Raw genomic sequence first — 72,089 nt, forward strand, 5'->3', positions numbered from 1 at the left:
ACTGCCCGACAATAATTCTCTCGGGAATTTTGTGGTTATGGATTCATGCGGTCAAGGGTTAGAGGTCATGTAAAATGCTGAAATTCTAGTGTTCAATGCAGAAACAGAACTTTTTCTCTGTACTTTGGAGATTACTCAATGCATGAACTAAATAAAACTACATGTAGGTGTATACATGTACCACTCTACAATGATTCTGTAGGGACGATTTGGGCCATGGTGTTAAATGTCAAGTGAAAATGTTAAAATGTCACAATATCCCCATATTTTGAAAGCAGCTAAAAGTATTTTCATCCAAATATGAAAATACATCATTTTTGCATTACATTTGAGTTGAGATGATTTACAAAGCGTAGGACTGATCTCATTCTCCGAGCAAATTTGTTTTGTGTAATGATGTTGATTTTGTTGTAATTGTTACTTTAAATCGACGTCAAAAGTTTTTTCACAAGACACTGTTCATCTTTCATTCCATTGTGAACAACATGTTTATCAACTTCTTCAGTGGTGACCTAAGAAAGGTCTCAGAGCTTTAGAGAAAAAAAAAAACACTAAGAGCACATTTCTTGCGTACACACGTTTCACTTAAAGACCGTGATTCTGTCACTTGTTAGAAACTAGAGTTTGTCATTCGGCCCTCTCACAATGTTTCCTGGTCATGCTCTTTCTGCAAGCATTCTCTAGCACATCTAATTGGACCAAACATGCGTGCAATGCCCCAAAATAGAAAATAGCGATGAGAAAAGGGGGAAATAGGGCCTACTCATTAACCCAGGCAAACAACATTCTTTCTTTCTTTAGAGCGAGATCATCTTAATTTCACGCCCGAGGCTTGGGAAGTGTCGCCCCTACTTGAATTGGAGCACAAGGGGCGCTCGTTTTGAATGTGGATTAAGGTGAGCTCTGTGGTGACTCGTCCCACAGCTCCGAGTTGTGAAAAACGACAAAGCCGTGCGAAGACGGCCACCACTGTCGATAGAGTACATCTTGATGACTTCGCTTGAGCTGAAACGCAGATCCGGAAACTGACTTCCCATTTTCGCATCGACCCATCGCCTCTCGTGGACGAAAGTGCGCGAGTCATGTGGCAGCAGACACCAGCTAATCACTGGATGACTTTTTCCCCCTCCTTCTCCTCCACCTCCTCCTCCTCTAATTCATCACCTCCTCCGAATGCTCCCCCGCTTCCCATCCACCTTTCTGGCAACAAACAATTGATGTCTGTTCCATACATCGTTAGGTGCGACTCCTTAAAGGTAGGCTCCTAGTTTCTTTTTCTGTTTATCTATGTTTTTGGTGTTTTTAAGCCTCTGTCGTGTCTGTATTCCTCCCAGAAATTAGAAAAAATCCTGCCAAGCACCACGCTTGGAATGGCGGGACTGAACGCATTTATTCAAAAAAAAAAAAGCAAAAAAAAAAACATTTTGAAGTTAATGGGTTGTCTGCCATTTTTCCTAGCCATATTCTACCTTTAGTTGATCTGTTTATTCTCTTGCACCCTTCACACATTCACTCAAAATGTTGAATTACATGTTTGTGCATGGGCATAACCTTTATCCAATTTTTAATATCTCTTTATTTGCTTTAAATCAATACATTCTGTTGGTTCAACTAAAGTCAGAAACAACGTTTCGTTTAGCTGCTTCTTTAAAAAAAAGAAAGAAAGAAGAAAGCCTTTAACAGATCTCTCGCCGTCACTTATCAGCTCTACGTCCGCCTTCATTAGTATGTACGCGGAAGTGGCGCAGAGGTTATTGACTTTCAAATCACAGATTTAGCTCGAACCGAGGGAGAATCACAGCCTCTCCTTGGACCGAGGTGGAGTCAATGTTATTGGCGGGCTCAAACAGCGCATGAATTCGGGTGCTATCCCCCGTTCTCCCGTTGAAAACCATTTAGGTCATGGTTGTCGCCATCTTGGGCATTTTTGTCTTCTGTGGTGGAGATGTCAGGAGATCAATAAACGAGCAGCTTTCACACAAGTCAAGTATAGATCCAGTGGACGTGATAGATTGAAATGTCTGGCTACTGAAGAAATGATTATTATAAGCGAATAATGAGTTGATTTGACTTGAGTTGAGTTGAGTTTATTAAAAACATACATGTGAATATGATAACATGAAATTCCATAGGGTAAGATACAATAACATGATCTTTTTTTTTAGTGAGAATACAATGATTTTGTACAAGGTTCTTACAGCTATGCAAGCATATATTTTACATACTTATATTTATCTTACATAAGAATACATGTGGTATAATAGATTTAGTTTCGTTGTGATACATTTATCACTGAAAAGGCAAAGAGTATGAATAAGTATGTAATGTAGAAATACGCATAGACAAAAGTTCTGAAAAAAAATAGAAAAACAGAAGATAATGTTGTTAAAGGGGGAACCAAAAGTTAGCACAAGTGCTAGTCGAGAATGGTTCTCCCATTATAGCTACATGTATATTTAAGCTGCTTATTGCAAGATCTACTCTTTTAAAGTAACTGTACTATAAAAGTACACTAAACTAAACACTGAATATTCTTTTCTTCACTAAACTTCATTTAGCAAGTGATTTTTTAGGTTTCTTCGAAATGAAGATCTTGTTCTTTCCTCCTGAATATTTTTGGGCAAACTATTCCAAAACTTTAAAAGATAAAAGATATAGAAAATGTACCATGTGTCGTTTTACATTTCACATCCTTATCTATGTTTTATCTTTCTCTTTGCTCAAGGAAACTTCCAAACGCCCTTAAGATAGCGAAAGTAGTTCTAACCTTCTCTTCATTTATAAGTAACTATAAATCAATGTTTCTAATAACGCCTACCATTTCTAACACAAAGGGGGAAAAACCCACTCATGAAGAACTGTGCATTTCTCTCGATGTAAATGACATACTCCTACTAAATCAGTTCAGATATAATTATTATAGATACGATTAGGCCACTGAATACTTTGCAAACTTAAGCAAACTTACTTGGTATATGTATAAAATTATCTAAAGCATGACAAAGCAGATATCATTTTGATTAATTAAGAAATAAAATAAGAAATCCACGGTTTTTAACTTGTATGGATTATCAATTTTTGGTTAATGATTAGAAAAAGGCTATGTGTTCCATTCAACTTTAATAAATACCAATATCCAGTCGAGGATGTGGCTTTCCCAAGGGATTAGTATTGTAGTGGCGGATCCAGGAAAGATTTAATAAATGAAGTGGAAAGAAATAAATTAAAGGTGCGCCCCATTTCATTTGCACTATCTTTTTTATTTTTTTTTCTCTTGTCAGCCTATTAACCCCGGAAGTGGCACCAATAATATAAAATGCTTTGTAGCCCCCCCCCCCCCCCCCCCCTTTACGGAATTACTGGATCCACCCCTGTATTGGACCCCTAATTGATCCTTGTTTATATTTTATAATAAACTATGAAATTCATATATTTTACATTTGTGGATGGCATTAATATTTAACCTCTCATAAGAACCATGAAACACTGATTATTACCTTGAACACGAGAATTAGATAATGTTTCTTGGTGATTTATAATATGACTATTATGTAGGGTCTAACAAGATGTCCCTAACTTTCTCTTCAACATTTTTAACACGTTTTTAGATATGATTACTTCACAAATTATCAATAATGTTAATAATGACAATGATTTGTAAAAAATTACAGTTGTCTTCAGCATTTTTGAAATAATCAAAGTATCCACAACGTTAATACGTTTGTGTTCAAACACAATTCAGATATTGAATAAGCTGAAAAACTTCCCATCGCAGTATGTCCTTACTCTTTTATACAATGCTATAATTCTATGATATTATATAAACATACAGCAGTATACTGTTTGGGAAAATTGGGGCTCAAACCCCCCCCCCCCAAAAAAAAAAAAAAAAAAAAATCAGATTCTTACTCTCCAGAAGCATATTAGTAATGTGCAATTAATCACTGATTCCCGTTATTCATCCTCCTCCAGTCCCCTATTTTATCAAGTAAAATAATTTTGGAAAAAAAAAAGAATGGTTTTATTCATGATTACTTTTCATATCAAGTTACATAAAAGATGATACATTGTAGCATAAAATAATCAATGTTTGTATAAAAGATGAGAAACGAAGAGACGACAAGAATATTTCATACCATGTCAGTTAATAATACCAATTAAAGGAAATCATATTGAGCTAAGGATGTAAACAAGTTCAGGGAGTATAAAGGTTCACACAGCTGAGGTTGCTTAGTCGAGTGTGAAGAAGAGCATGGGGTATCAGCAAAATCCGTCTACACCTGTACCCGCCAATCACGACTGTAAGCTTTTCTTCATTTCAATCCGTATTGTCATTCAACAAAATAAGTGTCGTGTAACAGCAAGTCCCTCTGTCCACTCAGAACATGATTATAACACTGGGCTACCATTAAAAAAAATGCATGCAAATTTCATTTTTCTGCCTTTTTCTTCATTTCAAGTTTAAAAGGCGTAAAGCACTGAATCGCCTCAATCTTGAAACACAGCTTGGTTCCTGAAGGTGACAACTGTTAGAAAACAAATGAAGGTAAGCATACATTCACGCATTAAAAAAGACAGAAAAAAATCAAGGACAAGCATAGTTGTTAAATTATCTCACTTAGAAAGGCTTTACTCGGACGATTGCAAGTAACATTCGATGCTTCCCGTAGAAAACGATGATTTCCAGTAAAGTTTGCCATCTAAGCATTAATCACGCTCACCAAACTATCAGGACATCACCTTGTCCTTCCCGCGCGTATTTCGCCGACTCCCAGCACACCAGCTCGTACGCGGATTCACTTCAAAATCTCATATCTTCTGGTCTGCTCTGCCCCCCCCCCCCTTTCTCTCCTGCACATCCTCCTGCTGCTGCTTTTCTACTCACCTTCACAATCTCTCAGTCTTCTCCCTTTCTTGCTCACCCTGCCCTCTACAACTTGCTTGAACGCTGCAACCTCTGATATAAAATCTCCTCATATGTCGACAGTTAACCCGCATACAGATACCATCTCTGTGTGTTGTTTTGTGCTCTCTCTATCATTGCTTTACAACGTCCTTGATGGCCTTTACATTCTTGTGTACAATTGTTGTAGTTGTCTTATGCTATGTTACATCGTAAATGATGCATATTTCATCACTAAATCTTAAAGTAAAGGATTCGATCTCAAGGTGGTTTGTGGATAGTGGAATTGACATCATTTGACAGCTACACTGATTACATTTTAGAGCACTCTACCATAAGTACTTGTGATAAATCAATATGGTATTTTCTATTGCACTGCTTCTTCAAGTGGATTGGCCTTATAGAGACTTACAACGTCAATGTATTCTTGTGGCATAAACAGAATTAAAGCAGAACAGGGTCCATTAGTCTGGGTATTTTAGCCTTCAAAAGATGAATTCACATCCATAAAACCTGACTTGCTCACAGTAGAACTTGTTGAAAGTCCTAGATCTTTGTACTTTAAGTGACCCTGTACAACCTTCGCAGACTATCAACTAATAATCATTTGAATCTTTAACTAGAAGATACTTTATCCTGCGTCTTAAGTCATTAATTCGAAATCAAGCTCGCGGTCATCCTTTCAGAAAATGACTTCTCCAAATTTCATACAGTGATGTGCAATCAACTCGGAGGCCTCTAGGTTTAATTAGCAGAAATAGCACACTTAAGTACTTTAGAATGAAGTAAGCGTGGAGATCCCTTTCCCTAATTTACCATGTGAGAAAAAACAGTGTCTGGTTTGTTAATGGAGGCGCCGTTTGTGTGTTCGTCGATAATAGACAAGGGACGTCCCTTGCGCACTCGTGGGCTTTGCTGTAGCGCTCTCTGCGTCGAGTGGTCTGGGAAGGGAGCTACGCAGTAACCCTACAGAGTGTTTCTGGTGAAACACGAGGGGAACTTAAATTCGAGGAGCAGATATGAGACCTTGGCAGAAATGAATGACATCGAAGTTACATGATCAGCACTAATGGCCTCCATAAATGCTTGAGCACGTTCCGGCAACTAACCGGTCGTGAACGCAGGTCTTCAAAGGTCGCTGAAGGTGTTCTCTCCGCTTGCGGCTAATGGTGCTTGAATTATGGGCAGCGTGAAAATGACGCGGCAAACGCCACTTCAGGCGGTCAATACACAGCTATGTTTCGGTTGAAACTGATTGAAGCCTGTAAAGTGCCTGACGTACACCAATCTACGCCCTACGGTGCCGTGCTTACTGGAATTCACACTGGTCAAGAAGAATCCGATGCACCTCACTTCAGTGATCTGTGTAAAGCTATCGAAATGTTTAGTCGAAGGGATAGGACCGTAAATAGTAATTGCCTGTGTAGAAGGAGACGAGTCCTGTAAACAGCTTCTACGCTAACTCCAGACAATTTGTGGATTTTTATGTGATTTTTTTGTTAGTTTGTGTCATTTTGTTTTTTAGGTGTTGTCTAGAGCCAGATATATTAGGGCGAGTATACATTCTATACACACACATGCACATACACCTAAAGCTTTATTTCATTTTTTATTTTGTACGATGAAAGATGAAACATTATTCTATGTTTCATGACAGCTGTATGGATTTGATTTCAAGATGCCATTGGTCAACATTAACCCACCGATCTCCAGGGCGCAGGAGCTTAATTTACACACAAGACCACTGAAAAACACTGTTGGGCCTGGAAGCATCCGGGTCAAGAGGACGCACGCCTGTCATTGTGCGTTACCCTTCGTTTCTATAACCATCTTGTTCTTCTGTGATATTACATATCAACACCTGCTTTACAGGCTTGAGCTGGCCCATTTCTGATTCCTATAATCTTCATTACGTTTGACACTGATCCCGATTGCTAATGTATCCCGGGATGACACAAACACACACACACACACACACACACACACACACACACACACACACACACACACACACACACACACACAAATATACATATATCAAAACTTGTATGTGTGCCTGTGTTTGTTTGTCTGTTACTGTGCAAAGAGGAAGAGAGGAAGATAAGGAGGCATTAGTTTTCATGAACACTTATCTCCACGACTTAAGACAAAATTTTCTTTCCCCCGCGTCCACTAATTTTGCTTGTCTTGCATTAACATTTACTTCTCTCTGATTAAAACCAGATTCTACTTGCCAAGCGCAACTCCACTGCGCACCCCGTTTAAACCTTGCATTGAATCTGTATGATAATGCAGAGACGATGATGGCAATCCACTGCCGTGACGCAAGCATTAGAGCCGTACATTCTGCACATAAATACGACGACGCTGAAGCGGCGCCGAAGTGTTTCGATGGTACTTATGGGTATTCCAGTCACCGCTTCAGACCTGATAAATACCCTGATCCGCAAGGGAGGTAAAGTACTGTTCTAACATCGTTTATTAAGTCAATCATATTATTTCCTAAGCAGATAGAACTATAAGGTTGCTTGCTTTTGTTTTTCCCCTCCCCCCCCCCCATCTCTCTCTCTCTTTATGTAGAGGGAGAGATGATGATAGCACACTTTAAGAATGCAAAATATTTTGGTTGTAGGAAAGAGTATAGAAATAAAGTGAGAATTAGAGACGAATGACCAAGTGCTATCTCCATTAGATATGAAAGAGTTCTTAATGGTGTCCATGAAATCTACACTTAGTATACAATATGTATGGGCCTTTATATACATGTATATATATATATATATATATATATATATATATATATATATATAAGTATACAATATATATATATATATATATATATATATATATATATATATATATATATATATACTGTAGCTGCAGAGATGTTGAAGCGGGTGTCTATTTCAACAATAATAAAGAACTCTTACTTCAAGTGCAACTTATTTGAGCCCTACGTCAGCAGCACAGAAAAACATTCAATTTACCCTCGACTAGCTCTCTCTATCAGTTAAAACAGAAAAGAATTTTGTTTTTCCGAGTCAGTGCAGCAGTTGGAAAAAAAAACTGTATATGAAGACATATATGCTTCGTCCAAGTAGATTTTGTAGACCCCCCCCCCCCCTTAAACACTCGTTGCCCCTTCGATATGTATAATCTCAGCAATGTATACACAAATACACACCGGTGAAAACATAAGCTTCTCCACTGTCGATATTTGCTTGCGATGTTTCATAACGTTATAATCGCTGTAGAGTTTTGGTACAATGCTCTTTTTCAAAAATAACAACGATAGTTTCTTCAGAATGGATAAAGTGCAGCGATAAGAGGACAGGCTCTCTGAAAGCATTTAGATGATATGGTTGAATTCGAAAAGGAACTGCATAGATAGAACGAAGAATGACACTGACTTCAGCTGCATTGGAGAGCACTGCAACATTTATCAGTATACAATTCGTTAGCTACTATGTCCAATAGGAATTCCAATTTCCATTTCAGATTTCTTTATTCGGCAGGAAAGTGGTGCTTGGAGTAAGCTGGACAGAAATAGAGAATATAAACTATATTATGAAAAATATGAAAGGTTGATGTCAGTTTCAGATATTTTACAAAAGGGGATGGGGTTTTTAATAGATTTTTGCATTCAGATCTCTCCGAAAAGGAAGCAAAATAAAAACAACAAAAAAAGTAGAATGTTTTTAAAGAGAGCTTGATCAATCAATGCTTGATGACGAAATCGGCACACCTTGTCGTGTTGGTTGACGTCTTCGGATAAAATTCATTATCTGAGAGAAAGGAAAAGAGGGATGCAAGAATTACAGAACAGATCAAATGTTGATATATTTAGACATCTCGCTCCCACTTCATCAATCTATGAAAGGTGCCCCGTCGTTTAAAGATGGTCATTTCATTCATTAAGATAACGAGTCAGAAGAGCAGAAGTCTTAATTTCCCTCGTCTCTGCCTCTGGCTCTGCTATTTTTCAGGCAAAATAAGCATATCACTTTTTTGTCAATGTTCTGGTGGAGGGTGGGTGGTTGGGAGATTTGAAAGGGTAATTTAGCCTGCTCACGAAAAACGCTTTTTTCGTCAAGAGTGGCCTCTTTTCAAGCCTAATTGCTGGCCTGCAAGTACCTATGATGAAAATAGGATCCTGTTTCTATTTCACTGCTGTTTGATTAACGCCTAACAAGCTTCTCGATCTAATGAACATGTTCTTGGTTTGATAACTGATATTATAGAATAAAAAGGGAAGAAATTTAGACTGTACTTGAATCACACGCGGCTTCCATGTCTTTGATTCTCACTCTGGCGGCCAATATGCTTTTTACTTACTTTTTTCGTTCTCCTTTTGTCTCTTTTGTTTACTCGAGTGTGTGAGATATGTTCTTTTTTTCTTTCAGTCAGATTTTCATTTCTGCCTACTGCCTTAGTTGTTTGGGTTCACGTCACGAAAATTAATTTTTGAAGTTATTCCTATGTGGTCGATTTAAATTTAAGCTTTAAAAATTTTATCAACAAATCGGTTGATCGGAGAAAGGGACATTATGTTTTCTTCTGTTTGTTTATTTTTGTCTACTTGTTTACTTAAATCAGTCATCAGCGGCATGATTAGAAAAACTAGAAAAAAGCGGACACAAAATACATTGTGCAGTTTGTGTAGTATACAATTCTTATTATATCTGTCGTGTATTAATTGTGTCTCCCACGACCTATGGGAGAAACGTATTTCGATAGTTTAGTTTAAAAACGATTTACGCTGTTGACGGATTTCTTCTTTTGTTTTCCTTGATTTAAAGGTCTAACATACTATACAAACATGTAATTTATACGCAAACAACAAAGTCAGTGTCCTGAAAAAGGGAGGTATAAAATGAGCACGGTATAGAAAAAGCACAGATATAGGGAGTGGACGAATGATATCAAAGAATGGTATAAACAGAGTCTGAGAATCCCGACATGGATTCTCATCAGTGGAGCTGTCACTATCGTTAATAAACACGCGGGTAACATGTCGTGATCGTTTGACGGACCGAGCCTCAGGCGCAACGTCGCTATTACGCTCGCTCCATCGACCTGTTGCATGTATTTCGAGAAGATAGGATTCCTTGCGCCTGTTGTGCGATGGCGTTTTAGGTTCAAAACATTGTTACATCACCAGCTACAGATTATGTTATTGTTGTTGTCGTCGTCGTCGTCGTTGTCGTATTGATTTGAGGAAGAGGGATAATATGCTCTTGTTTGCAACATTAGTTAAGTATGTGTAGTATCAGCATGATGTATTTATTTGCTCAAAATCTTCTGTAGCTTACTCTAGAATCATTAGTTCATCTGCTGCCTACGAGACTCTGATACCCGAAAGATTTTGTTCACGAACAAATTGGTTTGCATAGAAAGAGATTGGTCACCTCCTCACCTTGGACGGTTTGTATAGAGGAACTCTAATTGTTCTCTTTTCCCTTTTGTTCCCTCAATACAAACACAGCTCATAAATACTTCAGATATTAAAGAAAACATGATTTCTTATTGCATACGATGCAATAGATCCCATGGTTTCGTTTGTATATGACCCTAATTTAAATTTGGTATCTGAATGAAAAACAAATAAATACCTCAGAAAGTATCACTGTGCGCTGATTCATTGTACCTAACAGATGATGGAATGGCAATAGTTTGAAATGAAAGTGAAACCCATTATATGCATGTTTGCTTTGTATAGTTGCTGTGTCCACCTATGTGAGTACGTGTATTGAATAGCGTGTGTGTGCGTGTGTGTATGTGCGCTTTCAGCGACTCTTTTCTTTACCTAACATAGTAATGTTGCTAGATTTAATACCCAGAATGGCACGGCCTGAATTTACTCCCTTTGGATCCCGTAAACTGCTATTACTCCGTTTGCCAGAAATGAAATAAAAGTGATTTTTTTTTTAATTTGAAATCTTACTTTGTGTATTCCTCTGTGTGTGTATGTGTGTATGTGTGTATGTGTCTCTCTGTCTGTCTGTCAATCTGTAAGTCAGTCTGTGTGTACGTGTATCTGTGTCTGTGTCTGTCTGTACTCGGCCTACATCCACTGACATATAACTTTTACTTACAATATACACAGTAGAGATTTCTTATACTATGATTTGTCGGACTGTCGTCGAAGAGAGAATGAGAGATATATTCTCTGTGGTGTCGAACATGATACAATATGATTTCGTCACACTCTCCCCCGAAGGCAAGGGGATATATAGATGCGTCTCGAAAAGGCGTCACGCTCTCATGGCCTCTGGGCGGCGCCACCGTGGAAGGAAAGAAGGAGAATCAAGGAGGTGTTGTTTTGACCCTTCTTTTCAAAGTATCTCTCCCTCTCCCTTTGATACATCGTAAATAATCTCATATATATATATATATATATATATATATATATATATATACATATATACATATACAATAACAAAGAGAAGGAGAACGTTTCTATGTCATATGTAACGTACTTTTTAAGGATTATTTTGTTGATATAGGATATAGTAAATTTGGAACATGATGAATGTATTAGAACTAATGTATAGATGATGATAGGAAATCTGTCTTTTCTAAACCTATTTCTTCTGTTGAAATTGTGAAAATTTCTAAACCTGATTTTAGTGCTGGTTGTGATGGTATTGATGTGTGGAGTTATCAAGAAAATCATTAATTTTAAATGTCGATCTGTAACTGTAATATCTAATAAGTGTTTTCACGTCGGTATTTTCCCTTATGAATAAAAAACAATTCGTGCTGCTCCTATTTTTTCGAAAATGATTCTCCCAAAATTCTATCTAACTACAAACTATTTGAAGTTATTCCATTTTTGTTCTAAGATTTTTGAAAAATGTATATGTATGTATATATATATATATATATATATGCATATACATTTTTAAAACGATATATATTTATATATATACACACACATACATATATATCTATATATATATATATATATATATATATATATATATATATATGTATATACATAATCGTTTTATACCTTTGTTAATATGTCCACTTTTTCATATTGAAATAGATATGATTTAAGGAAAGGACATTTCATATCTTACGCTTTAATAGATCTTATTCATAAAGTTGCATATGCAACTGGTAATATTACTGGAACTGGAAATATTATTCGACTTATTTTTAGATTTGACCAGAACGTTCGAAACGTTCGACTATCATATCTTGCTTTTTGAATTACAATCGTATGGTATAAGAGGTATTGTTTCCGATTTACTCAAAAGCTATTTGTGCAATAGAAACTAATTTCACGTCATTTATACTAATCAACTACAGGCACAAACTTTGAAGTGTGGAGTGCCCCAAGGATCCATTTTATGACCTCTTTTATTCATTTTATAGATTAACGATTTGTACCATATTTCTGAACTTTTGCATATTGTACGACAAGCAGGTGATATCAGCATTTTCACGTCTCATAAAGATCTGTATATATTGCAAACAAATCTTAATGATGAATTGGTTAAAATACCAAGGTGGTCGAGTGTGAAAAAAAGATCATCCGTTAATACCAATTAACGAAATTTACGATGTTTACAAATAAAAATATTGATATATATGACATGACAATAACATTCGCTGAGTGTGTAAATGAACTCACTTTGTCTTTAAAGTTTTTAGGTAAAACAATTGACAGTGAATTAACATGGAAGAATCAAGAATAGGTCATTTGCAATAAAATTGCCCCCAAAATGGTGTTCCTAATGAACGTGTACTTTTTTTTACCGACAGTGTATTGTTTTCAAATATTATTTACAACGCTATTTTATCTCTTTTTCTAACTTATGGTATATCTGTTTGGGTTAGTGGAGCCAGCACCTACTTGGGCAAACTTTTTAAACTTTAAAACTTTTAATACGTATCATTAGCCATTTAACTTTTTTGTAGCTCTTGCGGGACTACTCCAATAATGTGCATTTTAAGATGACTAAATATTTATGACTTCTATGAGTTGAAATTACCTTTTATGCTTTTATGTAAAAAAAAAATGAATACTTCCTTCTTCTCGTTGTATAAAATTTTAATCTAAACTGCAATATTCATTCTTTAAAAACTAGAAATGCTTTCATATCCCCAAAGGTAGAACATGAAATAATTCCATTATAGTTCATGGTCGGTTGGTATGGAATTCGATGCCGGAAGTAATTCTCTCCTCTTAAACTTTATCATTATTTGAAACAAAATTTAAGAAGCATTTATTTTGAAAAAAAAAACTATGTATATATATATATATATATATATATATATATATATATATATAAATCAATATTCAAATAATTCAAGTACTGTATAATCGAAAGTGTTATGTTGAAATGTATTGTCTTATGTTCATTTTGTGTGTTTTTCTTTCCTTTAAGTGCATTGTTACATATCGTATTGTGATTTTTTTTTTATTCTGTTCTGTGCAATTGTTGATTACCATTCCTTTTGGCTGCTCCCCTTCGGTATTTTACCAATGTCTTTGTGCACATCTATGTTCACAATATTTAACTTAGTATTCATATCTTGTCAGTATGGTGCGTTGCATTGTGTTTCATACATATTTCATATAACTTTTATGCTTAGAAAAGAAATTGAATTGAATTGCATTGTATTGAATTGAAATTCATAAGACAATCTACAGCCTCAATGAAACAGCGCCACCAAATGATAATTCAACTCAGGCCGATTAAAATAGAAGGTAGGAGAGAAGCTTCCGTCTTTCACACTGTCAGCTTTGACAAGTTTGCCTTGCATCCATCGTTCAGACGGCTTCTCGGTGGCGCCAGGCAATAGGCATAGGTCGTGAGACTGCCTTACACTTGACCTTGAATGCATGCCATCCTCTTTAGAGAAAAAAGGACAGAAAAGGGGTAATAGACTAGATGAATCAGATACATACACCCTGTTCTGTCCCCTATAGTCAAGCCGCAGCTGTTCCAAACAGGAGCTTTGAGGTAGACTGTAGGCAAAATTTGCATGACCACCTATTCAAAAGTCATCTTGCTATCAAAACACGAAATGAACATGGGTTTTGAACATGTTAGCTGTGATCTAGTGTCGCTACGATCCTTAGGGCAGATCTTCAAAAACTGTAATTGTAACGGTACCCACTGTAAGATTTCCAAAACAGCATGTCACATTGATTTTGATATGCGTTCTTTCTTAGTACATGTAATTGCCACTTCCTGGTATCACAAACCTTAAATGTAGATACATATTTGATGATGTCATAAAACTTAATTGCAACAATCACTATCGCCATAATTCCTAGGCAACAAAGAGCAAAGACTACGGCGACTGCCTATCGACAGGAAGAAAATTGTCCTACCACTGTGAAGCAAAATCGATTCTCGATTTGGCAATTGAGTCTCATCAAAAACTTCTTGCTAAATTGACAGTGTGTACAGTCTGTTTCACAAGCTCGAATGTCGCTTGACCCGGTTCGAAAAGAGGAATTATTGAAAGATAACAATTGAAAAAATGGCATGTTGCCATGGAAATAATCGATGGCAAGGATGATGAGGAAGAGAGAGGTTGGAAAACAAAAGACCTGGTCGACCTGAATTGGGAATTTCCGATAGACCTGAGCGCTCAGAAAAATTTCGAGTAGTCGAAGACGTCCTAAGATCTCAGAGTTAAGATGTTAAGAGGGTCGGTGTGACATTTTCGCAGCTTAGTGATTAGGAAATACTTTATCACATTAATACTCTTACAGCGATTAGCAAAAAAAAAAAGTGTTGGGTTTTTGTATGTAATGTAAATGGCATTTGGTACTTGGCACTGCATTTATCACATGAAACATAGTTCAACATTGCTTTTTTTTCTATTTTGTCCCCTACTTTCCTTTTTCTGCCAATTGGTCGCAGAAAGACATGCACATACAAACACAAACACATCAAATGATCAAGTAAAGGTACCATGACTCTTTGCTCAAACGACTGAATTACATTTCTGTTTCAGTCTTTAAGGTTTTTGTTACTTTTTATTTCTGACGTAAGAAAAGAAGTGTGAAATCGACACGGTAAACTTTAAGGCCAGACATTCTGTTAGGTGAAAAATGATATGAATAGTCATGTTGAATGAAACGATCGTCAAGGTCCCATTATGTCAATACCCTATTGTACTATTTTCAAGAGATTAATAAAAAAGGGATTTGCTGACGCTCCTGTTGCCTTGAATTCAAAATATGTAAGCATCGTTTACTATCAGCTATATACACCGTTGTTGCTCCTTCTTTTTCTCTTTATGCGTCCGTCCACTTTTTCTTTGTTTTACTTTGCCAAAGCAAAGTTACAAAATAATGTACCTTGAATCGTAAGGTGGAGGGAATACAGGGGTTAGCAATTTTTGGCATCAACAGACTGATCAAGACAAGAATAAGATTTATTACAAAAATGCCAGTACACTCAAATCATCAATCGTTTATTTTACATCAATAAAAGTGCGATGGTAACACATGAAATTTAAAATCACATATATGTATACATTTTGATACATGTATCAAAAATGCCGACAGTAGAAGTTATTGGGGGAAAACAGTCGTCTCAAATAGTCAAGAACAAAACGTCTTCATATCCAATAATAAAGATCACCATTATTTTTCTTGTGTTATTAATTTGTTTGTTAAGGGCAATCATGATAGCGTGTTGTTCTACTTAATTTTTATCGCAAAGCAAGCATTGCTTTACAGATTTAACTGAGGGCATTATTCCTGTGAAAATTAACATAAATACTACGAATACTACTACGAATGGCAATGCACTATCATTCACAAATGTATTAATGCCCACAACTTTTCATTACATGCTTAAAGGATGCTCTAGCTCTAAGTGGTTAGAATAAATATTAAACATAATATACATGAAATGATGTGAATCATCTCTACAATTTTAAGACAAATTTCAAAGATTCCTCGTACATGATTTCATTGAAAAAGTACAGCTATTGTTGAAAGTGAACATTAATTGTTACGAAGTGCGTTTATTCTAGATGTAGTGTGGAATTTTTGCAAAATGTCAATTGGTGCAATAAGAATTATCCTGCTGGAAAGAACACACTGTCCCACAGTGTGTTCACAATGTGTTTACATAATCCACTTGGTAAAAACGCTCGAATTTTGTGACAATGTTGATTTTTTACTGTGGTGTGTTTTTTTTTTTTTACAGAGAGTTCACTTTTAGTTATTTTCTCTTTCACTCTGTGAATTGAGTATTCACAATGTGTTCACAATGTCAAAACGCTTGAATTTAACATTATGACGAGATTTTACACTGTGTTCACAACGTGTTCACACTGTTTTTCACATTCTGTTTCGCACTGTTTGACACTGTGTTCCGTGCAGCAGGGAAAAAGCAACTACACACATGATGTTTTAACAGCTCAGGAGCATTAAACTCTGCCTGGTAAACCGGAAAATTAATACAAATAGAAATTGTATGCACCTGCAATTATTTTTGTCTGACAAGACACAATATACTCTATGCTGCATTCTTAGATATCGTAAATAGATCGTTTTGGAGGAAAATGCGTTCTGCTGCAATAATGGATAGACTTGTATGGGACGTGTCTATCACAATCCGACGTGTAGGTTGTCGCCACTATAATAACCAAATGTTTAAGTGTTGCTGCGAAACGTTCTTTAAACGAAGGCGTCTGCATCAAGTCATTGTCTGATCTCATGACGTCTTCTTGTTTTCTTTGGCTTCTTTTTCTTCTTCTTTTAATTATTTTTTTTCTTTTTTGTATTTTCTTCTGGAAATGTTGTGAGATGTTTGAAATGACTGATGTAAAGTCTGAATTAAAGTAATACTTAATCTATAACAAAACGGGAAACATGTCTGTTTGATGTTCACTTTAAAAACCACCTTGACTACGGGAAATATTTCATAGTATATGTTAGCATCATCTGAGGTAACATCATTATATTTCCTTTTCTAACCACCGCCGTTTTCATATCCAACTCTCCAAATACCACAAGGTATTTCTATTATTTCTTTTTCGATATAAGATTTAGTCCCAAATAATTCATACTTGTTCATGTCAGATAGTGAAACGCTCTCCCTTTGGAGCTGTGAAATCCTAAGGATGTCCCTGACACATGAGTTGTTACGATGAAATTTGAACCTGTACCATTGCACAGTGAAAGAAATAAAACGTCAACATGATATCTTAGAAATTCAAAGAAAAGTTTGATTGAATATATAATTGCACTTTCTACGGGTCCAAATTCATCTAAAAAAAAGAAAGATCTCAAAGCATCTCAATGTGCATTCAGAATGACAAAAAAAAAGTCATTAGTAATCGCGTTCGTCTCATGTTCTTGTTGTTTCTATTGTCTTGTATGTGAGTGTATTTCTAAGGCAACAATATTTACAAGGTGACTAACTTTGAAGATTCTGTTATTACACATCCTACACCAGTTATTGCCTGTGCACAATTTTCCTCCTGAAGTCGTTGTTACACTCAACAGTAGGATCCTATTTCGTGGAATGTTTCTCAAACCATATCTGTCCTTTTCTGCGAGACAGAATGCAGGCCGGACCTCGTTAAAATGAAACCAGTTTCGAAGATCTTTATGTTGTAGTTTTTTTCGGCCTTTTCTAATTCTTTATTCACTTTGTTTCGTTATGCGTATACCAAATTTCCAGCCACTAGGGATCGAAATGGAGCGGCAGCCGGAAAAAATAACAACAACAACATGGCGATACGTGATGGCCACTGCCAGCTTTGGATGAATTAACAACGATAAATATCTGCAAAATTGGCAGGATGTCCAAATACCGACGGCTGCAAATTATGAATGACCTGCAAGAGTGTTTGCACTATCCTGAGGCATGCTCAGAGTAGGAAAGTAGTTGGAATGTATAATGGCCATCAAGTACTTGTGCAAAGAATAAGGAGGATTTGGAGTACTGGTCAAGGAGGAGTAAGGATTCCCTGTTCGTTTCATTACTTCATTCGAATTCCAAATAGATTTATCTGATAGTAGCTTATGGTGAACTCTTCGTACTGACCTTGAACATTGCTGAAATCTGCATTTTGAAAAATGGTTAACACGTTGTTTGTTATGTATGTTAAAATGTATGCTTTTGTGTATATCTACTCATGTTCCGGTGTTCGCACTTGATGCACGGGACCTTGAAGAGCATAAAATATTTAAACGCTTTGAAATAGCAAAGTGTTAAACTACATGTTACAAATGTCATCTCCCTCTGCATGTTTGCATGTTGTTCTGCTTTGGTTTTAGTGAGCAAAATGCATTGCGTTATAAATATTGCAAGTACTCGATATCCTCTCTGATTTTATACGCTTTACAAAAATGTCGTCACTTCTTGCCGCCTTGCACCGCCTTGTAGTACAGCTCCATGGTGGAAGCCATGATTTGAGGTATAGAACTGTCAATAACGGACTGTGGCAGACGCCCTCCCAGATCCACGTGGTAGTAGTTCGTTATCTTCACCTGATTTCTGGGGGAAAACAAAAAGAAACAATGAAAAATTAAGTAGTTGTTACGGCTAGGGCGTCTTGAATGATAACACGCATTATCTGTCATGTATTGTTTTGTTTTTCACTGTTAGTGATCAGTTGAGATGGGGCTTCAGGTTTTTAACGTGTTTTGTTGATGATTATATTTTTTTGAGATAATGAGAAACATCTTATAAAATGTGAAGAACACATAATTTTAAGAGGAATTCAAAGTTTATTTGATGAAAATCGATTATAAAATGCCTGAGATATCCAAAACAAAGCGATGCTAATAAAAGGTAGAAATCACCTTTTATAAGGATCACTTTGTTTTACCTTGTTTCTGGATACCTCGGCCATTTCAGAACCGATTTTCGTCACAAACTTTTAATTCCTCTTAGAATTGTATGCCCTTTAACATTTCACAAAGTTTGGGTTTTTTTCTATTAAAGTAGGCCTATATCATGTAAATTGCAAAAGGTAAAAGCTGAATCCTTACCTCAACCAATACTATGCCATCCCTTAAATCCACTTGTAATGGAAGACAAAGAAACAATAGTACCTCTGGACCCTACGACAAATAAGAGTATCAATGTAACTACTAATGTCAGTGGATACGATTGTTCTGTGAAACTGTGGTATTCCGAATGTCAATTTGCACCAAATTCTTAGATTAAAATAAAGGAGTGAAAGGGTTGGTTGGTCGGTAGGTATCATTTTGACCTGTTGCCTTCACGTGACGATAATAACTGATCCACGGCACACATGGTTCCTGTCAGCGATCGTTTTCAGTCGTTCATCAATCGTGGTTACATTGCTTAAACACGTTTTTACGTCTCTACTGGTGCCAACCTATATGTCATGAAAAGAATTCGACCACTTTAAAAAAAAAAAGTGAATGGTTGTAATGACGACAGTAATGAAAGGACGTGGGAAGAGTGGGAAAGAGGAGAGAGCCGGGGATCGGAAGAGATCATATTGAAGTTTTATTAGTTTACCGCGCTCAGTGGATCAATGTTTATGGTAGTTTAGTGGCGATTAAGACAGCGTCGAGTGAAGATTATTAGCTCAATGGGAAGGCTTCATTCACTTGATATTGTCCCGGACGATCCGTCTCGGTAGCTGTGTTATCACAGCAGTTTATCGTTATCCTTTTTTTTTTAGTTCAAAATTCTTGGTAGACCATAAATGGGTGCGGGGAGTAATTTGCCGGCACCGAAATAGCCCGGCGTGTGATTGGCTACACAATTTCTAGCTCGAGGAGAGGAGAGCGCATGGATACACTGCCTTGAAAATTGGGGACAATTTCAGAGAAATTCTCAGTCTGACCTACTGGCAATACAAAGAGAAAGAAAAATAAGAAGGAAAAAAGTGTTCGAGGTGTAGCCAATATCGGCTTATAATTATGCATATTCCATAGGAACGCAGACTTGGGCATCTTTGCTGCCTGGAACCTACGGGCCTCTTTTCACCCCGTCCCCCTAAACTATAGGAAATTGAAATTAGGTTTCCAGGGCCAGTTCGTCAGATGACATGTCGGATGTTGGTGGAGGCGTTGTATTACCTCCATAAAGCAATAACGGGCTAAACCTGATTCGTTTACTGTGAACACAGGTGCGTCAATGGAACATGTATGTTTGTCGGAGGTGGGGGAATAAAGCTGAGTCTGCTTTTGTGAGGTCGTATGTCCTCTTGAAAGCAGAAGATATGCTACACCTGCAGGTCCTACGTCCGAATGAGAATTGACTATTGAGTTTTTCGAATGGATTTACATGGTGTCTGCAGGGTATACATCTTTATCTGAAAATGAATCCAGTGCATGTCCCAAATACTGTATGCATATATAACTAGGACTATAATAGGCAATTGTGTTGAACGTTATCTCCATGTTGAACTTTTCACATTGAAATTTTACATCTTTACATGTTGATCATTTTACATATTAACTTTACATTTGAACTTTTCCATTCCATCATCTATATTGTAAGCCTTTGAACAAAACTTAATTACCTCGCGAACAACATATCTCACCCAACACATCCTTTGCTGCACACCCGCACGTGCACACACATGCACACGCGCATACACAAAATATTGATTAAGGACCTTCCACAGTTACTCTACACGCTGTATCGTATCGACACAGAAGAGTTATAGCGTCGGTTGCTTGAGACATGAGAGAAAATCCCAATGTCCTTCAATATTTTGCAGGCAAATTAAAAGTTGCCCAACTGATGTTCATTTGCTCGGGCCCGGCCCTGCAGGTATCTATAGTCGTTGCGTGTTGCGTCCGCAAAGGAATGACAAGTTGGATTGATTGAAAATCCCGCCTACAGGGTTTCATCTCAAATCACCCTAAACAAGAAACTAAAAAGTAATACAAGATGATGTAAGGCTATGCCTGGCTTAATGGTTGTCCGTGCAAGATACACGTGCGCTATGCATCCATTTACGATGCGCACCCATGATGCACCCTGGGATGGAACACATAAAGGTGTGCGCGTGTAAAAAAAAAAAAAGAAAAAAAAAAGGGAGATTAGAGAAGCAAATCAATAAATGACTAAGGAATTGATTACGTTTATGATAAACAGATTACCGATTGTGAATGACCATACTCAATTAATCATTCGTTAGATATTAGATATTATTATCACCTGAAACGGGAGGAAATATCCATGAACCATTTTAACTATGGTCAAGTCGTGGTGTTCTAATACATGTATGGATACCTCTTTTTTTCCCCAAAAAGTCGCAGTCCATTTCAAACAGTTCACCCTATAGAAGGCAACAGTTATTTTTAGAGGAATCGAAAGTTGAAAGAAGTTAGATAATGTCACATCTGTATAGAACCTGCATTGGGAGTATAGTACCTAATTGCGTACACGTTGTGCTTCCGCCTATGTGAGCATGTGGGGGGACTTCCCAGCTGTTTTTGAATAAGATCAAGTATATGAACAACAAATTTGGACGGTTAAAGCGTAAGAGTTATAGGTCATTATTAAATACACAGGCCAGTATGGCAATCTCATCAGGGTTAATGCATTCATGTAACTGCCAAAGCGGTCTATTTTGCCTTATTGCTGCGAAAGTAGAAGTTAATTGAGCAGTCGCGGCTAAAACCAAAGAATTATTGAAGGGCTCCTTCCATACAGCTTCTTTCTGCCGACCCCGACGGCAAAATGAGCTAAAGATGCATGGTTGTCCATTAACGGAAAATGAGGTACAGTCACAAAAAAAGGAAAAAATGGATCATTACGCCTTCATTGATAGTTTCTCCTGTTGTTGTTGTAGATGTTGTTATTTTTGGAGATGCATTTCATCCATGAATGCACTGTAGAGGGTAGCATCAAATTAAACAAGTTGGAAGCGCAGCGTAGATGAGGCGACTTTGACTGGTTGTCAGGCGCAAATAACGGATTTACTCATTCAGTGCAAGTGAACTACAACATTATGAAAAAGAAGTAAAAACAAAAAAAACAAAAAAAAACGAAAGACGGTACAGTGCTCTACCTTGTTCCGAACCAGACCGTCAATGTAACCCCTTATCTGCGAGTACCAGAATGTATGAATAGCCGAAAGAGTCAAAATGTGTTTACCTGGATCTTCTCTGTGCTTCCCGTCATTAAAAACTCCCTGTCCACAAGTATTCTTTTATAGGGTTTAAACTGCTGAGCTCTACTTTCTGAATGAAAAAAGTGGTTCTATTTGACTATTTCATCATGAACTCACGATAAAAGAGGCATACCCGACGACAACTTATAGATTTTTAGACAATGTTATCCAAAATAGAGGAATGTTTTCGTATAACTTGGGTTATGTTTTAGTTGTTGTTTCCATGAATTGGTCAAAAATGCAGTCAATAGCTTAGTAAGCAGTTAAAGTGAAGCAAAGAGCGTAGTTTTTTTTCCTAGGCATGAGATATCAGCCTGGCACAAACTGTACTCTCTCATTTCTCTACTCTGCCTAAAAATGCATTATGCCAGTAAAACGTCATGTAAAGCTTGCATACCACAACCATTAAGTAGACCGCTGTATTCTAGTGTCCTTTTCTCTTCTTTTTTTTTTTGCGTGAAGACGTGCATTTACACGCACACGCACAAACACACACACAAACACACACACACAACCAATAACATGCACAAGACACACACACATAAATACAGCCGGTGGCAGGACAGGTGAATCTCGAGCTTCGGAAAACCTTACACCACGTCTGTTCTCTCTCGAGACACTGTCATTCATTGTGACGATTGCTTTATAGAGTAGAGTTTCTTCCTACTTAATCCGTGTAATCCTAGCGTGCATCACTGTGGACCTGCAATTCGTGAACTCCACGCCTCATCCTCTTTAATTCAGTTTAAGCGCAACGCGGGAAAAGCAGGTGAGTAAATATGTTAGCACGAAAAAAAAAGAGGAAAAAAGGAGGAGGAGAAAGAAAGATGGGAGGATTCGGAGCCAGAAATGCTGTACTTCCGAGTTGTGCTCAACGAATCTTGTAAAGGAGTTGACAATGGGATTTCAAGGAGGATTTGCTCAAATCACGATCCTGTGTTTGCATGCATGTCTTGTCAACCACCCGAGTGTGTGGATTGAGACATTAAGTCGCTAAAAGGCCAAAAAGCAGGAAGGGAGAAATCGTCGTGCGCTTTAAGATGCAGCAGGCACCCCCTGCGAGCACACACGATGTGCTCCTGAATTATTTCATAATCCCTAACATTGTTTTGTCCCTACTGTCTCGCGTTAACCTTGTAGTTTTCTTTTTTCTGTTATATTCACAGAGCGCACTGAATGACTCCCCCAAAATATAACAGCCTTTTCGTTTTCATACGCTATTTACTTTATTGGATGTCCGTGTGAACTTTTCTTTTTAAATGTGTAGGCGTCTTGGTTTCGTTGATTTAACCAGTTGGATTCCCCCTCTTATCACGGGACAAGGCTTTCATTCTCGGGTTCCCGAAAATCACATAATCGGTCCCTAATGACGCGAATAGGTTCGCTCCGGCGCCTTGTCTCATGGGGAGAGTGGTGGAACCCGAGGTGTAACAAGAGGATTATTCATAAGGCCATCTGATACAGTCCATCGCTATTTTGCGAATCCCACCACAAAAGCCAATGACCTTCTGCTAGGCCGTCAAACAGAAGGTGCCCGGCGATGTGGTGTGTGATCATCCCGCTAGATCGCTTTCAGCCACTCCGCCACAATCAAGTTCTGGCTATCGCTATCGCAATATGATTTTCCCTCGCTGAAAAATTGATGGATATCTGAGCGCGGAATGATATCAGGTAGTGCGGAATTATGGACCGGGGCCGAGAGCGAACTGTCTGATATTTTTTGTTGTTCGACTGCATGGCACGTTTTTGAGAGCAGTTTAATTATGAATGTTCACCCACACCCCAGAGAAAGTTTTTTTTTATTTTTTTTTTTTCATTCAACCACACGGAGGCGCGCGGATGAAAAACAAACGGATTGTGGTTACTTTTTTAAGTTTTAATGGCATTTAGGGATCTTAGTCTGTGTTTATCTAACTAGAAACGCTTTTCAAAAGGCCTATACTTTATGTGGATACTACGTTAATTTAAAGATCATATAACACCGATTAGGAAGTTGAGACTGCGTAGCTCCTTTGCAGCGTTCGAAGAGTTTAACACGATGTACACACTCTTCAAAACGGCTTTGGGATTGAAGAGAGGCTTAAAATTGTCATTTTAATAGTGTTTCAAACCAGATATGAAAACACTTTTGCGTTTATCTATATCAGGAAAATGCCTGATATACGCTTGGAATTGTGATTATGCCTATATAGGAAAAACTTATCATAAAAACTTTTCACTTTTCAAATACAATTCAGAACAAAATACGCTTTTAGAAATGTCATTGATACCATTGCATTCTCTTTCTCTTTTCTCTCCCCTACCTCCCTTTCAACCCCCCCCCCTCCCTCCGTCTGTCGCTCGCTGCACTCATTCCCTCTTTCGCTCCCCCCCCCCCTTCTTCTACATGTAGTAAGCTAATATGGCTTATGTACTCATTTCGAGGATTCACAAAATTATGCCTCGGGCGAACGGTTACGTCAAATGTCAAACAGAGTGAAAATTTGAAACTTGAGATTAGAAATAACGTGAGCTCCGGAAGCAGCACTACTTTCGTTTTAAGCAGTGAGAATGCATGAATGACACTGAAGCATATTGTACGAGTTTTCTCAAGCAGAAATGCTGAAGCACGAGTACATCTGTTTCCTTAGCCCTGCATCCCTCATTTGCATTTCAAAATTGCCAGAAAGATGTTCATGGTAAATCTCGGGAATTAGATTTGTAATACACGATGTTGTTCTTTGTATTATTGTTGCTTACATGTTAGTTCTTTTCAGATAATTTTCCCCGTGCACTCTAAGCAATGGCAAACATACGGTGTACATACTGATTGTGTTTCTCTTCCTTAGTCCACACTATGTAGAATTGTGTTATCATTCAGATGGTCAGACAAAATTATAATGTTGACAGCCTGTTTATCTGTGTGACACATGCATACGATCAGCCTTGGAAACACCGGGCACGTAGGAAGAGTGTGTGATACATGCAAAAATAAAAAATAAAAATTTGAAAAAAATAGGAACCTATGGATTTGTCGTCAACCATTTCCAGACAATACATAGGATCTATGGCAGATTAAAATCCAAGGACGACTGAATTAATATCACCCCTCTCAATGAAGTTCAACTCGCACTTGTCATGTATTCACTCCAGATCCTGTTATAGGGCTACGGTGTCATTTTACGGTCGACACTTGTCAACTCTTACTTCAGTCCTTTTTCTATCGGGTATCTATTTATACGCCTTAGACGAGTGGAACTACATTATGGATGTCTTAGCATGCTGCACAATGACTCAAGTTTCTTAGCACCCATCCAACCCAGAACCTTCTAGAGCAGTGCACAAGTTCCCGAGTTGTCGTTAAGTTGCGGAAGCAACAGAAAATGTGGTTTCTGGCGCAACGTCGTCAACATGGCGTCATGGTATCGGCCTAGCCTACTTTGAGGCCATGCACGGCGCACTACACAGCCTAGCAACCGGAAGTGTGACGTCACCAGTTTCGCCAGTTTTCGACTGTGTTGCAATGCCAGTCGTAAAGATTTGACATCGAATTTTCACGACCGGTCATGGATTTTCAACCAATCACGCTGCAGTACACAGACGACAGCACAATCGTAAGCGTAGCTATGCGGTCATCGCATACCAGTAGTTTGCGATGTCGAGTCGTGCGACTGGTCGTGCGACCTGGCTTGCCTCCAGAGCCGTGCGGCCGGTTGGATCTTGTAGTGTGCCGTGGGCCTATAAGCTGCAGACGCCATAGCGAGCTTCACTTACTCTGGTAATACCGTGAAGTACGTTCCACACGGGTAGTTCCTGCCTCGCACTGGGTTATCCTTGGCTGGGTAGCTGGGATGGTCTATGCTGATACATGACGTCATAATGTAGTTGTCCTCGAGTTGCCGAGTGACCTTGAGGAGGTAGACAAACTCACGTGCCGCTATCAGCCCCATGAGTTGGCTGTGGGTTATTGCTCTGTACATAAAAGTTCCCTGTCACACAAAAAAGAACGCAATATCATCATTTTAAGAACCAGTGTTATGCGATCATCTTTGTCACTGTCACTGCATCATTTTTGTCACTGAAGAAAGTGAGATTTATGTTTATATATTATTTCATCGTGAAAAACGCGAAATAAATTTCAAATGAACTGAACTGAATACAACATTGTAAAGAATCAGACAACAATATAAAAACGTTAACATCTATGTTTATGCCACTGCTCAAATAAAGTACATTCAAGTCAAATCACTCAAAGAAAGGTTTAGCTGATAAGGAAGAAAAAAAAACATGAAATAAATGATGTCCTTTCATGCTTTTTACCAAATGCGATATCTGCAGACGAGGGGGGGGGGGGGGGATGTATATAAACAATCTATACCAACCGGAACCAGGCGACGTTAAATGGACTTGTGGAAAATTTTCCAAGTCAAACAAGATTACTGTTTGTTAAATTTTGTGAATAAGCTGCAGGGCAGATGTGACCGGGGGGAGGGGGGGGATGGGGGGGGGGATGGGGGAGGTAGGGGTTTCCGGCCCCAACCACATTTTTTTTTTTTTTTGCATAATACATAGGGTCTTACTACTTTTTTTTTTTTGCAGAAGTGTGAAGACTTCTTTTTTTTTTTGGAGGGGGGGGGGGGCTATTAACATCGGATTGAGTGGCCCTAGAAAAAATGAATATGTTAAGCCCTTCCTTTGTCAATCGATTAACTCCGGAAGTGGTTTTCTTTTCTTTTCTTTTTTTTAATCAACTGTCATCCAAAATGTCTCCCCCTTCATCCTCAAAATGAATCCTGTTCCCATAGACTTGGCCCGGAGCTGGACAATGTCAAGTTTTTTATAATCTATGATGTCTTATTTGGGGAGTCATTTTCCTTTTTTTTTTTATTTAATAACCTGAAGACATTTTTTTTTTTTTAGATTCATTATTTCTGCATGGTTTAAACTGAACTCCCCTCTCCTTTCCATCAACATAAAGGTATTGTAAAGTTTTAAACGAGTATTTCTTTGTTTTTTATTGTATCTAAACACTTCTTTTAAAAAGTAAATGAACTTCCAGTCACCCGTAAGGCTGCTTTTCAGCAAGTCTGTTTATAAGTCAGTAAAGTGCTTTTCTAACTGTTCATTCGTACGTATGAATTATGTATCTACTTAACATTATCAAATTATTGGTCGTTAGGAGCAAATCTTAAACAGACATCCCCTCATGTTTCGCGTTTATTCAATAATGTAGCTAATTTCATTAACTTGCGTGGGTTTTTTTCCTGTTTTCATCATACACCATGTACACATGGTCTGTTTCAACACGCTTTCCGTTCACGTCAATACACTGCCTCTCTGAGTGTTACTCACACATTTTTTTCTACATTTTCATACACACACACACACACGCTGTGTGTATTGTCTTACATATTGAATCGCCTAAACTGAATAATTGACCAAAATATTGACCAACATATCCAGGATGCCCCATGTACGCCTACTTCCGTTTTTTGTTTAACCCCGCGGGCGCATAGTCGTTTCGTATCTCCTTGCCGAGCGAAGTGTAATACCGCCATATTTTTCCCCGCAGTGGAAACGTTTATGAAGGCCAAATCGATTATCTTAAATGGCAAGGCACAATTTCACTTTCATTACCTCACACTTGGGGCTAATCAGTATTCGAGTCTCACGAATTTGCCAGTGATATAGGAAATGAGAGAATATCAAGATGGTGGGAAGGGGATCTTTATTCACAGTATGTTAGATCACCATGGAATTTGAAACTTTCTTGCTAGAAAGCCTAGAAAACAACCTTTATGAGTTAGATCAGATTTGTGTGTATAATCATGGAATTCGAAATTTTCTTGCAAATCAAAGAAAAAATCTAGAAAACAACCTGTAACATTTCGATCAGATTTGTATGAATAGCAATGGAATTCGAAACTATCTAGCAAGAAAGCCTAAAAAATAGTCTTTATCACTAAGATCAAATTTGCGTGTATAAGCATAGAAACTAAAACTTTTTTTTAATTACACACTTTATTTTTTACAAGCTAATACGATTCTTTTTTACTGATTTTCAGCATCAACTGTACAAAGTAATTTCTCCAAGCTTAGGGTCAAAGGAGAATAAAAGTAATGAAAAGAGAATGTTGTAAAGGCTAATCGATATCTATTTTATCACTCTGTTAATGGGTATTATGAGCTTGAAGATGTCTTAGACACTTACGACTGCCTGCTTTTCTTTCTCTCTGCTCTCCCTCCCTCCCTCTCTCTCTCTCTCTCTCTCTCTCTCAGACGCACACATAAACATACACATACACATACGCATACACGCACACGCACATACACACAACAAATAGCCTTCCTGACATGCTAAAATATCATCTTGTAACAATTTTTTACTCTGCTTCGCCGAACAATGTATCAGTTATAAAAATTCCTCAGAGAAAAGATGAGTGAGTTTTTCTTCCTGATGGAATGCAAAGTCAGGAGATAAAAACCGCTCCCAAAATGAAGGAGATATTATCGTCAGAAAATTTCCGTGATGAATACTTCATTTCACCACGGCACATTCTTCCCTGAGTGGAGGGAGGAATTATAGAGGTACTGTGTATCATGCTCCACGAACCAAATTCATTTGAAAGTTTCCTCTTTGTGAGAAAATGGGAAATTGATGGAGCATAACTTTTTCCCCATACTTCATGATGTTTCACTCAGTATGTTACTGTTGGCTTTAATGACATGCTTTTAATTTCTCCTCCAATACATTACTTCTTCTTTTTTTTACTCAATTACGCGTTCAAATAGTTCACTCAGTACAGATGTATAATATAGCAAAATTGAAAAAAAAAAAAACCGGCAATTTGGAAAATGTCAGCTATTGAGCTGAGATGTATACACATGAACTTCAGATCACTTGCAAATACACCAAATTCTGAAATTGCAATTAATGAAAATTGCACGCGTACTACGCGTTTATAAACAAGGCAACGTGTATGTTTCTGCTTACAAATATCTGACATTCAGTTTCCCATTTCACAATAAAGTTTCGAGCTTCTTAATTCCGGTTACAAGAAGGAAGAAGTTGACGAATGATAAAAGTGTGAAACGAAAGCTCTTTTGTCTACGTGTTTAAATGTTTAAGATAAAAACGCATAGAAAATGATTCAAACGACCATAAACTGAGGAAGAAAGGGGTAAAAGGGGTAATTGCTACAAACAGACAGGGATGCAAGTAAGAATATCTATCCTGTTGACTGTGATTGTTATCACTGATATGCATGTATTATGAATAATGATAATGGTCACAGCGTTCCTTAAATTAACTATATTGGTGTATTCACTTCTAAAATTGGTAAAGAAAACTCACGAAAGGAAAACTTGGTACCTGGGCAAGAACGACCATTGCCATTGTAGATTAGTGGTTTCGCCGTCCATGTTATCTTAGCCTGCACTCATTTACCGTCTCCAGAGCTCAGTAACGGTTTCCTATCCCTGACTCTTTGTACGCCATGCTTTCATGACCCCATCCCTTCGTCCTTCCTCCGCCAAATGTTACTTGAAGTGATTACTCGCCACTAGACCAATCTTCATCGAGGTTCGTCAATATTGACCGCGCTTTGTTTTAACAGTTGCCTTGCTAAAGTTTTCCCGCTTGTAACCTAGGTCCGTGTTTGAAGGAGGCATTATGATTGGCAATCATTTCTTAAACAATTGCTGATACCATGGCAACATCTATGAGCCTGTGAATCATTGTTGTATGAATGACATTTATCATAACAGTGATACAGGAATAATTTAGCAGAAAATTACAGGAAGGTAGAAGAGAAACTAACAGTATAGGGACCACTGGCCCCATTACTCTCTTCCAATTTCGACGGATCTTGGCCCAATTTTGGAGAAGCCATAGACCAAATATTCACTCAAACTCCCACCTCCAAGCAAGAAAACTCCCTTCGTATAGGTACTACTTATTGTGCGTAGACCAAAAAGGGCTTCATATGCATGTGGGCCAGATATTGTGTGAAGAAGTTGTGAATCGGACTTAGAATTTCGAAACGGTTATAGCTTAAGATACTTCCCTCCCAATCTGCACATCCTCTGTTGTTCGTTTTGATGTATTTCTTATGGGAATGGAAGAGATCGAAGAGGGTGAGTGATGGCGAAGAAAGGGATGATCCTATCGTAGAAAAACCGCCCTTTACAACAAGTACTGGTAGAATATTATTCATCACACTTACTCACACAAATACACACACGCACACACACACACACGCACACACACACACACACATACAGATAAGAACGATAATAATAGCAATCAAACGTAATGCTGATAATGATAATAATGATTATGATAATCATCATCACCACCATCTGTAGTATTGTAATCACCACACTACTTTATTGAATTTGTTGTTATAATACTAACATTAAAAGAAAGCAAGAGATTGTTTAGAGAGGTGAAGATAGGGGTATGTCTCCCTCTGTACAAATTTTTGTTGAAAATGTATATCAGCAGTTGCGATCTTACGAATTTCATTTTGTACAGAGCGAGACAAAATTATTGAAGAAAATTCAAACCCCAATACTAACACTGTTCCTATCATGATGCCAATATTGATAATGATAACGAGGTCGTCACGTTTTAGTGGATGACGTAGTAGCATATGCTTGAAGTGTTTGTAGACCAAACCACCTGCTTTTAAGCTATGATGTGACATAAAACATTGTTGACTTCGTTGACATTAACATCACTATCTTAAATTGTTGTATCCAAACCAGAATTAAAAAAAAAAAATCAGTCTCATAAAATGCTACGTCATTGAAAATGTTTCATATTAATGTTTTATCATCTACACCGTAATGCAAAACGACATTCAGAATATTGCTTCCAAACGCCATTTAGATATATGCGGACAAATAATTATTAATATCTTTAGGTGCGAGAATTAATGTTGTAGCACCGGTCTACGTACGCTCACCCTCAAAAGATCTTATCGTTTGTGTCCCTGCGCTCGACACGCCACGCGTAAATATCGGCCGGTTGTGACAACATCCTTCGGTTCGGGGTGTGTTTTGATGGCTGACACAGGCAGCCGTGTCTTGGGGAGGAGCAGACGAAATTAGCCATGGATGTTGATGTTGCTTGTTACCCTCAAGGTATCTTGTGTCTTGTTCTGGTCGTGTGCGTGTGCGTGTGCGCGCGTGTGGGTGTGGGTGCGTGTTTGGAGAAATTAAAGCCATCAGATAATAGAAAGAGACACGTAAGGAGCGGGAGAGGGAGCAAGACAGAGAGTTATCTGGATGCAATAGAAGAGGGAGGGTGAAGTATGTTTTTTTGCCTGTCCAGTAATGGCGCCATTTCAGGAAGTCATAATTGCTCTCCTTATCTTTCATACAAAAAAGGAGGAATTATTTTGTTTTTTCATATCAATTCAATAGAACACACGTAATTATCGTTTATTCCATGATATTGTTGGAGTCAGGTTCCCAATCTGAACGATGCCTGCATTATTTCGGAAAAGGTACATTGTGGAGTCCCACACATGAAATTAATATCAATGTTATACTATTGTTATAGTCATTGTCTTCTAGTTTTAGGTCCCGCATATCTCTGTTTCCTTTGTTCCGATGTCAAATTGTTTATACTAGTATCAATATAAAAATGGACAAATGCTCGTACGTGTATTGCCTTTTCTATCCTGAATATTTTATAACTCTTGTATTCCCACTAAATGGATAATACTTACTATGATATATTCTCCCTCCCCCACCAAAAAAAAAAAAAAAAAAAAAAAATCTACTCTATAGAGGAATGCCGCTTCCTAGAGAATATGCTGTCGTAATTTATTCTTCTTAATAAAATTTCTCTCTTGGCCAAAAACGAAGTGAGGTTTGTTAGTTTGTTGGAGCGAGAGCGGCATTCCTAATGAGGTCAGAGCTTCCTTTTCCATTTAAAGGAATAGAAAGGCACCCATATTTTGATTTTTTTTATTTTTTTGTCAGTGCATTTTGCATTTTGCCCAGCCTAGAATAGATGACATTTTCCCGCAAAATGGTAACAGTGCATTTCCTGAGCAAACTGGAATGTAGAATAGAGTCCTCACACCTGCCTTTTGTAGGTCCAACCGATCGTTTTACATCAAATAAAGTAAAAGAGCTCGTTACCTGGGCAACGAATCTCTCTCCCTATCCCCCCCCCCCCCCTCTATCTTTCTCTCCCAATCTATCTCTTATTTTCCTTAATCTCCTCTCCTTTCTCCGCTCTCTTAATCTTTCTCTCTCTGCTCTCTATCTCTTTTTTTTTTGATACCTCCTTTCCTTTTTATCCTGTCTCCTAATTTCTCTCTCTTCCTCTCTACAACCTCCTCTTTCACTTTCTCTTTCTCTCTCTTTCTCTTTCTCTCTCTGTATAGTTGTTTCTCTGTCTCTCTGTTACTCAGCTTTTCCACGCGCACAAATATACACGTATGTTCCAGAAGAAAAGCATGCTAAAGTAAAATCAGATACTTATCAAATACTTATCGCCGTCCCTACCTATAAAAGATGAACGGCAAATACTAGTATACAGACACGGGGAAGCGCGATCAAAAAACTGCGCAAAAACTAATGAAATAAGAATAAAAATTACTCAACTTATCACTTTTTTATTTATCTGACATACTGATAAATAGAGAACTACGTTTCAAGATTATAGTAGATCAGTTTTATTTGTAGGAAGTGATCGGGGAAAAAATAATTCGGCTATCAGTGAGGGTACAGTTTCAAATGCTTTCACAGCATACAGCTCAGATTTACATTTTTGCCCATATACTTTTGACGGGATTGACTTTTGTTTTCCATGTTTTATACAGAGGAGAAATTTCACTGCATTCAATAAAGAATCAAACTATAGCAATATATAGCCGACATTTTATGTTATGAATGAATCTTCAGATTACTCAGAAAGACGGCGACATCGAACCCCAATCATCAAAACCACAAATGAACCTGAGGAATCACTTTTGTACATCAAGAAAAAACTTACAGCTGTTTGAATAATTACAGCCTGTTGGAACTCCATCTCTCGAGCTTCCTGAGATAAAAACAATGGAGCTATCAGTCTATTTCTATTTCTTATTCTGAAGTTTTGGTTGTTTCTGAGAAGCGTGCGAGGAGTGGATCATTAAAAGGAGTTACCATGTCCAAGACGGGACATTATGTTGCACAATCAGCTGACTCATGGTATCTATTGAAAGAATAACTTAGACAAGCAAACAAACCGAACTTCAAAAGGCGTTATGATTCCCTTACAAGTAGAATGATCAACACAACTATCTTTTTATTCTCTGGTTGAAATTACTATATCAAAGTAGCCTTTTGTTATCATCACTCTTCCTATTTTACTTCAGTCTTTCCTGCATTGTTATTTCATCTCTCCCTTAGCAATCAAAATCCCAAAGGAGTTCTCGCTCTTCGAAAGTAAAAGTAAGTCAACGATTTTCAACGTCAACGAGATATGCTTCATAATGGAACACTGTTTGAGGTATTTTTTTTCTTTCTCTGCAAAGAATGAAATTGTTTCTGTACTGTTTTTTTTTTAATTCTTGCCCGTGTGTAAAGACAATGATAACAATGCAAATTGAAAAAAAAAAAGGTCGAGTCTTGTAAGTTCTGTTGTTTGTGTCATACAATGTACATAATATGGCTTTCCAAGTTCTTTCAACGGTTCGATTTGTAGTGATACATTTATGTTAACTTAGTTTTAGAAGACAGCTGCAGAGTATAGTATTGTTTTCTTGTTTGGATGTTTTGTTTTGCTTTGTTTGTTTTTGTTTGTTTTTGCTTGTTTGTTGGTTGGTATTTTAGTTTTTTTTTTCTTCCTTTTTTTTTTTTGTTTGCTTGGGGGTTAAAATGCAATTCATAGTTGGGAATTTGGTATCTTGTCTGTTGATCAAACGGGACAACGAGCATAGAGTTGAGACGAAATTCTATCACGTCTATAAGTGCTAGACAGTTGCATCTGCCTTGCCAGTCACTAATTTCAAGTGTTATAACATATTGTTTTTCATTATCCTGACCAAATACTTTCATAGGGTAAATTAGTGAAGAACTGATCAAATTGGAAAACGGGGTAGGTATAAAGGATTATTTCAAAGTGACTCTGTTTTCAAGATGAAGTGCCATCCAATTTATTTTTTTTTTTAGTTTTTAGGCCACCACCACAATAATGTAGAAAAGAAAAATTCGAAAGCTTCAGTGAAGCTCAATTATTCGCCCGCAAATCGATGCAAAGTTGATAATATGGATTCAAGCAATTTCCTTCTTTGCGGCACAGTGACTCTGTTTGTATGTTTTTAATATCCCTGTGCAGTTTAAAAAAGCACAATTACATGGAAAGTAAAATTGCATTTCCACGAATCGAAACACCGTTCGCCCAATCATTTTAATCACAGGCCTCGGTCAAAATAACCGTAAGACTCCAGGCGAAAGTCGGATTCGGATAACTCTGAAAACCATTCAAGACAACACCAATACTTTAACTGTCTTCTCTCTTGAATTTTGTGGCAAAAAGAGGGGGGGGGCAAAGAAAAAGTGATTAGAAAATAGGGTTTAAAAAAATCACTTTCCATAAGTGGGTTTGTTTTGATGGTCACGTGGTGAACGTAGACATAAAGAAGATAGTTGATGTTACTGTTGTGTGTTTTTTGTCTTAATCTATCGGTTATGTTTATTTTAATTCATTCTATTTCATTTCATTTGTTTCCTTCTTATTTGCTATGTTTCTGATTTGATGAGATTTTGTTTATGTGTTTAAAGGAGCCTATACACCCAAAGAATAACATTTTGTTGAGGTGTTTAGGTACTGTCAAACAACCCAAAATCTAGTTTTACCACTCATTAGAGAAATCGGTAATAGAGGGGGAAAAAAACATCTCTTTCTTGTATGTTTGCACAATCAATACGGAAAACAGGGAATCTGTTGGTGCTGGTGATTAGAGTATTTTTTCCCTCTCTCCCTCTAAGTACCGAATCCTCTAGAGGGTGGAATTAACAGTGCCCAAACACGTGAACATACCGTAATTTGTGATTGTTGAAGCTTTTCAAGTCTTATATATATATATATATATACGGCACTGTGGTAGGTGAAAACAAATTTTTAAGCCTGACGGCTTAAAGGGTGTGCACAGTTCTGGTTGAGGTGAGGATTTAGCGTGTAACGTTTTGCGAGATATTCACGAACCATTCTATGAAATGTCAAAGAGCATGCAATTCTAAGGGGTATCAAAAGTTTATTTGATGAAAATCGGTTTTGAAATGGCTGAGATATCCAAAAACAAGGTGAAACAAAGGGATCCTAATAAAAGGCGTGGCCTGTCGCCTTTTATTATTATCACTTTTTTGGATATCTCAGCCATTTAAAAACCAATTTTCATCAAATAAACGTTGAATCCTTCTTGAAATTACATGCTCTTTCACATTTCATGAGAGATTTCTCCTTATCTCACTTGTTAATATCATAAACCTGCATCCCCACCTCAACCAGTACTGTACAGTCCCTTTAAAGCCACTGTTTAACATTGGGAGTAGTGATTTTTTTTTTTTTTAAGTTGACACATTTATGCAAATGTATAGTTCAGTTGTATCACGAAACATCCTCATACAATATGAAAATTTCCCAACAAAGCCACAAATACACTAAGCAAAAAAAGCAAGATCATATTTCGCACAGAAAATCTGACTGAATATTAATGTTTTATATACCGTATTAAAGGTAATTCAATTGGCTATCAACCTGGTAAGTCAATAGAAAGGCAAACTTTACGCATGAGTGAACACATTCACATTTCTCTTCCAAGGCACAAAAGCAAAAATTGCAAAAATGAACAAGTTGTCATTCATGCGTATGTGCTCTTCCATGTATAACAACAAAAGACAATCCAAAACAGTAAAAGATACAAATCAAGTTTCAAAAATCGTCCTATGAGCTCTACAATGACTTTGTAGTCTTCAAAGATAAGGAAAGACGGAAAAATAATAGAGAAAATTAAGAATCTTCTGTCACATCTGAATTCAAATGGCATGAAAGAGAAAATATCAACAAAAAATTGTAGAAATTTCAAATGTCATTTCAAATCCAGAAATTTGAAAATGATATTTGGTTCCTGAATTTGTCTCATGAATCCTTAAATTCCGAAATCAAAAGAATGAAATAAAGAAAGTTTGTCCATTTTATGACCTTTGCGGCTTACTTGCTGTGTATTTTAGAGTTAGATTCGACAGAAAACTCCTAGTTTTTCCCCTTTAGTTTCCCACTTTGTTTGTGTTTTAGGATATAAAGACATACTAGGGAACGAAAACTTATTTTTGCGTTTTCATTCATGTCTCTCATTGTGTCAAATCGTTGGGATTTTTTGTTTTGTTTTATTGTTTTTCATTGCTATCCTGAAGGGCGTTTGCATATGAATGACATAATGTCAATTTTTGCAATTTTTACTTTTGTGTCTTGAAAGACAAAAATCAATGTGTTCACTCATGCATGAACTTTCTTTTTTATATAGCCAAACAGGTTGATGGAAAATTAAACAATCTTTAATACGGTATATGACACAATGATTTTGATCAAAATCTTCTCTGAAAAATATGTGTTGGAAAAAGTGTTTATCTTTTTTTTTGCGTGTTTTTTTTTTCATCTGCAAATGGTAAATAGTGACTTTCAATATTTCGATTATAACAGTAATATCCCTCATAAAAAACACACAAATGCTAATGGTTACCACGTTCACAGTAACCATGGGTTTAAGTCTTTCTCTTGTGAGAGGAAATTGGTCACATTTTCGACCTACCTCTTCAAGTGTTTGAAGAAGTTCGTGGAGTTGTATAGTTTTGTCCCATTCTAGGCGTGAACCGAGTGGGCTGGGCATATATCGCTCGTAGGCTTCCTCCAACGATGCATTCACGATACATTCAATGCGGTGCCTGCGTTATGAAGATGGCCAGATGTGTGTATAACAAACGTAAAAACAAGGGGGATTGTCGAAATTTACATGGGAAATGAAACAATTTGGTTGTTTATGTCTACAAATTGGGATTTTCTCAAAATCTCAAAAATCTCAAAATGGCTAGATAGACTTGGAATGGTAATAAAGAACTGAATACTTGAAGTGGCCTTTTTTCCAAACGTCTTCAAAATGTAAACACACGGGAACGGATAAAGTAAACGTGGAGTCGGAGCTGCATGGAAATTATTGTAAGCATATCGTTTTTATTTCTTTAATGTTGATAACAAAGAAAAAGTGGGAACTAAGTAAGTTTGCAAATATCTTATAGATATGACAAATTTACGGACCATGAGAAGGGCACATTATTGACGCCTTACCAGTTTGTTGTGGTATCTATCTATACTACTTTCAAGGAGCTGCTTCTCTTGCCACACTTTGGTTCTAGAAATCAAGTTAAAATCACTTAGATTGAGCAAAATACTGTTAAACCTGTCTAATGAAGTAAGATGAACGCTAAAGTGACATTGCGAATCCAACTCTATATCATTATAGCTGCTTTTTTTAACAAGGTCTACTCATGTCTGGTGTGTTCTACACGGGCAATGACGAGAGGTGTTTCTTTATTACGAAGGCTCGTTATTCCGAAACACACAATTCCTTCAGTTCGTTAGTCCACAAAAATGAAATTTGGTTCTTTAGTCCCAACATAAATTGTTTATCAACCCGAAAATCAAATAAGGTTCGTCAATCCGAAAATGAAGATAATTTACATACTTAATTTAGTGAGTACTACCCTTATTTCTTTTTCGGATTAACGAACCTTCGAGATAACGAAAACGTGGGAAAGGGAACCTTATTTCACTTTCGGATTAGCGAAAGTTCGGAATAACGAATCTGCTACACATACTCCATTATCTGCAGTTTTATGGTGGCTACTACAGATTTTATCTTACACATATTTCATTTCACCAAACAATGATTATGCTAACCATACTGTCAATGAATACAATTTTTCAACGTCAACTCCTAAAAGATCAACCCTACTTCTTATTAAACTGATGCCACTCACACAAGAAACATTTTCATCATACTCACATGTAACCAGGAAAGAGCGTTGACCTCTTCGACCATACTTTCACGTGCTTCTGCAAATTAAAGGGAAAAAAAGAGATTTAAAGAAAGAAAGACAGAGCAACACAGAGACGGAGAGATCTTCTGTAAAAACTTTGCACGAAACGTCTGCAAGGCGAATCCTGAGAAGACACTTACATGACATTTAAGGTCTGTTTGGAAATCCCAAATGCGAACGTAGCCTCGTAAATTTTAGAAAAACGCATACGTATGGCGAATCCTAACACATTTTGGTCAGACATGGAAAAGCAGAGAGGAAACCACAAACACTGCCAGATTGAATAAGCGTGTTTGCAGAGAGCATTTCGTCCTAGATATCGAGTTTCTTGTGGTCCATTATTAAGATCCTGTCAGGATTACTTAGAGTCTAAGCTTTAGGAGCAATTTTACCCCTTTTTTCTCCTTTCCTGGGCGGTCGATAGCTTGCCTCTTGGCGCCGCCATGTTTTTCTCGATTTTTTTTTTTTTTTATCACCAGTATTTCTTCCACTTCTAATATATAGTTCTAGTACTCGTCCTGTAGGTGCTGGTTTATTTAATAATTTAATTCTCTTTTTCTGCTTATAAGGCATTTTTTCTATCTCATCTTATCTATTTTCTTATTTTTTCCTTCATCATTCTATTCAATCTTTACAAGGAACGTAAAGCAGTAATAAAGAATAATATTCACACACACACACTTAAAGTATGTATGTATGTAGGCTCTATGTATGTATATACCTACATAACCATACATTCTACCTATCTATCCATCTACCTATTATATATTAATTATTCATCTATTTGACTCTTCTGAGCAGCAAACGGATTCAAGGTGTATATTTGGGCCTACTTGCTCAATGAATACTTATGTCCATGGAAAGGCAAATGGATAATATGATTATACTCGACACTAGCTGGTATTCTTCTTTACACAAACATCACTTTCATGTGAACTGAAATATTTCCTACCATCAAGTGACCATTACTTCTTACTCTTAATATGTTCAATTGCTTATAGTGTCGCACTTATCGCACGGGAGTCACCAGTAGACAATAATGTAGGCAAATGGCCGGCGAACAAATTTTCTGTGACTACATTACCATTCTCGCCCACAATAACACCATAAAACACACATGTATATCAATATACACAAAAAGTGCAATCCTCGTGTAACTGCGGTCATCTCTATTACTGTGCCTAGGCTTGACATAGTACACTTGACAACTGAAGTGCTTTTTCGATATGTTTCGGGATACGGCAAAAGTGTGGACACGACCCCGTACATCAGGTTCCCCTTCCACAGTGACTGTGAATCAGACAGCGAGGTCATCCTTAAACGTGTGTCGTTACCTTCTGTGATGGCAGTGTGTTGAAATGCATCACGACCTCAGAGTCTAGAGTTCATTTATTGTTTTTCTTGTTCTTCTCGCCTTTGTCTTTCTTCCTTAATTCTGCATGTCTTTCTTACTTTTTTATTTCCAATTAGTCGTGTGGGAGGTGGAACTTACTCTGCTGCTATTTTAGGACTATAACCTATACATGCGTTCCCCTAGAAGGCAGACGGTGTCATGCTGTCCAGAGTGTTTGAAAGAGGAGAAGTCCTTTCCAGTGGGGGGGGGGGGGGGGGGAGTGGATATAAAACATGCATTGAACTCTGGCGCGATCCTCGGGAGAGTCACACATCTATAAAGGAGTGAACAATGCGATTATACTAAGATGCTTCAAACCAATACCATGGCTTAAGGATCGTTTTCTTTATTAATTTCAAACTGTTGCATGTAACAGTTGGTTGACAAGAATACATTTCCGCGAATCTTATTCCCGTGATTCTCTTGTAAATTCTTTAGCAGTTGAGACTCAAGGAGATTATCCTGTGCAGAGAAAGGTTTATGAGTAACCTCAAGATGCTTGTCCCTTCGGGCTTTCCTCCCTTCCTCCCTTCCTCCCTTCCTCCCTTCGGGCTTCCTGCTGGTCTCTAAAGTTTATTTTACCCTCATCATTAATTGATTCCTTGACACTACTCATGTAATATTCTGATCGCTCGCTCGATGTCGGCACATATACAAGTATCTATGAATACCTGTGTATGTGTGCAAATGCGTGTATGTGTGTGTGTGTGCGTGTGTGTGTTTGTATTTCTGTGGTTGAAAATCATTCTGTGTGAGGACAAGGGAAAACAAGAATAGAAAGAGATGGAACACTGCCTCTAGGTGGAGAGAGGTCAACTGCACCCTTAAACTCAAGATGCAGAGTTGGGTTACCACCATAGAAATGGGGGGAGGGAGAGGTTTTACAGACTGTGACACGACATTTGCCACTGCGACATTGCTCGGATCTCATTTTCTCCGAGGATTTAGGTTTAATGTTAGGGTTGTGATAGGGCTTTGGGTTTAGTTTTATGTGAGGATTAGGATTAGGGTGTAGGATTATGTTTGTGGGTAGAATTTATGTTTGGTCAGCGTGTAGATATTTCATGAAGCAATTGCCATGGAAACGTTGCAGACAAAGTCCCAATCAGTGAGTTTCACAATTAGAAAAGATGTAAAATGTTCGAAATTTTCGACTCTTCCATCTCTAATCTAAATCATAATATGAAAGACGTAAACAGTTTACGTTCTTTTCACCAAGGATCGATGCGTGGCACTTGTTTTTTCAACATGATACATTTTTATTGAAAATGGTTTTGAAACGCAAACTTCGCACTCATAATCGGCCGAGTGCCCCACAGGCATGTTTCCCTGTCGCCCTGAAATGAGTTGATATCATCATGAAACTTCGCTAATCCTAATATTACTTTTCTTCATTTTGTATAGTCATAAAGTTTTGATAAATTCAAGCAGCTCCTCTCCCATGTTTTGTTATATTTTGTAACAAGGTAAGTCTGGAAATCTGACCGTCGCAATGAAAACGCTCGTTCTTCTTTCTGTTCATAGATAAGCAAACCAAAGAAGACACGTTGGGGCTGACACCACTTTCCATCCGATGAGGGTAGAGAGAGAAAGGGGGAGGGAAAGGAAACATGAGGACAATTGAAAAGGATAACCATCAGACAGATGAATTACAACACCAAATCAAACCTGAGAGTAACGGAGAACGACAGAGGCAGGAAAAAAAGATGAGTGGGGAAAATAAGGAGCAGGGGAAAGAGGAGTAAAGAGAGACAGAACCTGGCAGAAAAAAAAAAAAAACACTGAGAAAAAAGGGTGGGAGATTGAAAGAAAAAGGGAGGGAGAAAGAAAGGAAGAGAGATGAAGGAATGGAACAGAGTATATATGATGAACTTAAGCACGTACTCTGGAGAGTATGAAACATGAAAGCGAGACTTGTTCCGATAATCATCGCAGTCCTGAGGGCTGAGAGAGATTCAATGGTCTACCGAGGCTAGCTGGGATGTTTTGAATATCAATCGGACCTCATCGATCCCAGGTAAGCCTATTCCTTCCGCCGCTCCCAATAGCATTACTGAGAAGATGGTCTATTTTTATTTCAGGAAAAATATTGTGTTGATATGATATTACAATCTTATTCATCTTCTAACAGCCTGCCGTATTTTCTTCTTCCAACTCCCCGTGCTCCCACATGCTACGATAGCGGAGGGTGCGCACATCGCAGAAGTTAACACACCACTGTCGTCTCACTGCTGAGGGCTCGAGTTCACATTTGAGAGGAGGAGAGGGTACGTCGAAAAAGGTCGAGTGTGTAAAGGATACGGGCATCATGAAGGTGGATACTCTTGCGTTCCACTCTAACTCTCAGGGAAGCCTGCAATCTACCGGGCATCAGTGGTGGCAGGCGAAATCAGGGTCCTGCGGGATCAGCTTTGATGGCAATGATAGCAGCGAGGGCAATGAGATGGGGGAAACTGAGTTGCTGGAAGTCTCTTGATGTGGTTGATTTCCACAGAGGTGAGGTGTGTGCAAACAACAAATGATCCCTATCAAGGGGACTGGAAAAGGAGATCTGTGTGTCTTTATGAGACGAGGTCCCATTCGGGGTCCCTGGATCACATAGAGGGGCAATCAATCATGTAAATTTTATAATATTCATAACACAAAATTGGAACTTGTAAAATGCTTACGAGCTGTCGTTAATGTTTATCCAAGAAATGACAGGGGGCCAAAATGTTGCGTTTGTCTTTCATAGTTCGATATGACCCTCCAATTTGCAGTGTTTGTCTTGCTCTGTAATTCTCCTCTTGTAGTGATATTGATAAGGGGCTTGACGTCGGGAAAGGGGAGGGAGGGGGTTTGAGGAGGGCAATAACTAATCTTATTTCAATTTTAGACTAGCGAACCTTTGGAATACCCAAAACTTAAGAACAGCGCCACAAAATGTTCGCAATAAGAAACCCAATTTCATTTTCCGATTAAGGAATATTTAGGTATAGAGGATCTGTGTGCTCCCGGTATAACGAACCTTCGGAATAACAAACATCGCCCGACATTATGTGTCATTAACCATTTCGTTAAACTACATTTATGCTGGCTGAGAGTATCTAGCAGTACTGCACTTTGTTGTTTAGAGATATCTTCGTTCGGAAAATGTAAAAATAAGTGAGAAAGATCTCAGAGTCTGATGGACAGGATATTTGTTGAGTGTGAAAATCAGAAATGCAATTGAATTGTAACTAATGTCTTGCGATTTCCACTCTGCACAAAAAATCCGCAAAAGTGGACCAAATCACTGCTTGAAATGTTGTTTTCCAGTCTATTCCATCCTTTCGTTTCACAAATAGGCGTGAAATACATGCGCATCGTAGCCAAGCTTCATTTACTTGTTAATCTTTACTTGGTTCACTTTGTAGTCCATCATCTGCCTTTTCAATTTTCCTTCCTTCTTCACTTCTTTAGTCGCCTTTCCCTGATCTATGTTTTTGTTTTTGTTTTCAAATTAGTGTCCATTATATCATTTATTAGAAACTTTAAGTTTATTTTTAGAAGATTTCCATCACATCCAATTTCACTCAATACGATCAACTTTATTGTCCCAGGGAATGATTAGTGCAGTAATACATAATGATGTTCTGTTATGAAAAATTACCATTATCATGTTCTACCGCATTGATGAGACGTGGCAATGCACAAATGGAGGGCAAAAACGGGCTACAGATGATGTTAATACGCACACAAAGAAAAACACCCTCATGCCGACGGATAGAATGTTTGTCCAGAGAGAGGAGGGTGATTCTGATAGGAGATAAAAGAGAATGAAACTAAACGACAACGACGGATGAAATAATGAGTTTCTTAACGGGTCAACTTGCTCATAATAATTACAGAATGATTAATGAAATAATAAAGAATCTATATATCTATAGACATTGGATATTATAAAGGAGAGTGTATTATGATATAATTTTTATGTTTCATAATGTGATATTCTGCTGGTGTTTAGCCCTAATGTACTAGACAGTATTCATTCTGTTATTTATGTCACATCAAGGGATTTGATTAAATCACCTCTTTGGTCTACTGTCTTCGCCGCGTCCATCCGTGAATGTTTGGTGTTGGTCCATGCACATGTTCTACTACTAAATGTACACGAGAATAGTACTTTGAAAAGGCTCAAGAGTTAGCCGCACAAATTGAATCATTTTGAAACCAGAACCCTGATGATTTTATATCCAAACGAAACTTGCCTAAAAGACCCCCCCCCCCCTCATTGCTGGAAAAAAGGGAGAAAAGAAACATAACAACATATTATGACAGGTATGTCAGCTACAAAATAGCCTAGGGTTAAAAAGCCAATTTCTTTCGTATGTTGGTATGCATGGGCTTCGATGCAAAGGAAGGAACACCGGCTTGCTTATCAACCTGAAATGAAACTTGGTTTATGATGACCTTCAGTAACGCTAATTCTCCGCATCTCCCAATATCATCACTTTATCTGATTAGGGCGGAGATGGTTGCTTCATATTCTTTTGTACTTCCATCATTGAATACCGCCCTCACGTCGCACAGAATGGGGGAAGCCGTATATTGGCCCTGTCGGCTTGAATTACCGCTTTGGGGTATAACGCTCGCTTTGTTTGACGTCAATAAATTAATGTCCTAAATGGAATGTCTCTGATACTGTGGTTGATGGTGCTTTAAGTGATTAGTGGAAACATGAATATCTGGGTCACAGAACGTTCATGGTTTCATTACGAGAATCGCAAGTGAATACTCGCTGCAGTGAGAGATACAAATGGACATTTTTTTTTTTCTTAAATGAAGAATTCTCATCCGGACGTGATTGACTAACATCGGTCAGGATTCTCACTAGGGTTTCTGTATTATTGATTACTGTATGCCCCTTTAACTCTAAGACTTGTATTGTCTATTCCTGTGGCTGTATCTGTGTGTGTTGATGTGTTCGTGTGTGTGTTTGTGTACCTGTGTTTGTAAGTTGTAACTAATTTTCAAATCAAGAGTGTCATTCAAATCATTTGTGTTATCATAACGTACTAATATTGCATTTAATTCATATCAGTTGAAAAGAGGAGTTAAAGAAATAGATTAGGCCTATATAATTATTAAAAGATGAATATTGTTGTTGATGTTGTTGTTGTTGGGGTTGTTGTTGTTGGGGTTTTTTCACCCAGAATGAAGTATTTTGTCAGGTACTGTGTGATTACTGTCTGTGGACTCTATTTTGATAAAGTTGAACACATGACTGTGAATTGTGCTGTGTGATGATTACATAATGATTCGGATGAAATCTATATGGACATGAAAAACTTTTGATAGTATATTAAAGTATGGAATAGTACTAATTAAATAAAAATATTCATAATGAAAACGGAAAGACGGTAAAAGTTTGGCATGTCGCCTTTTTTTTTTCCTCTTCTGAATTGATGATTTGTATTGTGATACTACTTGCTTACTGTTGATTATTTTACTGTGACGTCAATATAGAAATGTCTGCACTGTTAGACGTATTTTCTTGTTTCTAAGTTTCTTCCTCCGTGGGGTTTGCATAGTAAATTCAAGTGTTTCCGACCTTGCTGATTGTTATCATAATGCAAGACTTTTGTTTGTTTGTTTGTTTTTTATCTGTGTTGTCCCAGCTCAATGAAACTTAATAAATTTGCAAAATCTTAATTAAAATCGAAGACTTTTCAACCGGACCAATTAGAAAAGAAGGGGAAGAAGCCTCCCAGCTTGTCGTCTTCAGCGCCTTATATTGAATTCATCCTGATGATACCGAAACCCAACCAAATGTTATCTGTCGAACTCAACAAAACCTTTTGCAATGTGGTATCGATTACACTGTGTATTAGTGGGGGCTTATATGACGGACGCTTGAATCTATTTTGAATACATTTTTAAAGAGATCTAGTCTCTCCTCTCTGCTTCTTTCTTCTTCCCTCCCTCTCTCTTTATCGTCACTCGGTGAGTGGTGACTTGTATATTATATTCTTACAATGACGTATTGTTTAGACTATCATTTCTGAGGCCATTGTCCTCTCAAGCATTTTTTGCTTATGATGATGGTCTCCTGAACTTCTGTACATCAAGAATTGCTTAATTTGTCTTTGAACGATAAACGGGATCTTATATGTTTACATGAACATTCACGTATGCATAGAATAATGCTTGTTTGTTTTCAATTTGCATTGTGCTTGGATAAAAAAGTGGGATAATTGAATTAATCATTTATTTGTTTTAACTATCAGATTCAAATTATATTGTGCTCAATTACAATAACATGTCGTTCAATCGATTTTGTATTTCATTTATGTATGAGAAAAAGAAATTCAGAAATTAAATCAAATCAATCAATCAATCAATTTTTCTTTCCTATTTTTGTGACATGTTTTCTCTTTCCATTGTTAGGAATTCTTTTGAGGTTCAAATCTCGTAACTTTACTTTTCCTAAATTCTTTCCTTTGTATGACTTTGTTGAGCTATTGATTAATGCATGCATTATTGTAATGGTAGAATCTTGAAGGTAAGAATTCAAACAGAAGTCGTTTTTCTAATGATATTCAAAATCGCTCTTCGTGGTATGAATGTTACGAGAAAATTATAAATTATTTTATGTATTTTCAAATCAATTATGTCCTTCGAGAAACGGGGAAAAAATGTTATCAACTTGTATACGAGCTACTTCTGTCTCACGCTCTGACAGTGCGGTTATTGATAACACCACTTTTATGTCAGGCCAAATACTATATGTGTGTATGCATTTCTCACAAAGATCCTCAAATTCCCCTCAATGTTTTCTTCTTTTTTTCTTTCTTGTGCGCGAAACCTTATGTGTATTTCCCTTAAAAAAAAAAACAATCTCTGTTTTATTTGTGTACATGTATTTGCTTTTAGAAATATTCCCTTCGAACTTTTCAAGAAAGTTTGTTTATTGAACTTGTCGGATGTAAAACCCGATGCCCATACAATAATTCAAAATGATATAGTTTAAGTAAATTTTACTAGTGTGTTAATTATAAATCATTTATATTCTTCCAAACAAACAAAAAAAAGCAATTAGCTTTCAAACGACTTGCAGATAGAAGATAGTCTGTGTAGCTTTGCCTGATTTCAACCAAACTACTCACACATTTTATATCATTACTACGTGTATAATAATCATTATTTTAATTCATTCGACCAGGCGAAGAACATAAACATATCATAAACTTTACAAACATGAGATGAAAACAAGAGTGAACATTACAAAGGGATACACTGTACATACATGTAACACAAAATCATAGAGGGAGAGATGGTGACAACATGAGGGTCAGGGCACACCAAAGTAAAGACATTGACTATTGCCCGTAGGCATGTGAACCTACACGTGTTGCCCTCAAGGAACATTGGTACAATACGTGCTATTGATATACACAAATTTAATTTCAAATATTGTAATGTAGACATAAATAACCTAAATAAACTACAAATCACATGGATTAAAGAGCAGACAAATGAAATCCACAGGTATAATTCTGAACAAACACTGTAGCAGAATGTCTCTAATTGAGGATTAAAAAAAACAAAGCAAACGTTGACCTGAATATGGAGGCTTGGAATACCTCTGCAACACAATATTATTCTCCATAAATTTGTTGTACATTTTAACAGTGTTAAAGAACAATTTCACGCAATTAACTAATAAAAAAATCAAAATAAAATGTTTCAAACTTTGATGACACAACCCCAAATATATCAAATGTTTGTAGTTATTCCTTAAACCAGAGTTTATTCATAATAGCAAAATTATTAAAAAAAAAACGCAATCATTTGGGAACTTAAACATCCTCACTCAACCTTTGATCTCCACCCTATAAACCACATTTTTCATCAAATAATGAATGGCAACGTCCAATTTTTATGACATTTCTCCGAGCTATGTCCAAAACATGAACGCAAATGAAATACAAAGAAAGAGTGAATCTGTAAGAAGAAGAAAATAGGAAAAAAACTGAAAATAAAGGAACCTTGGATTCTCCATCCTTCCCCTGTGCGTCAAACGTCGCAGAAGTTTTATACCTACGACGAAATGTCAATCATTACAGACAGCGACATCTAACGCTGCTTTGTCCTTACTCTATGCATAGAACTGATTCGAAGAGTGGAAAACCAGTATATGTATGCAGACATTAATTAATTGAGAGGAACAGTCTCTCTTGCACAGCATGCATGTGCGCTGAGAAAGAAAACTATGCACACACAATGCAAACAGCATCCAGTATGAAAAAAAAAAGAGAAGAAAGTCAGGGTTGTTTAAAATGTCAATTTCTGAATCATGTCGTATGGCGAACTAAGAAAGCGATCCTCCGAACTGACATTTTGCTCCAACCACGCTAATGTCTGCTCAGGACCGCTGTCCTCTTCTTATTGACAGAAGAGATAGTTACATATATCCAAACACAACAGTGTGTCAACCTTTGGACGCCGAAGCAGGAATAGGCGAATTCAAGGGCTCAAAACAGATAAAATAGCTGAGATGTAATTTGTTGCACGCGACCAGATGAGATCAAATTGGTGACTTTTTACGAAACACAAAGTCGTTCCTAGAACCCTATTTCCCCCACGCGGATCAAATTCACATCCAGAACTATTTTTGAAATATATGATAGCTTCCGCAGATATATGAAGAAATTTAAAATCAGTAACTTGCTCACCAATTTCAATGCTTTATACTAATAGGAGCAAAATAGATTCCAAGCATAAAGTTTGTATAATAAACGTGTATACTTCTCGAGCTATTCTGATTAAGCGTTTGGGATTGTATGTATTTGTCACTGCTGTCGCATTAATACGAAATAATACTGGACATCACTAGGAATATATTAATGTCATAACATTGTCATACCAAGCATCATTTCTGTTCGCCTCTTCGTCAGTGTACAACCTTATCTACCATGATATGTAGTAATCGATAGAAGACAGACGTATACTGGTATGTATATCCATTTGACTGAAACTGGTCCTCTGCTGTTTATCACTCTTATACTGTGGTGTCCATGGAACGGATATATTACTGAGGCATACTCCCAAGTAATCATATTACAAAATCCCTGCTGTTGAGCAATTATGCTTCTAACTTTGTGTGTGCGTGTTTTTGGTGGGTTTTTTTTTTTGTGTGTGTGTGCGTTTGTTTATTTTTGTTTTGGTTTGATTTTTATTGGGTGGGGCTTTTAGTCCCGCAAGAGTCCTCGGGCGTTAAGTTAACAGGATACAACATTCATCATGTCCAAGCATGCCATAATTGCGACGCTGCTTTAGCAGGTAAAGGACTATTTCGTTACAATACAAATATATTCATCCGGTGAGCCGTCGTTATTATGGATACACTTCGAATGACACAACGAATCTTTAGGCGGAAACAAGCTAACTGAACATGTTCAGTGTGCAATATGCATGTCAATATTAATTGCGAACGCCACCAAGTGTCTTCGAACAGAGACAACTTCGGCTACGCCGAAAATTCCAATTGTAAAGTCAAATTGAAATAATCATTGGAAATATCTGTAAGTGTTAAGTTTGATTACAAGCATCAACGAAAGAATTAAGCATGAGATAGAGTTCAGCATTTTGACAGAATGGTGCTTGCCTTGTTCACAACCATGACAACAGGAAGATAAAGACGATGATTAAGTTGGCAGTAATGTTCATCCACGCGTCTCTACCTTAAACTGACGTATGCGAGTAAAGAAGAAATAGGAAGAGACAAGCTTATAAAAAGGACAAATTGACGTTAGCTTTCTCAAAGTTATTGTATCATAGGCATAACAAATGTGACAACTGTATTTTTTATGCAAGGCATCATTACTATTGTCATGTTTTATTTGTCATTTTCTCATGGAGGATTCGTACGTGAGGTGGCCTATTTGTTATACAAGGTATATTTTTTTTCCAGTGGTTGTTACAGTATGAAATGCACTGATGCCATTTCTTACAGCTTTCTGCGATCTCGTGGAACGCCATAATTTTGGAATTCCAAATTTACGACACGACGCTATGTCACATTGTCGGAGAAGCACAATGCTTCGACGGTGAATATGCCATGCAACAATAACACCGATCGAATATCATGTTTACAAAAGACACCGGTATCAATATACCCCCTGAGATTTGAACCTAGAACTCTCATTGTCTGAGGAAGACAGTGAACAATGGATGAAACCCGTCTCCTGTACAAAAGACTGTAGAAGACGGTCATTTTTTTTTTCCTCAGTCAGCCTGCAGCTAGGGCGATATATACTGTATATAGACGAGTTAAGGTGGAGGGTAGTGTACTGCAGAATTGTGTTGGATGGTATTAAGTAAAACAGATTATGTTCTCAGACTTTCGTTGAATGGTAATATGAAAATAAATTTGGAACTCAACTTTCAGGGTATAAATACCTGTTCTTTTCCATGTTTTTATCATGATAAAGAACAGAGACGACAATGTTATGTTTGCCAATTGCGTATCATTGCGCATAAAAACACAAGGATTGTTTTTCACATTTCCTTCCCTTGTGTCAGATGCCCTGACCAAATTAGAAAAGAAACCTTCCGTTATGCTGTTGGCGTTTTTCGCTCATGTTCCCTAAACACCAAGCTAATGTGTGCCCAACATTGTACTTTGATATATGCGGTAAGGATAAGAGATACACTGTGGTCTACATTCTAAGCCCCTGCCATTCCGTATCATTCAGACACGTGCGTTAGGGCTAAGTGTGTGTGTGAGTGTAAAACTGTGTCTGTACGCTGTTTTTTTCTTTCTTTCTTTTTAGTGTTGCAAGAGTTTCGAATGGTAATCAGAAGCTACTATCATTCAAATTCAAATTCAAATTCAAATTCAAATCCAAAATCAAATTCAAATTCAAACTTTATTTTCACTTTTTTCAACAGAATGTACAAGAAACAATATGATACATTTGAAATGCAAGCCGTTGAAAATATACTTAAACAGACAGTGATAACAACATGTTCATATCTGCATGATCAGTACAAAAAAGAAACATACACTCTTTATACACTCTGCAAAAAAAAAGTGGAGGTACCCACTGAAAAGACTATGCTTGGATCATGTGGGTACCTCTGAGAGAAAGGGGGAAATAAGGGGGGGGGGGTGAAAAGGTTACAACTACAAAGACAAAAGACCAAAGCCTATATACAACTACATGATATTCAACAGGAGTATGGATTATGCTTATATTACTTCATAGAATGAAATTTGTTGGGGTTTTTCGTTTGTTTGTTTGTTTGTTTGTTTGTTTGTTTGTTTGTTTGTTTGTTTGTTTGTTTGTTTGTTTGTTTGTTTGTTTGTTTTATAGCCGTGAATCTCCGCATAGAATGAAATTTGTTTGGGGTTTTCGTTCGTTTGTTTGTTTGTTTGTTTCTTTGTTTGTTTATTTTTATAGCCGTGAATCTCCGCATGTTTTTATCTGAGGTGTTTTTTTTTTTTTAGGCAGACCAAAAACAAAAAAAAAATAAGAGAAAAAATTATTTTATGTTATTTTTTTTTAACGGTATCCTTGATTATCAATGAGCATCTAATGAGCGCGAAATACGTCAAGTATTTCGCTACTTTCGGCCAAAGGTGGCGCACTTTCCTCATCATGATAGAGTTCACGGATACTGCTTATCCTCACAAATCGCGTATAGGCTTACGTGGCAAACTCATGTGACTTAAAATTACTGTGTGCGTAAAAGAAGGATTTCGTTCACGGTCCTGACAGTGTGCCCTTTCAGTCTGACTCGGTGATATTTCACTATCTCCGTTTCAGGCCCTCATGTCGATAATGAATGATGAGTAAGTCGTCGTGAGGAAATACGATAATGTGTCTGCTTTCAGATCAAATCAACTTTGAAATAATGTGTCAATAACACGATTTGTGATTGGGTAAATTGGCACCACGTGACATTTATCGTTTGTCTTTGTTGACGGCTGCACATTACAACAATGTATTCTTTTAGGGGTAATCAATGTAATAAAACTGCTGTCACGTTGTTAATGTATGTAATGATATATGCTACATCATATTTCTTTCTAGACTCTGTAGACTAAGCGCTCCTAATGCTTTAAATAAACTCTTACTCAATAATGCAATAATAAAATTGAACTTGGGCAATTGTCGTGACCTCGCAGAGTATAACAGACAAATGTACTATTTGCATTGTATTGTAGAAGAGGAATAAATGATAAGATGTAAGCTTGAAGTTGTAAAATGGAAAAACTAAAGCAGATGAAATTTTAAAGAAAAAGCAGTGAACTGAGAGGGAAGTGAAAGAAACACGCTAAAGACAAATGAAAGAGTTAATCATCTTGATTATACATAGACTTCAATTGATAACATAGCCACAGAATTATAATCAAACATACACAAATAAAGAGAGAGAGAGAGAGAGAGAGAGAGAGAGAGAGGGAGAGAAGTGAAGGGCGGGATATATTCTATATTTGTGTTGCTTTATTTGCATATCATTTGTGACTCACCGTAGTCTTACTCGACTTCCAGTCGGACGGATCCTGATGAATTTTCTTAAACGCTTCCTCGGCCTCCTCCAACGCCTTGAGATACGCAGCCTCTCTTGACGTAATGGCCATTGCCCCTTATTCTTCCCAGCTCGTCTCTCTCTCTCTCTCTCTCTCTCTCTATCTATCCCTCCCTCTCAGTTTCTCGGCGTCTCCCTCCTAAGAGCAGGATAAGAGAGAGATAGAGGGGGGAGGGGGATGAGCAAACAAATTTAAACAAAGAATGGCGGACTTCACAACATGTCTAACATGAGCGAGAAGCAGACTCGCAATTGAAGTGCTCTGAATTGAACTCTTTTTCTCTCTTGGGTACGCTCCCTCGCAGCAAAACCTGCTTCAGCCCCTGCAGGAACCACACGCTCACATTCAAATCAACATCTGAAAGGAGCAAACAGGAATAAATGTTATTAGGGAACAATGAAGAGTTTGATCGAAAAAGGGATAGAGCGCCATTTTAAAACATTTTAAAATAAGTCTGTAATCAGGTAGAGCAAAATAAAAAGTCTTCAACAACACCTCACTTGTTGCATAACAGGGAATATTCTTGATGTTAGATTTAAAAAAACTACAGTCGTATTCCATCATTTTCTTATCATTATTTTGTTTTGGGTGCTTTTAGCAGTTAATCGCGAATATCTCAGATTTACGGGAATGGAGTTAACTGTTTTGGAGACCAAACTTTTCAATTTAAGTTGCATATCACTCCTCGTTCAAGTTGACTTTGATAGATAAAACACACACAAAGAAAGCAAGCATACATAAGAACTTTCACAGAAATTAAACACAGCAGGCCCTACTTGGGATTACATGTCTTCACAATGAAATGAATAAGTTCAAAATCAAATATGAAAATTTCCTAGATGTACTAGATCCAGATACTGTAGAGATGTGGGACGTCTAACGAGCGAGTGGTAGTATACAATTCTAGCATTTCTTGTCGAAAGCAATCAGACGTCATGTAATACCGTAATGCAAATGTTTGATGTGACCTCATAATCCATGTGGTATCATTATGCAAATTGCCCACAAGTTGTTTTTTTTTATATTTATATGTTTTATTAAATCAAATCAGAATCACATTATTTACACACAATTGGCAACAATTTGAAAAAAGACAAGAGAAACATTTGGAATAATCATACACATAACAACTCTTAACCTATGGAGACACCAGGGTAACTAATTTCCATGGTGACTTAATATAACACATAATTGTTTAAACTCATATAATTTAAGAACATGACATACACTGCATGAAATACATTTTAAATGCACCAATAGAGAGGTAGTATGTATCAAGGTACTGTCACTGGCAGCATGAATCTTGATAGGTACACAGACCACCAATAGAGTTTATCTACATGTATTAAAAATCAAATCTCCATTTTTTAAATGAATGGGGAGCTTATTCCTTTTCTTAGCCAAATGGTATTCTATCTCTTTCTGTTTTTGAACAAATGATTTAAATGCATTTATATTTGGAATGTTGTTTTTGAATTTACAAATAAATGTGAAATGTTTTACCACTAAGATTAAATACGTTACAAAATTGTCAGATAGTACACCAAACAACTTATTGAAATTAGTAAAAATGAAAATAAAAATCAGACTTTTGCACTAATATACCTCGTAAAAGTTCCCGAATTGGAGTGACCTTTGCACATTCGCAAAATAAATGAATTATTGTCCCTTCAAATTTGTCACAAAAAGAACAGTTTGGAGAATCTCTTCTTTTTATCTTATACAAAAATTCGTTTAGGGCTATTGTTTTATGAAAAATTTTAAAATAAAACGAGCGTAGTTTAGTATCAATAGTGCATGTAAAATTTGTAACATGTACTTTTTCCCAGTCCAAATTGACCGGTACTAAAACCTTGTTATCCCAATATTCATAACGCTTGTTCGGAACTTGTTTGGAGTTCAGCAAATTGTATGCAAGACTGGGTATTTTCTTTAAACTCTTCAACTTAACAATGAGAGCTTCATGTACATCAGCATCTTGCATATTGGAGTTTTCCAACCAGTCATGTGGAATATTTTTTATCAAAAAATTATACTTTCTTCTGTGTGACTGAGGGATATCAAAATCAAGGACTAATTCTTCAAATAATTTATGGCCACGAAAGGGAGGATTCAGCAAATCAGAGATTACAGATACATTCTTCATATTCCACAACTCATAATAAAATTCCTTTTTAGATTTTGAATGTATCAATCGATTAAACCACAATGACTGACATGCACCAATTTCTGAGAATTTGCATTGAAATTGCTCTACAGTTGCATACTCCCTGTACATGTACCAAGTACGCAAGGAATCTGCTAACTGTGTATTACCTAAAGAGTTTAAGATTTTTTCAGGTGCATATGATTTCCAAAATATGTTAGGGTCTATATGATATTTTTCCAAGACTGATAATTCAAATCATAATTCAATATTTCCAAACAGATTCAAAGCTATCATCAAGTAAACATTTCACCCATGAATTGCCCACAAGTTTTACTTTTGGGTTCAAAGTGTAACGTTTGGAGCTAAGATCGTCCATGACAAGTTGAAGGTTACCCTTTATCGTTCTGACCCACTCAATGAAAAAAAAAAAATCCAGGCACTGAGATGCATTAAGCAGGAATACTGTGCATGCAGAGATTGGTTTTTAACTGGTCCCTAATAAGAGCAGCCATGTAGTCAAGTAGCTTGGTTAACCGCCATATTGGAGCTTATGTGAACAATCGAAGTGCATTATTCTTTACTTTTTGCTTTTGTTTTTTGTTTTCTATTTCCTCCTTCATTTCCTGTCTTCATTCCATACTGTTCTGCAGATACTTGTTTTGAAATGTATGGTTGTTTGTTTTGTTTTTAAGTTTGGTGTTTGACGTGTTCTGCAAATTGCGGTTTCATTTTTTTTTTTCGCTCCTATATTTCCAATTTACGGTTTGATTCTGGGACGTGTTACTTGGGGACTATTTATTGAGCAGTGAATTTCCAAGTGCACAGTAGTAAGCGGAAACGAACTCGCAACTTTTGTAATCAATCTCTGGACAGTGAAACAAGAGCTTGTTGTATACATTTCACTCCCGAAAATAGTGCTCAGATTATAAACATAGAAAAGAATATTATGATATATGTATATCATGAGAGGGAGAGAGAGGGGCGGACAGGTTTTATGGATTTGTCATAACTTTGCAGCGAATTTCAATGATTAAGGCGGAGTAGGATCTCACCAGAGTGCTTCGCTCCACAACGGGGAAAAAGTAATGGTGGTCGGTGAATAACGACATTGTCGGGACGTGTTTTAATCAAGACGCTTGTGAGATATGTTTGATATGAATAAACATAGCTTCAAGAAGTTTATCGCCATGTTGATTACTCGTTGATTCATTTTACGACAAAATAAACATTTACTTCACCACTGCCTGTCCTTATTTTTCTTAAAGCTAAGCTCTCGGAGATTCATCTCATATATCGTAACTGTCATTGAAAACTGTGATCAGGGAGGTGGAAGGGGTCTTTCCCCTACCTCCGTGTAGTGATCCTTTTATGGTTGCATTGTAACACATCTCCCCTCCCTTGACTGCAGATCATTCTCTTTCTTTCTATCTTTCTATTGAACGCGGATATATAGACATACAATGATATATTTCCCACATCATAAATATTTATATATTTGTATGTATATGTGTTATATTTATGTATATAATGTAACTTGCAGTTGAAGGAATATGAGTTTGACGCGTATCTACTTCGCGAATAAAGGAACCCCTGCTCCCTACTATCCCAACATCACCCACCCAACCAAACTTCAGCTCATCTCTTGATCCCTATACCCCCATCCTCCACGAAAGGCGATTACAAAACTGTGATGCCGCACAATGAATCCTAGAAATAAAGAACACTAGAGGGTTCCATCATTTTTTTTTTCCTCAAGATTCTGTCAGCAGACATTGTGCTGTCCCGAGAAAGAGTTATTGATTTCCGAGGATATGCGAGTTCATCTTGAATGACCTTTGATTCATCTCACCTTCACCATGTTCACGAAGGTGACATGTGCTATAGCTGCTCTGGCGGGCTTAACACTTTATGTCACTGGCATTCATCCTTGGGTCCGTCCGAATGTCGCTTTCATATCAGCAGAAGCACTTTTCACTTTTTAACGAATGGCATGCTTTTAGTGGCGATGGTCAATGAGATAATTGAAGCAACCCTACATTCCATTGATCTCATGGTATTAAGTTTATCAAGAGTGTTTTTAATCCCGTTGAGGACGAGTCACGAGTATACTCGGGCAGGTGTCTATGGGAAGTGCGTGTTGTAGCAAAATCAGTCCGTCCTCAACGGGTTAGCACTAAACGACTGTCAGTGAATAATCATCCTCCATTATTGATGTTCAATACGTGCAGTGCTACAGGAAGAGTGTATGGAACATTTTGAGTCAATTCTTGTTTGGGCAAGATCAGTGTCCGCGCTAAAGCAAGAGCGATATAGAAATATTTAAAAAAAAATCGTCTTCGTGCTTTATCAGCTGTACCGTTAACTATGCCAGTTTTGCCGTAGAACAACTTTGGGGTGCGAAGCATCTATATTAAGCTTCACAAGCATCATGGCACGTTTCCTTTCCATTTGATCATCTGCCTCCTATTCTAAAATGACGTCCACGTCTAGTAGCTATGTCGCTTGCCCCGTATGCTCTGCTAACTGGAGTTGTACATCTGGGTGCAACCCAATCAACTACTAGTTGATGGTGCTACGATTTCTATAAAGACAGTTCGTAGTTCCACTTTGCGCATGAGCAGAAAAGGGTCATTTTTGTATACCAACAGGCATGGCGGTTTTTAAGTTCACTGAGATAAGCATCTCGATGCAATGGTTATTCATGTTATCCTTGTAAATGTTGCTTGCCGGGACATTTACCTGACAGCAAGGTTGGTATTTTGGCAAGATTAACAGAAAAAGTTTGTCAAAGTGTGCAATGAAAAACAAAGAAATGTATGCTTCACCAAGTTGACGAACCATTCTGATCATCTGGTCTTTGTAAGCTCATTCTTTGTTTGAACATGAATTCAATAAATTGTTACGTCGGGAAAGCTTATGCATTATGACAATAATACGAGCGAAGAGCCCAACCAACCGAGAAAATATAAAGGTCATTTGTACTAATGTGCACATGAGCTAATTATGATCGAACTGGCTTATTACGATGACTGAACGTCATTCTCGCCTTTTAACACAGAATTGCATTGTTTAGAATCGATTCTTGCCGAATTCCTGTCGTGAGCTTAATCAAATCATAACCGTGATAACTGCTGGTTTTGTGTGTAAAATTGAGATTCTAGCACTCACACTTGAATGTAGTAGGAAACTTGGCGTGGTAAATATGTATACATACACCACTGAATGTTCATCCCTTCTACATGAGCTTAGAGAATATACATGAAGAAAGATATCCTTATGACCATTTTTAAAAAGAGGATAGGCTATTTTCCCTTTTGCTCCTATTTTCAAAATAAAATTGATTGACTAGTTGCCCTTTATCGACATAAATAAACACCGACTTTTCATTGTTTGAATAATAGCCAAGATAAAAATCGAGGGGCATATTTACTCGGGTGCCCTCATCACTATTGTTTACGTTATAATGATGGAATTTGCAAGGTATTGCGCCCAATCAATTATGAAAATAATTTACTTCAAATTCAGTTTTATGGCACAGTATGATGCAAATCAATACATAATTGGTAGACGTATTATTTGCAAGCATGGTATCATGGTTCCAGCGACGCATCATCGTTATGTTACTATAATTATTAAAGCCTTCTTCTTCTTTCTATGTAATCACTGGTAAACTTTAGTTATACATTCGATCAAAGAGTCTGCGTAATGATGCCAGTGTATGCATCACCTATCACTAAATTGATATACCGCGCTAACAAAATGTGGGATAGGTTAATTGACACGTGCCTAACAGGGTACTTCTAATTTTATCCATTGCAACAATGCACATTAATGATTATCATGGACGATTCAATTACTTGACGATGTCTCTCTTTTGCCATTGCTGAAATTTTAGCAACAGAATAAAGTCTATCGCTTCTCGAATGGCCTTGGTCTTTGGATGTTCTCCCTGGGACATGTGCACACGTTTTACTGGGCTTCACCACTGCTGCACTGGAAGCATATGAGCCCCCGGTGAATTTAATCACAAACTACAGACTTTGTGCCTGGTTATCTCCCACGACCGAAAAAGGACATAGCATACACGATGCACGTCTGTAAAGTGTAACCCCTTGCAACTCCGTTGTGCATGTATATTATAGGATATCGAATTCAGCTAAATAATACACCGAATCATTCCGGCAAGTGAAAGAATTGAATTGTATGAGATCATTCTTGCATATATAAAAGCTGATGTATAATCTGATAGGGACACTCCTGACATCTTGACAGTGAGCTCAGTCTTTCGTAGCAAAGTTGTGACTACAGATGTCCCTATAAATTTGCGAGATATTACAGAATGACAAATGCCAAACGTCGAGAAGTTGTATAACATTCTACATCTTCAAATTTGCCCTTCCTCCTATTGAGAGCTCACTTACCGGTATCTTACATAAAACATTCACTCAGTATCTAGTGTGGTACCTTGGTTGTCAGCTGGTTGAAAGCTTGTAAATATGTATTTTTCCTGTTCTGCAAATATATCCCTGGCCATATCACGGTAGAGCGGCAACGAGTAACATCCGAAATCAGCAAGGCAACCCCATACTGCACGCCCTCCTAATTTAAAAATGATGTCTTCGTGTCATTAAACTAATCAACACATGTTGGATGGACCTGACATATTTACTAAACTCTGCCGTTCCTTGGTGCTTACGCAACCGATCAAACATTGCAGAGTCCGTTACAAACTGTCCGACTCAATTGCCCGACCCAAAATATTGATCGATCGGCCGATGGAACTATTGTTGCCGTTACGTAACCCAAAGAGATGTATAAATAGACACGACGTCGTTTAGACGCTACCTTAACCTAGAAACCAGTGTAATGGTTACAGAAAGAAGTCACCGAAATGCTTGTCCTTATACCTAAAGAAATCATCTTTTCTGTACTCCTACGTCTTATTTGTCTTTGCTTATTCGTGTTTTTGTTTTTGTTTTTTATTTGTACAAGCAAACAGAAATGAAAAAAAAAGAATATAAGTTTGAAATCGATTGTTTAGATGTAACAGCACTGCGCGATATTTTATTTACTTGAAAAAGTATCTCTCAATGTACCTCTATACATTCTTTTGAATTGCAGGGTAAAAAAAAATAAAAAAAGAAGAAAAGAAGAATAGATCCTTTCACATTTGCACATTTTTACATTTTGGCCATCACCCAAAAGCCATTATTCGCTTCCTTTTCCCCATCTCCTTCCCTTTCTAATTCTCTTTTTTAGCCCCTCACTCACTCACTCACTCTATCTATCTAACCACCTATCTATCTACCTTCTATCTATCTATCTATCTATCTATCTATCTATCTATCTATCTATCATCTATCTATCTATCTATCTATCCATCTATCTATTATATATCTATCTGTCTTTTTATCAATCTAACATTTTATTCATCTCTATATCTTTCTTCAACTTTCTTTCTCTCACTTACTTTGCCCAGCATAAATGTAATCCATACGGCAACCCATACAGTTTTATGTGGGTCAAAATATCAGCTAGATTCGGATCTAATGGACGGAGTCCATTTTCGGTGTGACACCATTTGCGTTTCGCGAATACCGTACACCCGCTAGAATCGGCGGAGAAATCCCCGCCAGGATTAATTTGTCTCTTGTTGCTGCTAAGTGCCGAGCCTTTGAAAGGGGTCGAGAAACTTTTATGGCAAACCATACGGCGAAAGACAAATATTTTGAAGGAGCGGAATGAAGGCGATAACGGCTGTGTCATTCCGGTAAGCCACCATTATTTCAAATCCGAACGTACAGATAACGGCAGCGCCATTCTGAGGTGGAATAAGTTGAAAGAACTTTATGTCGCTTGGCGTGTTCTCGAGCACTGTCCGTTTGTCCTTGCTGATATTTCAGATACAAAAGATGTAAACCAATGCATCGATGATGAAGTAATAACTGCATTCAAGTGGAACTTCTCAATCTCTGTCATCCCAAGCGGAACACACACACAAACACACGCACACACACGCACACACAGAAACAGCAACAGCAACAAAAACAACGAAATGCAGTTGTTGTTGTTGTTGTTGTTTCTTTTACACCCGTAGTACAAATATTTTTAGGGACTCTTCCCGTAAGATCTAACCGAGATTTGTCATTTACCTTCTCAAATGATATAACACAAACTTGTGATTGAATAGTCAAGGACTGAACCTTGTATGTGTCTCTGTTTTTATTGGGATGAGTGTTTTCTATATGTTTTTATCAAAAGAGAATCTTAACGGATTAATAGTGCAAATATGAGATATTACAGTTACTTTGTTATTGGAGTCTGTTAAATTACACCCAGGCACACGAATTTTTTCTTGATAGAAACAAATTATAATGCAAATACAAAAGCAAAAAGAAAGAAAAATAGTGTATAGTGTATAGCACCTCGTAAGATAGTTCTCCCGACATCTGGAAGCAATATTATTAGCCGTTACTGTTATATCGCTGCAACAGCATCGAAAATTCACAAGTTGCTACTTTGATTCATCTGTTTTTAGGGTTATTCATTGAGTAGAAATTGAGTGCGAAAAATGAACAAAACGATGAACATAATATATTCATTATTTTGCTAATCTTTATACTGGTAAGGCCATACGTCACCTACGGGTAACCTTTACGTGCTAAGTTCGTGTTTGTTTTTTTTTTTTGTGTGTGTGTGTGTTTCACTCCCTTGATATTCATTGTATTATTCTTGTCGTTTCCAGCAAATCTGTCCTAACCTGTAATGTTTATATGTTAATTGTTTTTTTTTTCTGAGTCATTGTTTTATTTCATTTTCTTCATTTGTATAACATCACTTATGAGTATTATGGAAATTAAGAGCATCAAATTTGTCATGCTAAAGGTATGCAGAACAACCATGAATCACACGTGTTTACCTTGTGTTGTTGTATGCAATGACAATCTAGAGTACCATCAAAATAATCATAATAATCACTACTATTACAATTAGTATTACTTTTACCATTCTGTATACCATTACTATCACCATTATCATTACCATTACTAATACTATCACTATTACTATTACTATTACTATTATTATAACTATAACTATTACTATTACTCTTACTCTTACTTTTACTATTACTATACTATTACTATTACTATTACCATTATTATATTACTACTATTTCCATAGCGAAGGCAGTAGTTTACGTCTAGCATCATAACAGATATCTATCGCAGGATAGTAGTTTCAGACTCGGTACGCTTGATAAAATGAACTGAGCCTTATGAAATTAGGAGAAGAAGTCATATGAAAGCGTCTCTGCATTCTCCTATATGGACAAATTGCGTGAAAGCGCAAATTAGCGCTTATAAAATGTCTGTAAAAAGGTAATAGAATTTAGTGCTCTATTTTTCTGTCTCTGAGGGCACAATTGGCTTAAAGGTAAAGGTATAAATGGAACGTGCAAAGTTTTATCTAGAAATACCAATTACAGTAATGCAGAAACCTCGTTTCTGACTGGATTTCTCTCTAAACCCTGGCTCTTCTGCCTATTCTTGAGAAGAATCTGGAATCTGGACCCCGAGTTGGCCTACATGCCATCTGGATGAAAACTATGCCAACATTGTTTTCTTTCTAAAACCACATCCCGTGGCTTCATTTCCAGTGGTCCCTTACCCTCCACACGGCTTATACTCGACCAGAGAAATGTGGCTGCGAGAAACAACACGCATTACGCCTCTCAAGGGGGAAACCAAATTGGACCATTTTTGTTCAGTGGTTTACGAGACGTATGCGATGACCTAGAAACCCACAAAACAAACAAGGAAAGCAAAACATTGTCTTTTAGATAGTATGTATTATGCAAAATACAATATCTATGCCCATGAAACTAACACCCAAACCTCTGTAATTTTCTGCCCGTATCTGTTTTCAGGCAATGACGAGGATGTTGATGTTTGTTTAAATTAGTTTATTCTTTGAGCACTTTCTGAGCTTTTTTTATTGCTCTACATCTTTCTACCAATATAAATACATACATACATACATGCATACATACATACATACGAGATACTGATGCAATGGAAGTACTTGGAGCATAATCAGGTGTGTAATCTTTACTCATAATTATGTTGTGATATAATTTGAGCGTGGCAAATGATGATATTATTACTATTCTTCCCATGCACATGGAATATAATATAGATTAAAAACTGAGCGACAGTGGAGTGAGGAGCGGTCTTTGGTAAATTTATAAATGTTCTTTTTTCATAAGAGTGAGAAACTAAAAACTTGTAGAATTTTAACGTGTGTTCTTACGTTATTTGAGCACGGAAATAATAATTATCGTAGTAATAATGATCCTAAGGCCACAGAAGAATGATGTGAGGCGTCAGTATAGAAAAAGTTTTAATACGCATAAAATACTTTAGGTAATCACTTACCTGTTTCAACTGTAGGATCCAGACAATACTCAACACCTGCTCAATAATTTTGTTCAGTTAAATTTGTGTAAACATGTTTGTATAAAACGGAAATGCAGAGATAACATCAATCAATCAATACGACAATCAATCAATCAATGTGCTAGTCTTTGCTAACAGTACGTCAGAACCTTACAAGGCTGTCAGCAGTAATTTCATTAGCCCATCTTAAACGGATTGTAAACCATAACATATCGCTGTCAATGCACATGCAAAGGGCTGCCGCTAGACACATGATAAAATCATCCTAATAAAGTAGCCTTTTTCAATTAAGAACGCAGATAAAAACATCTACTTGGAACAAATTTATCAAAATCCATGAGCAAGATTTATTTAAAAAGTTTGAGACCGATCTAATCAATGCTAATAGTAAACCGAAACAATGCGCTCCTTGTCTCTTATGCACACCTAATCATACTGTATATCGTCAATCCAGTGGAGTCGATATAAAGTATCTCATGAATACTGGTTTGTCTTTCTCTTCAGTTTCCAACAAGTCTCTCAAATTGTCATCTCAGTATAAAGCGGGATTATGGTTCTGGGACGGTGAAGCACTGTGCGAGTAACCTTCTTCAGGAAAGAAGGCCAATGTAGGCGCGAGCCCCCTAAATCAGCTACGTGTGTCCTTACAGAAGTACTTACTATCTGGATGATGAACAAGATGAAAGAAGTGCGACGTTGATGTCCGATATAATGTCTTTTCAGCGAAATCTAACGGTCTAGCGAGGTATAGTATTCCACAAAATATTCTTCTCGATACCTACTCGCTTGCACATCAGTAAAAGATTAGAATAGCCGTGGTGCTCATTCGTATACCTAGGAGTGGCTATTTAGTGTAACAGGTTTTCATTTATCAAGTTTCAAGTCCCCATTACGAGTTCTTTGGGCAACCAATGGGTCCCAAAGTACAAAGTGTAAGCAACGCCAGTCTCATCAACCCCATCTAATTCCTCTCTCCTTCTCTTCACCCCCCCCCCTATTATTTTTCTTTCTCGCCCTCCCTCTCTCTCTCTCTCTCTCTCTCCCTCTCTCTCTCTCTCTATCTGCCTCTCGGTTTCATTACTTATTTGCCAGTGAGCTAATTGCCTGTAATCCCATAACCCACCTTGATAATGACGTTGTGGTTACATTCCAAATAATAATGATTAACTATTTTTTCAGATACCTAGATGCGTTGATAGCTCAATACCTGACAAGATTCCTCGTTTCTACGTTTTGGACGCTATGTTCTTTCAAACACACACACACACACACACACACACACACTCACACACACACATACATACATACATACATATATACATACATATATACCCACACACACACATTTACTTTTCTTTCTCCATTTTTTTTATTTCGATTTATTTCGTCGGTAGACATTCCTCTCCAATGTTATGATATGCGAAACGAATACACGAAACATCTCCTATTGAGGAGTACACTTGAATAATGACTACTTGACAGTTCAGGAATGTGCAAAATATTCAATATACAAAATGAATGAACAAAACATAATTTCTTCCGTCAATGAGTACACTAAACAAATTTGCATGAAACATTTCATGCAAGCAAGCAAGCGCGCGCACACACACACACACGTATTTATTAATCATGTGAAAGTTTTAAACTTACGAGAGAGAGAACCCATGTACAGCATTCCTTTCTGGATTTGATCTTACGGAGCAATACAATGACTTGTGCTTACATACTTCTTAGATATATCAACAGCTTCGAAAAAGTTATTTGGATATATCAACCAATATTACTGCAGATGAATGTTTAATTCGTCTAAAACGTCTCTATTTAATGAACAAATTAAAAGGGCAGCAGATACAGTAGCAACAGACTAACAAGGCTGGGACTGTTTATGTTTCTATACACTTTCATTTTTTTTCCTCCTCTGAATTTATTTAGTATTATCTGTGGTGTTTCTATATACGATTGTGACTAAGGAAATTACTGACACTGTGAATTCGATGGTCTCTTTCTTCCACTAAATACACATAATGATAACGATGGGGTGTTTCTAACCACATCGCATAGAACCAGTTTATTTGTAAGAAAGAATTTGATTTCGAAGCATATGGTTCAAGACAACCTTTGTAAATAAAATAACTGTCCAGGCAAGAGATTAATCATTAAAATGATGTTTACCAAAGGGCCGGTCTCTGATTAAACTATGCACGCGTTATCAATTAACAGAGTGCTATCTCGGTAACGTGATACTCTGTAGTATCATAAGGACAGTCCAGAGTCTCTGACGCTTCCTCGGTATTACGACTGGATTTAAAATAGTTTCTGAATAATCGGTTCATTTGCATAATGTATTTTCACAGCCAACACACCCTGAAGTGAATACAAAATGCAAATATGAAAAACACGTCACAGTGAATGTAGCATATTCACTATAAGTTTATTTTAACAGTAGCAGTAACGTCGGATGAAGTCCCGTTAAGAGAATTCCTGAAGAGAGTAACAGTGAAATGGTGTAATAATATGCCTGAATAGATGTATCAAAAGTACATACCAGCAGTGAAATATGATGCTGTCATTTTGTGTGGGCACGCAGATTAAAGAAGTAGGATTAATTTGCAGTTTCCTTCTCTTTTTGTTAGGATCATTCATAATTTTTTTTTCATTATTGTTATCATTTTCACTATCCCTATATAACTGATATTACTTTTATCATCAGTATATCAATAATCGTCATCTCCGCCGCCATCATCATCACCATCATCATAATCATCGTTCATATTTATGTGATCTACCATATGTCCAATCCCATCTGATTTTTTTTTTTTATATTTTGTTAATGGTTTAATTTCATATTTAGTTATATTTCTATATTATCTTATTAATTGTTTTATCTTATTTCATTAATGGTTTTGTACTTTCTACTCCTTATTATAATTTTCATCTATCTTTCCCTTCCGTCAGGTTTATCTTTCTCTCACTCTTTTGGGCAATGCAGTATGTCTCTTGATGTACATTATTGTTAGATGAGGATCTGGGCCCCATTTCACAAAATATGTTAGAATAGCAACTCTTGTGGGAATGGCAACCATAGAAACAGCCAATCAGAAAGCTGGATTAACATGGCAATTGCCATCCAGCAAGAGTTGCTATCACACCAACTTTTTTTTTTTATAAAACGGTGCCCTTCTGTGGCTCAGTGGTTAAGACCCCGGACTGCCAATCACGAGGTCTCTGGTTCGAGTCCCTGGCTACAGCCGCTGTGCCCCAGGGTAAGGCGCGATATCCTCGTTTTCTGTTCCTTCGGAGAGGACTTCCTGGCTTACCTGTGTATCCATCGCTTCCAAAGCTGCCCCCTAAAAAAATAAATAAATAAATAAAAAAAAACAAATGAAATAAATATGATAAAGTTAGTAACAAAAAAATAATGAATAAGTTATTCCATTCTATACGAAATCATGCAGTGCAGGTAAAATGCATGATATTGGAGAGCTAAATAGGGAAATTCACACAATACAAATTAAAAATCAATTTTATGTCAACTTTTATTGATTGTTTGTTTGGTTTATAATTACATTTTCTCTCCCTCTTACTTGGAGAACCTGGTGAAGAAGCAGATTCCCCATACAGTTTCAATGAGTTTCTCACCATGGTTGAACAGTGGTATCCCCCTCCCCCACAACAGCAACAACAACAACAAATTGATTTTGTTGCGTATAGATGTTGTTTGTTTATTCTTGAAGAGAGAGTGGGGGAGTCCAGCAGAGACAGACTCACTTGAGAAATTGAATTCGAATTCCACTGAGTGTCAAGGATAGAGTGACAAACGAATGAGTAAAATGATAATACATATCCATTTGTCGAATAAGTGTGTCACCACAAGGCATATCAGTATGAGGAAAAATTTGATGCCGTCATAAAAAAAAGTTATATTAATAATAGTAATACTTCGTAGGGTACAATGAGCTGACATTATAGTGTGCCTGGTAGGCAATATTGTAAAGCATAATATGTACGGAGTGGCGTGGAATGACTTTGCGGGCATAGTATTCAGGCGGGGCATGTTCGTGTATGATATTTCGTATTGCATCGTATACGAATGCTAGTAACGAGGGTTAAGGTCAGGTTTGTAATGGTGTGGTATGATTTGATATGGTATCACGGTGTGATATTATATGGTATGGTAAGAATGTATGTTATGGCATGGTATGTATGTATGTTATGGTATGGTATGATATGGAATCGAGTGGTAAGGTAATGTATGGCATGGTAGACTGTACTGGTAATGATACGTAGCATTAAATTGTAATGGTATGTAATGGTATGGTATGCTAAGAAAGTCATGGTAGGGCATGTCATGTAATGGTGTGGTATAGTATGATATAGTTTAGTATGATATGTTATCGTCTGACATGACATTTCTTATACACTGTATGCATAGTCCAAATTTACGTGAATATAGATACCTATCAAAATACATAAGTAAAGTTCATATATTCAAGTGCAATGTAAAGATTATATAACACCCATTTACTGCCTAACTTTACAAAAGTGTAGACATACTCATCCAAATTAATAACTACAGCTATGATTATTATTAATCAAAACGTCCTCACACAATGCAAACTCTTTTATCATCACAACTGCTATTGCCTACGTTTTCAAGATCTCATCAAATAGGCCTAAGAACCTCTTCGTATATGGCAGCCTATTAGAAAGTATCGATGACAATAATTGTAACACAAAATTAGCACGACATGTCAACAATGAATAAATAAAAGCATCGCCATATCATAATCAATTATGTTCTAAATGTCAACTACATGATTTACAATGCTTCCCGACTTTTCGTTTTGATTTGTATCTATACATAATGTAATATCTTATGTGTATGGTCAGGCTGATCTGAGTGATTGCATAAGAATTGGGATTTAATCGGTGTCATACCAGGGCAGCTGATATTGGAAAGATTGGAAATAATTATTTATGACAGGAAGCAAATTGCATAATTATATTATTTGTATCAATTGAATGTCATTAAGATTAACGACGGCATTGTCACCACCGATGATACATTATTATCATCAAAATTTACTTGCTTTCCGCTTCTCTTCATTAAGAAAAGGAAACTTGACATTTAAACTGACATGTCAGCAATATTCTTGTCGTGATCAGAAATTCTTGTAAATAATGTTAGAGTGACCATGTGTCGATTAACATGCAAAATTCTCGACACTAATTGATACGCCTGCGTAAAGGTCGTAAAGCAAGAGGCGAAATGTCTGTGCATTGTCGAAACCTATTATTGAGTATAAATTGTCAACACCCATCTGCCTAGTATAATCTCCTCTTAATATGTTCGTCTTTTTCTCCATCAATTTCCTTATTCTATCCACCTATAGGCCTACACATCATGTGTGACATGCACGACCACACTTTTGGCTACAGGAAAAAAAAAAACAAAAAAAAAACATAAACTGGTTTTTGAAATTTAAAAAAAAAAGTTTAACTAGTCTTCACAAATAATAATAAAAAAAATAATAACGCCGTCCCTACAGTAACTGATGTTTTATACCTTCATGTCGTATACGGTAATAACCATGTAATCATTTCATTTAATTTATTTCATTTCGAGCAATGCAAAACATTTGCATACGCAAAATAACACAATATCAATATAATGTATAGTAACAAAGAAAAATACGTGAAATTAACAATACTGCGCATTTAATAAGCAGATGAAATTGAATTAAAATCAAAGTTGAAGGAAATGGAGGAGACGTGCTGAAAAGCCAAGTTTGAACTAAATAACATAAAGTAATGGTAGGCCTATTGAGAACAATACGGTGATACGAGGAAATTCACTCTTGCTTCTGAGGTTGTGGTATAGATAAAAAAAACAACAGCAGAAGTATTTTTCGAAATACATAATGAAAACTAACTTTACTGCATACTGAGATTGCACAAAATGAATGAAACATCTTTTATAGATTTTCACCACGTAAATGTAGCAATGTTAGCAAACCTCTTTGATATCATTTATGACTAAAAACAGAAACAGTGAAACATTTCGCGGAAGAAAACTTAGTTCACACGTGTGTTTTCAGCGGTCAAGATGAAATAAAAAAAAACAGCAGTAAAATGTTCATTCCTGTTTTTCTTTATTTCTGGTTGGATCTATTTTGTTTTCCTTTCTGCTATTCCTTTCATGGCGCTATATGGTTCGAACTTCTGCTGGTGTTGACGACGGTCTACTTCCCTCGTAGTAATAATTCATCACCAGCGGATAGACTGAGTCGGTGTGGTTTTCGGACCTCATGGGGCCGCGCATTCTAGCTAACTTGGCCATGATTGGACGCGGATCAGCACTCATCTAATTTATCTTCCCTGGTTCCTTGTCTCCATGGGCTCTTATCCTTGTTACCTCACTAGCGTGTGGAAAAAATACCACAAGAGGAAGGGAAAAGGGGTGGTTTTGTACGTATGAGGGATGATAAATGGGAGAAAGAGAGGGGGCGAGAAAGGCATGTTTAAAGAAGCGTTTTACAAATCGGTCATCTCTTGTTGAGCTGATGGCGTTAACATAGCAATTGTGGATGAAAATACGAGGTATAAGAGCACTAACAGACATTTCATGTGAAATAGCAGTTTCAGTTAATGATCCTCTTGAAAGCACATATCATTACACAGATGTATATGATATTAACCAATGTGTAAATGTATGTATATTAATGTATATGTGTATGTATGTATGTATATATATATTACATAGGATAGATAGATACATACATACATACATACATACATACATACATACATACATACATACATGCATACATACATGCATATACACATACACACATACTTATACATGTATGCTTTGTGTGTGTATTGTAAGTACCGGTATACAAACACGATCTTGTGGATGTGTGTTGTCGTAGCGTGTGGACACGAATTTAAATGATAGAGCGTTTCGCGCACCCACACATACACACACCATCAAAAAATCAATATCAACCATAAGACTTTGCATTTCTCGGCTTCACAAAGGAACTATGTACACCAATTTTGTCATCATTTATACCAGTATTTTAGCATTATTATCAATGTCGTTGAATTCCTTGATAGCTTGAATTGCTGCCGGTTCCACTCACTGAAAGTTCAAGCATCTTCATCATGTGACAGGATTCTTCTCTGTCTTTCCATGTCTCCGCCTCACTCCATCTCTCTTTCTCTCTTTCTCTCTTTCTATATCTCCCTCCCTCTTCTAGAAAGAAGCAAGACAGACGTTCTCATGAGGGTTAACACCATCTCCCCAGGCTGGTTTGCATTTCACCAAAAACTCTTCTCTTTTTTCTCGTCGGCTCAAGCACACTAAGCGCATCCCAAATGTATTGATTGTCGACCCCCTTCCATAAAACGCGTCGCTGAACGTAAGCCCATGGTTCAAGCAATCTGACCGAGTTAGGGTATCATTAGAAAAAAAAAATCCTAGGACCTTTTAAATCTCCCTCAAAATGATGGATTCGGCCTCTATATTGTCCCATTGATCCTTACAAATCAATATTCACATGAGAATGAACCAAAGATTATAATTTTTCTAGTTCTTACTCGCAGACGATTTGCCTGTAATTTTTTTCTAAATTCCTATCGAATATTATGTTTTTATGAATCTCTTCGCACTATTCGAAGAATTTTCTCATTCATATCTAAAAAAGCAATACAATCAACCTGGACGGGAGTACATTGTAGCTCTATATCGTATTTAAGGGGCATCGCAAAGGAAAAAAAAAACCCGGCATATTATCTGGAAGAAAACGAACTCAAGCTTACAAAGTAAAAAACAACCATGCAGTGACAAACAGTAAACGAGAAATATCTCCAAAATAAGATACACTTTTTTTAGGGCTTTTCTTCTACGGTTAACTGGGTCCCATCGTTCCAGTGTGTGGTCTTTTGCCTCCTAACAACCTGCGTATGACTTATAACAGAGACTCAGGAGGTCAGTCGAGCCATCTTTGCCTGCACAGCTGAAGGGGGACGGAGGAGAGGAGGAGGTTTCGCTCTGATCCGCCACCAGGGCAGCTGTGAATGCGGGCATGTACAGGTGTGAGGCGCTGAGGTTTTGTTCTCCTCTCTTGATCCTTCCAACCGTTAAGAGTGGATGGCCGCAGTGGGCCTAGAGTTACCGCAAGGTAAATCACTGTTGGCGGGGAACTATTTACAGAAATCCTTTTCGTTTCTCAGTTTACGAAGCATTCATTATCTTTCATCTTCTACTCTCCCCTTCCCCTTCCCCTTCTTCTCCTTCTTCTTCTCCTCCTTCTCCTTCTCCTTCTTCTTCTCCTCCTTCTCCTCCTCCTTCTTCTTCTTCTTGTCCTTCTTCTCCTCCTCCTTGATCCTTCTTCTACTTTTATTTCTTCCATACTGATATTGTCAGTCCTTCTCTCCCCGCCTATCCATGTAAGAATACCTAAACTGTTGCAGTCACATTCTGTAACCAAGATAAAATATACTGATTAATGCAATGCCTTTCATTCGAAGCTTCATGAATTGTCATTTACCTTATCCAAACCATTGCCGACTGTCTCTGTTTCTAGGTTATTGTTGTTGTTGTTGTTTTATCTAAGAAGAGCTGACCAAACTCAAGGAAGGATATGGACTCTCCTGCAGTCGTCATTAAAGATTGAACGTCTTCACTTTTATTGAAACATTGTTAAGACGGTGCCGCTCTTGTGGTTTCCTGTAAAATGCATCTTCGATAATTAGCGAAAGCTTTGAACGTCATCGTTCAAATCAAAATAAAAGTGAAGTTCAGCAAATACCAGTATATCTACGCACATGAATGAGTTTGTTGACACTTCTAAGAAAAGAAAAAGACAAAAAAGTGGTGGTACGTGCAAGGCTTCTTTAATAATTTTACATTTTCAGCTTGCGTGTTTGTGTGCGTATGTGTAGCCTATACCTGTTTGTGTTTGGGGTTGGGACCTTGTACATTTTGTGTCATCAAAAGGTCCTTTTACTTCTTTATTTCATTTTTTTTTTAAGAAACAAGTCCTCTACATAGGAAGAGCACAGTGTGCACAGTCAGGAAACCTTCAATGTGTAAATACAATGCATTTACATGGAAAAACGTCATAGTCAAACGGAAGGTGTGTCTACATGACCATGCGCGTTGTTTGTCAAGAAGCATTATCATATTTTTTAGTATCTAACAGGGATAGGATCATGAGCTTTTCGAGCTATAACAATTTATGGGATTTTTTTTTTTTCTTATACTTCGCGAACTTGGTCTCATTGTAGAAATAATACTCACTGGATTCAAATGACAGTTCTTTTTTTTCCTTTGGCGGATCATGTTTATGAATATGGTGTCATAAGCATTTCGAAACCTCCATGCTTTGCAACACTGAAAATGCAAGAGTAAAAGGGGATATATGCCAAGACCACGAGAGAAAATA

At 37.2% G+C, this 72,089-nt stretch overlaps 1 protein-coding gene across 1 annotated transcript; it reads right to left on the reverse strand.

Moving 5' to 3' along the window:
• Positions 1-18,251: 18,251 nt before the first annotated feature.
• Positions 18,252-52,083, reverse strand: LOC140231060 (stAR-related lipid transfer protein 5-like). Its single transcript, XM_072311213.1, has 5 exons — positions 51,973-52,083; positions 38,047-38,096; positions 36,796-36,928; positions 25,757-25,971; positions 18,252-18,393 (listed from the first exon to the last, which is right to left on the reverse strand). The coding sequence occupies exons 1-5, from the start codon at positions 52,081-52,083 to the stop codon at positions 18,252-18,254; spliced, it is 651 nt and encodes a 216-aa protein (XP_072167314.1).
• Positions 52,084-72,089: the final 20,006 nt, after the last annotated feature.

The sequence above is a fragment of the Diadema setosum genome, chromosome 7, assembly GCF_964275005.1.
Source record: "Diadema setosum chromosome 7, eeDiaSeto1, whole genome shotgun sequence".
NCBI classification, from domain to species: Eukaryota; Metazoa; Echinodermata; class Echinoidea; order Diadematoida; family Diadematidae; genus Diadema; species Diadema setosum.

Bases quoted from the DNA above. Each gene is read 5' to 3' on its own strand.
- LOC140231060 (XM_072311213.1), bottom strand. From the start codon at position 52,083: ATGGCCATTACGTCAAGAGAGGCTGCGTATCTCAAGGCGTTGGAGGAG. The intron at 38,097-51,972 runs GTGAGTCACAAA...TTTAATTTGCAG, and splicing joins GGAAGTCGAGTAAGACTACG to AAGCACGTGAAAGTATGGTC. The intron at 36,929-38,046 runs GTGAGTATGATG...TTCATAACGCAG, and splicing joins ACGCTCTTTCCTGGTTACAT to GCACCGCATTGAATGTATCG.